The 52,780-nt window shown below is 41.0% G+C and overlaps 1 protein-coding gene across 2 annotated transcripts; it reads left to right on the top strand.

Annotated features, from left to right (window-relative positions):
• The first annotated feature begins 788 nt into the window (after nucleotides 1-788).
• On the top strand, nucleotides 789-45,198 carry LOC109917086 (beta-1,4-galactosyltransferase 1-like). 2 transcript variants are annotated; one of them, XR_007265967.1, is made up of 6 exons: nucleotides 789-1,208; nucleotides 10,984-11,219; nucleotides 25,295-25,482; nucleotides 28,090-28,212; nucleotides 28,826-28,953; nucleotides 35,723-35,829. XR_007265967.1 is itself a non-coding variant. In XM_020516863.2 (6 exons), the coding sequence occupies exons 1-6, from the start codon at nucleotides 920-922 to the stop codon at nucleotides 38,878-38,880; spliced, it is 1,089 nt and encodes a 362-aa protein (XP_020372452.2). In that variant the 5' UTR covers nucleotides 794-919; the 3' UTR covers nucleotides 38,881-45,198. The 2 variants fall into 2 exon arrangements, 1 of the variants encoding a protein (XP_020372452.2); XM_020516863.2 differs by lacking the exon at nucleotides 28,826-28,953 and adding an exon at nucleotides 38,733-45,198 and having other exon boundaries at nucleotides 794-1,208; nucleotides 35,723-35,827.
• The last annotated feature ends 7,582 nt before the right edge of the window (nucleotides 45,199-52,780 follow it).

The following is a 52,780-nucleotide window of genomic DNA, read 5'->3' as shown; positions in this document are numbered from 1 at the left end:
GAAGGGTCTAGACCCGAAACGTCAGCTTTCCTGCTCCTCTGATGCTGCTTGGCCTGCTGTGTTCATCCAGCTCTACGCCTCGTTGTCTGAGATTCTCTACTATCTCTAAAAATGATGTGTTCCTGGTCACAAGTGACAGCTCTTGAAGGCACGTGGATTGAAATCCTGCAACTCCCTCTGCAGTAGTCCTGTGGATCTATCAACACCCTAAGGACTACTTCAAAAATACAGACAATCACCATCTTCTCAAAGACAATGAGGGATGAGCAGTGAATGCTGGACTAGCCTGATGTTCGCACTACATGAAAGAATTTTTAAATGCCACTGCTATTCTGACTGGTTCCCCTTGTCCCTCAATGGGACTATAGTTGCATTTTCCTAGGGGTGACATTGGTTGGTTGGTCAGTTTTCCAGGCGTCTCGAATTTTGGATGTTTCATGATAGAACCATGCTCCATTAAAAAATGAAAGAACTGCAGATACTGTAAATCAGGAACGAGAAAAGAAGTTGTTAGAAAAGCTCAGTAGGTCTGGCATCATCTAATGAGAGAAATCAGAGTTAAAAGTTTCGGATCCAGTGAACCTTCCCACGAGCACGGCACCAATTACCCACTACCAGCGGACCCGGCTCTGATTGGCTAGTTTTCGAATATAACAGGTTCTGATTGGCTCTAGTCGGGGGGTCTACGACCTGATTGGCCCCGTATTCCGAAAAGGCCTAGCTCTGATTGGCAAGCCCTCCCAAACGTACGCGGTTCTGATAGGCTCCCCGAGCGGGCGCGGCTCTGATTGGTTTGTCTCGCGGGCCCAACCCTCCGGGCTAGCTCCGACCGCTTGTCTGGAGGCTTCCCCTACGGGGAGGGGAGCCGCTGGTCCGGGTCCGGGTCCGGGTCCGCGTTCGGTGGTAGTGTTTGGAAGGTATGGCGCTGAGTTCGGTGATGCCGGGCCGTGGGCTCCATGTGACGTGCCTAGCGGTGATGGTGCTGAGCGGGGTTCACCTCACTGTTACCCTGCTCTACTACCTGGACATGCACGTCTACAGCGGGCAGATGGTGCGGCGCTTCGGCAGCTTCCTGGTGGCGGATAGGATCGACACAGAGGCGGGCACGGTCCCGGTCCCCAACACCACAAACGCCAACGGCAGCGTCGAGTCCCCGTCTCCCTCTCGCCCGCCGTTACAGCCGTGTCCGGACACTTCACCGCATCTCGGTAAGCGGCCTCGAGGGGAGGGGGTGGACGGTTGTTATTTAACTTTCTATTTATTTTTGTGTGCTGCTTCTTCTTATTTGTCGACCCGCTCGAGGGGGGAAAAAAACCGAATAACGCAGTTGGATTTACAGACCTGGCGGCTAGACGGTTATTTCCTGCTGCTGCTGCTGGGTTTTTTTTTTAAATTACAGTTCTGTGTCTGTCCTGTTATTTTGTTAACTTTTGGGTTTCAGACATCCAGTCAGCTGAGTCTTAAAATGTACCTTCACTTCAACCATCCTCTTCTTAACAGCACCCTCCCCCTCCCCCTCCCCCTCCCCCTCCCCCCCACAACCAACATTCCCTTTAAAATCCAGTCGCTTCATCCTCCAACTCAAATCGATTTCTCTTTTATTCCACCGCCCCCCCCCCACCACCTTGCCCCATTCCACATTTTCCTCGATTCTAAATGTAACCCACTCCCTGAGCTGTTCACCGTCTCCTACCAGGCAGTGAAACTGAAATCACCTTTTAAAGGGAAACTTTGGAGAACCCCAACAGGTCTGGCAGGACCTGCAGACGGGATAATGGAGAGAAGTTAACGGGACTACGCTGTAGCTTCCCTATTTCCTTGCAAAATCCGCCTGAAATTTGTGCCGGGCTGTGAATGAACCTGAGACAGAGGAGCAGGACTAGACCATTTCGTTCTCTGTCATCTCCAACTGACCGAACTTTTCATTTCTGCCTGCCTACCCTCGTAACCTTTGAGTACTTTTCATCAAAATTCTGTCACTCAGCCTTCAATGTATTCAATGACCCAGTGGATTTCTGGCGGGATAAAATCCTGCAAACCTTTCAGAAAATATATTTTTCCTCACTTTTTTGATTTAATTGGGCAACTGCTTGTTTTGAAACTGCCTCCCTTAGGGTCCCTTCAAAAGGGAAGCAATGTCAATTTCTAGCCCCTCCCTCTCTTTGCTGCCCACGTCTGAACCTTTTAAGTCTCTGGAAGGTTGACTCATTCTTTTGGTGTTTTTATAATATCCTGTTCAGAGATATTATTACACACCTAGAGCATGTAGGACTTGAACCTGACTCGGAGATTTGGTCTCTGCCGCTGTACAAAAGCGCTTTTAGATCATAGAATCCCTACGGTGTGGAAACAGGCCCAACAAGTCCGCACCGACCCTCAGAAGATCCTACCCAGACCCATCCCCCTAATCTACACATCCCTGAACACAATGGGCAATTTAGCATGGCCAGTCCACCTAACCTGCACATCTTTGGACGGTGAGAGGAAACCAGAGCACTGGAGGAAACTCGCGCAAATACAGAGAGAATGTGTACAAACTCCACACAGTCACCTGAGGGTGGAATCAAACCCGGGCCCCTGGTGCTGAGGCAGCAGTGCTAACCACTGAGCCACTGTGTTAGACTCCAATGAATATGAGCCTAATCTGCTTGTTGTTTTGGGTCTGGTGATCAATTCTGAAAAAAGGGTCGAGCTGGATGAACACAGCAGGCCAAGCAGCATCAGAGGAGCAGGAAGGCTGACGTTTCGGGCCTAGACTCTTCTTCAGAAATGGGGGAGGGGGAGGGGAAGGGGGTTCTGAAATAAATAGGGAGAGAGGGGGAGGCGGATAGAAGATGGATAGAGGAGAAGATAGGTGGAGAGGAGACAGACAGGTCAAAGAGGCGGGGATGGAGCCAGTAAAGGTGAGTGTAGGTAGGGAGGATGGACAGGTCAAGGGGGCAGGATGAGGTTAGGTAGGAGATGGGGGTGGGGCTTGAGGTGGGAGGGAGGACAGGTTAGGGAGGCGGGGACGAGCTGGGCTGGTTTTGGGATGCGGTAGGGGGAGGGGAGATTTTGAAGCTTGTGAAGTCCACATTGATACCATTGGGCTGCAGGGTTCCCAAGCGGAATATGAGTTGCTGTTCCTGCAACCTTTTGGTAGCATCGTTGTGGCACTGCAGGAGGCCCAGGATGGACATGTCGTCTGAGGAATGGGAGGGGGAGTTGAAATGGTTCGCGACTGGGAGGTGCAGTTGTTTAGTGCGAACCGAGCGTAGGTGTTCTGCAAAGCGGTCCCCAAGCCTCCGCTTGGTTTCCCCGATGTAGAGGAGGCCACAATGGGTACAGCACATGCAGTATACCACATTAGCAGATGTGCAAGTGAACATCTGCTTGATGTGGAAAGTCTTCTTGGGGCCTGGGATGGGGGTGAGGGAGGAGGTGTAGCACTTCATGCGGTTGCAGGGAAAAGTGCTGGGTGTGGTGGGGCTGGAGGAGGGTGTGGAGCAGACAAGGGAGTCACGGAGAGAGTGGTCCCTCTGGAAAGCAGATAAGGGTGGGAAGGGAAAAATGTCTTTGGTGGTGGGGTCGGATTACAGATGGCGGAAGTGTCGGAGGATGATGCGTTGGATCTGGAGGTTGATGGGGTGGTACGTGAGAACGAGGGGGATTCTGTCTTGGTTGTTATTGCGGGGAGTGGGTGTGAGGGATGAGTTGCGGGAAATGCGGGAGACACGGTCGAGGACGTTCTGGACCACTGAGGGGGGCAAGTTGCCGTCCTTGAAAAACGAGGACATCTGAGATGTACGGGAGTGGAATGCCTCATCCTGGGAGCAGATGCGGCGGAGGCGAAGGAATTGGGAATAGGGGATGGCATTTTTGCAGGAAGGTGGGTGGGAGGAGGTATATTCTAGGTAGCTGTGGGAGTCGGTGGGCTTGAAATGGATATCAGTTTCTAGGTGGTTGCCAGAGATGGAGACAGAGAGGTCCAGGAAGGAGAGAGAGGTATTAGAGATGGTCCAGGTAAACTTAAGGTTGGAGTGGAAGGTGTTGGTAAAGTGGATGAACTGTTCGAGCTCCTCGTGGGAGCAAGAGGCGGCGCCGATACAGTCATCATTGTAACGGAGGAAGAGGTGGGGTTTAGGGCCAGTGTAGGTACGGAAGAGGGATTGTTCCACGTAACCTACAAAGAGGCAGGCATAGCTTGGGCCCATGCGGGTACCAATGGCCACCCCCTTTGTATGTAGGAAGTGGGAGGAATTGAAAGAGAAGTTGTTGAGGGTGAGGACGAGTTCGGCTAAGCGGATGAGGGTGTCGGTGGAGGGTTGCAGGAACAGCAACTCATATTCCGCTTGGGAACCCTGCAGCCCAATGGTATCAATGTGGACTTCACAAGCTTCAAAATTTCCCCTCCCCCTACCGCATCCCAAAACCAGCCCAGCTCGTCCCCGCCTCCCTACCTGTCCCTCCTCCCACCTCAAGCCCCACCCCCATCTCCTATCTACTAACCTCATCCCGCCCCCTTGACCTGTCTGTCCTCCCTGGACTGACCTATCTCCTCCCTACCTCCCCACCTACATTCTCCTTTACTGGCTCCATCCCCGCCTCTTTGACCTGTCTGTTTCTTCTCCATCTATCTTCTCCTCTATCCATCTTCTATCCGCCTCCCCCTCTCTCCCTATTTATTTCAGAACCCCCTTCCCCTCCCCCATTTCTGATGAAGGGTCTAGGCCCAAAATGTCAGCCTTCCTGCTCCTCTGATGCTGCTTGGCCTGCTGTGTTCATCCAGCTCTACACCTTGTTATCTCAGATTCTCCAGCATCTGCAGTTCCTACTATCTCTGAAAAAGGGTCACTGGACTCAACGCTAACACCGCTTTCTCTCTGATACTTCCAGACCCGCTGAGTTTCTCAGCAATTTCTGTTTGTTTCTGATTTCAGAATGTGCAGTTCTTTGTTTTTCTTTGCTGCCTCTTTCACCCTCCCCAGCTCATTGCTTGCCCCTAAGTGAAAGTTGAGTAGGAAATGGGAAGAACAGTGCAGGTTGGGGAGTAGAATTGGCAAAAAGGAGAGCCTGGGATATTTAAGTGGCAAACAGGAAGTGAGTTTTGGAGTTACTTTGCTTTAAGGCTGTCAGCAGGTTTATAATGTAAAAATTACCGGTTGGGAACATATCCTCCATATAGTTATGTTATTTGGAAGTGATTTCTGTTTAGCAAGCTTTCCTAGGGACAAGTTACATACACCCAGAATTCTGAAGGAGATAGCTGAAGAGATTGTAGATGCATTGGTAGTGATCTTTCAGGAATTGCTAGAGTCAGAGAAGGTCCCAGAGGACTGGAAAATGGCTAATGTTTAAGAAGGGAGGGAGGCAGAAGACTGGAAAATAGAGGCCGGTTAGCTTGACTGTAGTCGTCAGTAAGATTTTAGAGTCCATTATTAAGGATGAGATTATGGAGTATTTGGAAGTGCATGACAAAACAGGGCTGAATCAGCACAGCCTTGTCAAGGGGAGGTCATGCATGACAAGTCTGTGAGAATTCTTTTGAGGAGGTACCAAGCATGTTAGATAAAGGAGAGCCAGTGCATGTGATCTGTTTGGATTTCCAGAAGATCTTTAACAAGGTGACGCCGAAGGCTGCTAAATAAAATGAGACCCCACGATATTAGGGAAAACGTACTGATATAGATAAAGGATTGGCTGACTGACAGAGGGCAGGGATAAAGGGGTCTTTTCGCGATGGCAGCCAGTGACTAGTAGAGTTCTACAGAGGTCAGTGTTGTGACCATAACTGTTCATGTTATACATTAACAATCTGGACAAAAGAACTGTGGCTTTGTTGCTAAATTTGTAGATTATACAAACATAGGTGGAGGGGTAGGTCATGTTGAGGAAGTAGGGAGGCTGCAGAAGGACTTGGACAGGCTACGAGAGTGGGCAAAGAAGTGGCAGATGGAATACAGTGTGGGAAACTGTGAGGTTATGCACTTCAGGCAGAATAGAGGCTTAGATTATTTTCTAAAGTGGGAAGGGCTTTGAAAATCTGAAGCACAAAGGGACGCCTGAGTCCTAGTTCAAGATTCTCTTAAGGTTAACATGCAGGTTCAGTTGGCAGTTAAGAAGGCAAATGCAATGTTGGCATTCATTTCGAGAACGCTAGAATACAAGAACAGAAGTGTACTGCTGAGGCTGTAAAAGGCACTGATAGGACCGCATTTGGGAAATTGAGAGCAGTTTTGGGTCTGAGACCTAAGGATGGATGTGCTGGCATTGGAGGGTAGCCCAGAGGAGGTTTACAAGAATGAACCTGGGAATGGAGGGCTTGTCATAGGAGGAGTGGTTGAGTGCTCTGGGTCTACTCAATGGAGTTTAGAAGGAGCAGAGGGGATCTTGTTGAAACTTCGAAAATACTGAGAGGCCTGGATGGACGTGGAAAAGATATTTCCACAAGTAGGAGAGACTGGGGCCCGAGAGCACAGAATTAGTGAGTGGGTGACTCTTTAGAACAGAGCTAAGGAGGAATTTCTTCAGCCATTGGGTAGTGAATCGGTGGAGCTCATTGACTTTGCAACAGAATGCAGTTGAGGCCAAGTTCTTAAGTCAGAGTTAGGTTCTTGATTAGTAAGGTCATGGGGAGAAAGCAGGAGAATGGGGTTGAAAAACATATCAGCCACGATTGAATGGTAGAGCGCATTCTGCCTAATTCTGCTCCCGTGTCTTATGAACTTGTCATTCCAGTTTCTTCGTCTCTGTCACATCTGTTCTGATGATGCAGTTTTATATATGATTGCTCCTTGTAATGTCTTCTGTTTACTTCAACTGAGAATTACCACTTGCCATGGTGTAGAGGGTCCTCCAACTTACTTTATTCATTTTATGAACTTCTGTCACCCCTTCCTTCCCAGGACTTTGATAGGATTCTCCCTATCCTACCTTCTGTGTCCAGCAGCCTTTGTTTTCAACAGATCATACTACAGTGTTTTACCAGCTCCAGCATGGTCTCTCTGCCTGCTATCCCCTTTCAGTATTTTGAAGGGTCTGTTCCTTTTAATGGTTCATGCCTCAGTAAACGTTAACACACCCTCTCTTCCTGACAGCATTTTTCCATGCGAGTGTCAAGATCCTTCAGGAACTTGTATGCCTCAATGAAGTCACCTTTTATTCTTCCTAACCCCAGACCGTAGGGAGTCTTGCGGTATCACGTCAAATAGAACAAGGAAACTTGCTAACTCCTGTGACTGCCTTCTGTCAGCTGTTGAATCAGTACTCCTCCATTTTGAAAATCACTTGAATGGAGCATAAGGGTAATATGGGTACAGAATACTGTGGGTGGGGAATTTCAGTTCAACACATTTGTCACTAGCCACTGGTCAAGTTCATGACAGCTGTTAGACTGTGTTTGTGCCATTGTGGTACAATGGTACTCAGTTTATTTGTAGGAATGACCATCACAAGCATCTTTGTGGAAACAATATCACGTTAAATTTGCACTGCAGAGAGTTTCCACCATATGCGACATAATCATGATTAATTAGGATAAACTAGAAGCAGTTCTAACAGTTCAAAAGGGCATACTAATGGGCTGGAAGTTGTAAATGGCAGCCCTATTAAACAACATTTAGTTACTTATAACCTGCTAGCCAATGTACATTGTTGGGTCCTGCCATCTACAGCGTACAATTATGCAATTTGTCAACACTTTTCAATCCTTTGAACCTACCACTTTGAATGAAGAGGCTAACAACAGTAGGGATACCATTAAGCTCCCTCCTCACCAACTCCTCTCATTTAGACATGTCACCATTCCTTTCAAATCACTCTGCTTGTAAAAGCTTCGTGATGTCTCCACTGAAAGGATCTAATATTTCAGCTTGAATGGCATTCCTGACACTGCAGCACTTTCTTGGTGGCCCAAAGATTGTTCACTCAGGTTTTTGAATGACTAAACCTCAACACTAACTGTAATGAACCATTTAAATCAAGACTGATACTTAACAACAGCGCAAATGAGCTTCCCAATGGTATCAATGTGGATTTCACAAGTTTCAAAATCTCCCCTCCCCCCACCGCATCCCAAAACCAGTCCAACTCGTCCCTGTTCTTCCTCCCACCTATCCCCTCCTCCCACCCCAAGCCGCACCTCCATCTCCTACCGACCAACCTCATCCCACCCCCTTGACCTGTCCGTCCTCCCTGGACTGACCTATCCCCTTCCTAACTCCCTACCTACACTCACCTTTCCTGGCCCCATCCCCGCCTCTTCGACCTGTTTGTTTCCTCTCCACCTATCCTCTCCTCTATCCCTCTTCTATCTGCCTCCCACTCTCTCCCTATTTATTTCAAAACCCCCTTCCCCTCCCCCTTTTCTGATGAAGGGTCTAGGCCCGAAACGTCAGCCTCTCTGCTCCTATGATGCTGCTTGGCCTGCTGTGTTCATCCAGCCCTGCACCTTGTTGTCTCGGATTCTCCAGCATCTGCAGTTCCTACTATCTCTTCTCTGATGGTTTAATGGGTTTAATGCTGAGTTTGCAGGAAGTGACCAAGTTTAATACTGCAAATTGTAAACATCCATTGCAGGAGAAAATCGACTGGGCATTGCCGATTTCTTTGTTGGTCAGATCATCTATCAGCGCTCGTTGTTCAAATTCCTGTTTGAATAATTGCTGCTTTTGGTAAAGTGCTGGAAGATAACCAACAACTAAATAGCTAATCCAGACCAAATCATCACCACTTTTGGTTAAGGTGAAATTATGGAATATGGGAGCAGGAATGAACTGTTCATCCACTTGAGATTGCTGCACTGTTCTGTTAGAAAGTGGATGAATTCTACCTCCACTGTTTCACTTGATATCCTTTCCTCATAAAACACTCTCTCGTCCAGTTTGAAAGTATCAATTTAATGCTTTTATCCCAATAAGGGACATTTCCAAGGGATGGCAGGAGTTTCCATATTTTCTTGAGCCTTGAGCAAAGCTGTTTCCTGATTTAGCTCCTGAACGTCCATCCTGTAATTTTAAGATTGTGCATTCCTAACTAATCTATCTAATCCCTTAATCATTTTAAGTGGGACTTCTAAACTCAAAAGAAATGGATGCTAAATTTAAACAGTCCCATCTTCACCAGCCCTCCTATAACTTTGGTGAAACAGCTGTACCTCATCCAATGCCAGTATATATTCTTCCTGACACCCTGATTAATGAGTTGTCTGCTCCAGATGACACAGACCAGAGCATTGCTTACTCACTTTTCTACTCTAGTCCACTTGGTATAAAGACTGACTTACCATTGACCTTTTTGAATACATAAACGCTGAACCTTTTATGGCCCTTTGCAGTGCTTAATGTCTCCCTATTTAAAGCAGTATTCTGATTTGTCTTTTGATTTAAAAATATTGACAATTTCTGTGGATGGCCAAGTGCTTAAGGTGCCACACTCTATGCTATCCTTGCATTGCTGAAGCCTGGTGAATGTTTGTTCTTTGAGGGCTCTTGTGATGTAGTGGTCATGTCTCTACCTGTGAACTAGGAGGCCTGGGTTAAAGTCCCATTTTCTCCAGGACAAGTATAATGGTATCTCTGATTTGTCTTTCGCGGGTTCAAAGTGGTTGTAATTTTGCTTGGCCATGTTGTACTTACTGCCTTCTATCTGCCTCCTTGTTTTGTCCTTTTCCCATCATAGAAACCTAGAAGACAGGAGCAAGAGTAGGCTATTTGACCCCTTGAGGCTGCTTTGTCATTCACTGTGATCATGGCTGATCATCGAGCTTAAAACCTTAATCCTGTCTTCCGCAATCCCCTCCCACCTTGATCTCTTTAGCCACGAGGTTCCCACTACTTTCTTTGATGGTGAATTGCACAGACTCACTAAGTCTGGATGATGAAATTTCTCCCTTTAATCCAAAAGGTTTACCCCTTATCGGTAAACTGTGACCCCTGATTCTGGAGTCCTCTACCATCGGAAACAATTTTCCTGCTTCTAACCTATCGAGGCCTATTTAGAACCTTTCTGCTTCAACTCACGCAATTTATTTTGCCATGGTTTGCAGTGAGGAAAGATGGAAGAATGAAAAAACAAAATTTTTAAAAAACCTGTCTGTGAAGGCTAATACTTAAATTTGAGAAAACAGCAAGAAATAAATATTAACGTCAGACGATGATTAAAAGAGTGGATTACTGCTTTTTCCAATCACCAATTGACCACAACTATTTAATTGCTGATACAATCAAAAACGCACAAGTTTTACTGCAGATAACTTTGCCCCTTTTTTTTTTTGAAATAGTGGCATGGAATTTACTTCAATTTGTTGTGAAAATAGGAGGGATCTCATTTAATGGCTCATAGCTGAAGAACCTGATCTGAAAAGTTGACCATTTATTTGTTTGTGCAACAGTTTTCTGAACTGTAGTAAGTGTTGTCAGGGACAAAAACAGAAGTTGCTGGAAGCTCAACACGTGTGGCAGCATCTGTGAAGAAAAAAAATCAGAACTTTTCTGGTGTGGTGACTCTTCCTCCATTCTGAGGAAGGGCCACAGGACCCGAAACGTTAACTGTGATTTTTTTTTTCTTAATAGATGCTGCCAGATGTGCCGAGCTTCCAGCAACTTCTGTTTTTGTCCCTGATTTACAGCATCTGCAGTCCTTTTGGTTTTTTAAGTGTTGTTAGGGACTCATCACTTTCTGGTGTTGGCACGTGTGATACCAACTGGATCTTGGAATAGGTTATGCTCTTTCAGGCTGGAAGTGATGAAGGAGCTATGTGCTTGAAGGATGTGACTTCCTAATTTGATTCTTTGATTTGTGCTGTCTTTAGCTAATCTTCACCTGAGTGACACGTAGAGGTTCCCTAGCTGCAAGGAAAATCTCCCTCAAGTCCTAGCTACTGATCATTGAAAGTACCAGTATGCCAGTCATTTTATCACTGGCTCAGCTTCAAAGCTGTCCAAAGCCCCTCTGAGCAGTGTGTATTCTTTTTGAACTGATTCTGGAATTTTGTTTTCTCTGCAGTGGGACCACTTGCAATAGAATTTTCTCAGACTGTTGATCTAGAAGATGTGAAAAATACTAATCCATTGTTAAGGGAAGGAGGCAGATTTGCTCCAGTAGACTGTACAGCTCTTCAGAAAGTTGCCATCATCATTCCTTTTCGCAATCGATTTGAGCATTTGAAGTATTGGTTGTTTTACTTGCATCCAATTCTTCAGCGCCAGCAACTGGATTATGGGGTGTATATCATTAACCAGGTAAGAAATTAGTCTTCTAATGCAACTAGAATCATGAAATAAATGCCCATTAGAAGCCATTTGATCTATTTTATTTGTGTTGACTCTGAGAGTAACTAACCTGATCCCACTACCTGCGATTTCCTGTTGTCCAGTTCACTTACAAAGGCTTTGTTTGAACACTCCTCCACTGCATGCTCAGGTCGTGAATTCCAGATCCTAAATGCTTATCTTCAAAAGGATTTTCTCCAGTTGCCATTGGTTCCTTTTGCTATTCACATTACGCTGGTGTCATCTGGTTCTTGTTTCGTCTGCCAACCGGAAAGAATTATCCCAGTTTCCATCCCAGAGGGCTGTGGAAACTCAGTCTTTGAGTATATTTGAAGTATCACTTGGTATATTTCTGATTATTGGTGTGAAGAGTTATGGGGATAGTGTGAGTAAAAGGCATTGAAGTGTTTGATCAGCCATGATCATGTGAAATGGCAGAGCAGGTTTTACTGGTCTCCTCCTTTCTCTATCATTTACTCTGTCCAGATCACTCCAAACTTTATGTTCAGAGATAACAAGGTGTAGAGCTGGATGAACACAGCAGACCGAGCAGGAAAGCTGACGTTTTGGGTCTAGACCCTGCTTCAGAAACTTTATGTTCAGCCTGGTTGACTCTTGTGTTATTTATCCGTTTCATCTTGCTGCCTAACTCTTTGAGCAGGGAGATCTGGATTTGTCAACACCACCTTTCTCTCTTGTCAAGCATGGACTTCACCTGAACTGTCTTCTCTTCCAGAATGACCACTTGTTGAGTTAGCTTTGCCAAACTTTGATTCCAACCTAACCTTAAACGTTGTTCCCTTTTTTATTTTGACCTCCCTGTACACCTTTAATCACCAAATGAATCTTGACACCCTGTTGAAATTGACCTTCCCTGATATAATTATTTTTATGCTGGATTGCTGCTTGCCATTTTCCATAGCTTATGTTGCTATAGTCACTGTCTCATGAATGTTTCCCTGTTTACACTTCACTTTATTTCCTGGAACCAGAAATACCAGCTTTATTGCACTGGAAACACGCCTATGGAAAATAGTCCTGTACGTGCAAAAAAATTCTTGCCTCTCTCACTCTGACTTTACACTTCACTACTATTTCCTCTGTATATTAGGCTATTTAAATGCCCTGATTATAGTGTCTCCAAGTCTTCTTAAATCTGTATCTTTTCTCACTAGTTGGTGTCCTATAGTATACACCCAACACTGTTAAGGTATTCAATATTGTTTGGCTCTGACCAAATTGATTGCCTTTGACAGCATCTCTCTTATCGCTGTAATGTTGTCCTTAATCAATATTATTATCCTGCCTTCTCTTTTCCTTCTCTATCTTTCCTGAATACCCTGTATCCAGAATATTTCATTCTGTCCATTTGCTTTTTAAGCCAGACTTCTGTTATTATAGGCTTCCATTTCTATGTGGCAATTTGCACCTGCAGTTCACCCTTATTTACTACCCTCAATACATTCACATACGTGCATAGTAAATCTAATTTAAGCTGTATATTCCTTCTTATTTTGACCTCACCTAATAATTTAGTATCAATCTAAGCCTTGGTCATTATCCACTAATTCTGTTTTTCCTGTCAAATGAGTTCAAACCCTCCCTAGCAAATCACTTTGCATGGAAATTATATCCAGCTCAGTTAAGGTGCAATCTGTCTGACTTACATGAATTTCAATGCCCTTAGAAATCTACAGCCTTCCCCCTGTGATGTCTCTTGCCACACATTTGTCTGCTCCTGTCTCTTTTCTGTATTCACTTGTGTGATACTGGTAATGCTGAGATGACTACCTTTTTTCAGATACAGTTTGCTAGTTTCCCTCCCAGCTCCTAAGTTCTGCCTGCAGAACCTCTTCCTTGTTTCTAAGTGTCATTAGTTTCCATCTGAGCTGTGACTGTTGGCTTCTTTACTCTTGCCCTTGAAGTAATGTGCTGCTGCCTAGTGACTTCCTTTACTTTATCACCAGGGTCATGTCCTAAATTTAAGGATGATGCAGCAAAAACACCTGTCTGTCATGCTAACTGTTGAATTCCCCAATCACTACTTCAATTCTCTGTCTGATGGAAGGTTTGATTCACAGCACTGCAGCTTCCACAACTATTGAGTCAAGGAGGCAGATCCCAAATCCACCCTGGCTGGAATAGGCATCAACCTCCATGCTTCTACTAGTAATCTGGTCCAAAGCTTTTTAGCTCAGACTAGGATGCTATGTACTGTGCTGCTTGACTTTCTCTCCCTGTTCTATTGATTTCAGATCTTCTCCTTGTTCCCCATTGTAGTTCAGCAAGCCATGGTGCTGTAGACTAGACTCACTGCACATCCGAGAGGAACTATTTATTCTTGTCAATAACAAAATGGAATGTGAGTTGGAAGAGGGAGATACATTGAGTGCTGCACTACTCACCTGGTTCTCCTTGACTGCTGTGTCTCCATGACTTTAAGCTGTGGAATGACCATATCTGTAGTCTGGTATGATTTGTATAGTTACCTGCAATGTTTTAAGAGATGTGAATTTCCGAGTGACCAACTTGGAGGATTGCTCAACAAGACTTTGTTTTAAGACTTTTATTGTAAGATACTAAAATTCAGTTTACTATGAAATAATGATTAAGCTAATATACTAAACTACGGAAAAGGTATTTCCTATTAATCTCTTACACGACTGAAAACCCAAATCATGTTATTTACGTTACACTGCTTACTCAGAAGAAGACTAACCTTACTTTATTTTAATTTTTTTTTACAAAAGGTAATTTTACCATTTCATAATAAAGTAGATCTCCAGTAGCAAGACACACTGGTGATACCATAGTCTTTAACTTTTCATGAGTCTTATCCTGGAACCAGGTATCTATCCTCACCAACGCTCTGTTCAGCGGTTAACCTGAAAACGTCCTTGCTGTGTGTCGGACCTCAGCACGCTGTTCCTTTTCAGATTCCGTATGAGATTTCCACCCTTCCAAGAAGCAACTCCTTTGTCTGTCAGTTACTGTGTCAAAATGTTAAAACTTGCACCTTACCGTCATAAGCTTTTGACCTGGGCTCCTGTCCCATTGGCATCCTGGTTATATTTACCTGTCTGAACTGCTTTAGGATAAGGTAAAATTGTCTTGTCTTGGCAGATTTTGTGTGGGATCCCATCCCCTTCTGCAAATTACTTCTGATCTTAAAGGGGACTGTTTCAAGTTTTTAAGTCCAGCGTCATAATAAGACACGCAAACCTTGAAACTGCAAAATTTTTGGGGGTGTTGCAGTGATGTTGGTTGCTGCTAAAACTTTCAAATCTGCAGCTGACTACAGCACCTGAACATGTGGCCATCCTGGACACAGGAAGCATTCTGAAGTTCCTACATAGAACGGGATGCATACTTCAAGCTTTTGAAGTTGCCTTACAATACCTTTACTTAAGTAGTAAGCTTAAAAATGTAATAAAGACTCACCAACTGTTCAACAGTCAGCTGCTTATCTTCAGGTGACTTCACTTTGTGATGTAGGGAGTTCAATGAAAATGTTTTTGCTTCATTCTTAGAGTCTAACGGATCTTAAATAATTTTAAGGAAAAAGATTAGACAGCCTTTGTGTTGCCATTCAATATTATAGACTCGTAGAGTCCTACAGCACAGAGACAGGTCCTTCAGCCCAAACCAGTCCATGCTGACCGAAATGTCCGTCCATGCTAACCCTATTTCCCTGCACTTGGCCCATATCCTTCTAAACCTTTCCTATCCATGTCATTTGGATGAATACTAAATAGTCTAGATGTAATTGTTTAAACAAGCACTCTTTTCACTTCATATATATAGCTAGCTTTAACTTTTAGTTACCATGTTAATTTATTGATAAGGTATTACATTATAGTTAGATTAAATTTAAAGTTTCCCAGCATACTTGCACCACATAACTACTTTCCTGTGCGTGTCTTCATGATTTTGTTTTTAATTTTCCACCCTCCCATCTGGTTAAGTCTTGCAGCTTACAGCCAGAGCCCCTCCTGGCTTCCTTTTATTTCTCAGCTTCACTCCCTGTTTTTGTTTCTGATGCTCTTTTCCTGGGCTAAAGAATTAGGAATTGCCTCCAATTGGAACTGCTTGATGGTGAAACCGATGTGGATTTCTTTCAAACGGCTAGAATAGTTAATGCAGTGCCCAGTGAATTTTCTGGGGCCACTCAATATATTTTCAGATGTGTTGCTACCCGCACTTTGAAACGTGTTGGTTTTGAGGTGACAGCATGAGAATTGCAGCTGGTGTATTAGTATAAGCTGTGCTTAACAGGCATGGGTAACTATGGTTGTCGTTATTACTCTGCTAGAGTTGACCATAAATTAATAATTGGCATGCTGTAGATGGTATCTTGAATAAAATTCAATTTTTTAGTGAAAAATCGTTAAAGTCAAAATGCTGGCTGTATGTTATTTCAGGTTTTTAGTAACCAAAACAAATCAATGGGGGAACTGCAAGTCTGGCAGCATCTGTGGAGAGAAAAGAGTTAACAAAGGCTGTTCTGAAGGAGGATTGCTGGACTCAAAACATGAACTCTGCTATACTGCCATAGATGCTGCCAGAACTGCTGAATGTTGCCAGCAATTTCTGTTTTTATTTCATATTTTCAGCATCCGTAGTTCAGTGGTTGTGTAGTAATATACCAAAGGTTTGAACTAAACAAGAAAATGTTAATTCAAATCATGCTAGTTTGTGAATTTGCATTAAATTATTTTAAAATCTCTAGAACAAAACTAGAATCTGGTGGTTTTAAATCCCCAACCGGTTCGCGAATGTCCTTCTTTAAAGAAGTTATTTCTAGTGTCACTCCAGCATTGTTGGCTATCTGCTGAAATAATATAACAATCCAGTGAATTGTATTATATTTCTGTCCTTTGTAGAAGTTTATCAGACCGTTTGACAGCAGTTTTCCACTGGATATTTTCTCGGGGTTAATTATAGTTGCAGCATCATTGGATGAGTGGAACAAGTGTGGTTGGTAGTGTATTTTTTGGCAACATGGACTCAATTGGCCAAAGGACCTCTTCTGTGCTGTCTAATCCTATGATTAGCTGTGTCATTTCTAGCATGACATTACTCATGTTTCTGCCATGGGAGTTCATATAACTAGCCAGGCTAATTCTTGACCTGCAGATGTTTTGGCACAAGGACACAACATCTCATGAGATGGTGAAATCCAGAGTGCAGGATTTTCGTCCGTTCCCTTCTTTGCCACTGCTCAAAGCAAATGCAGCTTGTTGGATGAGTTGTTGCCATTTGAATGACTGGTAGCAAGCTCCTCCCAGCCACTTATGTCAATGCTGCTGTGGTTCAAGGAGAGTTTTAGGTATCTTTGCATCTTCTTTGCCTTTACCCTTGCTCTAGAAAATTGACCATTCAAAGTTTTTAAAAAAAATGAACCTGGCAGGGCAGATGCTTTTCAGCCATCCAAGTATGTGCTTGATTGTATTTGGTGTTTTTGGAATTTTGCCTGTATGCCTGAAGAGCTGTCTTCAAGGTGAGCACTAGGATTGGACAGTGTGGTGGAGGCATGGCTGCTGTAATTTTCCTCATGCTTTTGGGATGCTATAGTTTTTAGAAGCCTGGGCTGGCTTGGATCTCTTAGTGTTTTTTTGACAGAGATGACTGTCAAGTTGTATAAAGTGCTCGGTGTATCCTAGAGGGTTTCATAATATATAGTATAGGAGAAATGTTTGACGAGGTTTGTTTCGGTGGCATTCCAGGATAGGCAGAATGTCTTGTAAGTAGAGTCACAGATTGAAGATGGCTCACAAATCTGACCAATGACACTGTAGTCATTCACATGCCACAGGTCACGTACACTTAGTTTGTTTTAGTGCAGAGGTGACTGGTTTGTTTTTCATTTAGGCATTATTTAATATTCACATCAGACATGAATGTCCATCGTTGTTCCAGTGGAGTATGAAGTATCTGCAAAGGGTCACAGGATGGGTGAGTGGGCAAAATGTTGGAGTATAATGTCAGTACAAATGAATTCATCCAATTTGGCAAGAAGACAGGAAACATAGTATTTAAGTGAAGAAAGATTGCAGGACTCCACAGCACAGAGGGATCTAGATATCCTGGTACGTGAATCCTGAAAGGTTAAATATGCAGTTCATCAAGTCATTTGTGTGTTTTATTGCAAGGAGAGTGGAGTATAAGAATTTTGCTACAATTGTACAGGGCTTTGCTGAGATCACATGGGGCATACTGTGTACAGTTTTGATCTATTTGTATAAGAAAGGACAATTTTATTCAAAGCAATTCATTGACTCCTGGAATCCAGTGACAGAAGGAGAAGTCCTATAGGAGTCTTAAATTGTAAATTTATTGCTGCTGCTAAGAGTTTAAAATATTTCTATTGTTAGGGGTGAATGTTTGTATGTTGTATGAAAACTTGTGGACAAAAACTTGAGTTTTGGATGTGAATATCTTCTAGCAGTGACAGTAAATAGTTTTATTTAAATGGAATGTTAATACTGCTACAACAATGGAGAAGGGAATACCTTACAAGCACACTAATGATATTTGCAGATGAATATTTAAGTGGCCCCTTAGGGATGCAAGGGAGTCATGGATGTGGTGAAGGAACATTAGTAAGATATCAGAAAGAATGACTTGGAGAATTTTTCTTAAATTGATATCTTTTTCTGAAGATTGCATTCAGTTTTAAAATGGACTTATAAGCAGTCTATAATAAAAGTACAGATCTTGAAAATTATTGTTTGTTCTATTAGACTAGATTTTTTTAAAAAACACTGAATCCTCTATCAATCACTTGTTTCCTCTTACGTCTCCTGGTTTTCCCCTATGGCTATTTCGTGGTGGTGTCCTCTTGCCTCCATGTGTTTCATGATGTTGCATACATTGTCTTCATGAGCCTCTCCCACAGCTTTGTGAATTTCTACATATACTCACTAAACATGAACTGTCTGTTTTCAACTTCCTTTTATAGTTTGTGCCCATATCCCCTGGTTTCAGACTTCATTGGAACCACAAACTTCATTCAATTCAGTTTATTTTTTCCTTTAAGGATCTTTTAAGCACTTGAATGTTTTGCTCCTTGAACCTAGCTTGTTAACTTATCCTTTCCAGGTTTGAATTTGGTCACTAGTGGGAAGTGTATTTTTGTCCTCATCTTTGCATTTCTTGAACCATGTGTGTCTCTTGTTCAAAACAGTTCACTTAGAATTGTGGTGACTTGGTAATGATGTCAGAGTTTCTGTATCTAAAGAATGAACTGAATGTTGTAGGACATGTCACTTAATTCAGAATTGTTCATGGACAGCACTGTCAGTCAATTTTCCCTAACAGAAGTTCCTATTTGTGTGTGAAAATTGAAATTTATTCAAAGTGAGGAAGACTACAGTGGCAGGTAACACAATAATATTTGTCTCCATTGGATTCTCTGATTTTTTTTTTTCTAGCTCTTGTCTTTTTAAAAATTTTGTAGATCTATTGTGTTCTTAGAAATGTTTCCTACTTTATTAAAGTTTAAATGACCTATTGTAAAAACATGAATTTTTAACAATCCTACTCAGTATTCACAGTGCTGTTGTTGGGAGGAGGGTGTGGGGAGAACCAAACTCTGAATGTCTTTTGCTTATTTCAATGTTCACGGCTCTTATCCTTCTCTTCTTTTCTTTCCCTCCCCCACCTGCATCCCACTTGCTTTTTTTCTAGATCTGTGCTTGTTTCTTCTATCTTCTGCAGAACATTGAGATTGTGAAGGTTGCAGTGGAATCTGATTGCATCTCTCCCTCCCTGCACTAGCTAGCTCAGATGGAGAAGGAAGAAATAGTCCTCTGCTCAGCTGGGCCGGTAAAGTGATATGTGCTTCGTGCCCGATAAGGAATTGGTAATTGTGGACACTGTATGCTTACCTATAATTAGAAGGAAAATGGCCACTTCATCAGTGGCTCATGATGAATCTTTAGTTGGTGTTGCACCAAAGGATCAAATGCTGCACAGTAATTTTATCAAGATTCATCGTTTTCCTTGTCTAATTTTTAGTGTATATCAGTGAGTTAAAATATCGCATGGTGCTTTTACAATTTTGTCAAGTCTTTACATAGTTAATGCAGCAACTATAATTGATATGACTTGTATTTGCTGCTGTTGCAATAATTAATGTCAAGGTTTTGTTTTAAAATATATATGTAAAGGGAGCATAAACATTTATAGTAAGAATAGAAGACGATCTATAGGGCACTTTTGCTTTTGGTTATCTTTCCTTTATAACAACTTTTCTGAAACAGATTTATGATAAAGCTTCTCTAGGAAGTGACATCAACTGGAGATCTGAACGTACTGTCTGGAAGTAGTGAATTTCAGACGAGAAATCCGTATCAGTGTTTGGATATTGGTACAGAAGGAGAGATGTGAATGGGTTATCTTAAACTCAGCTGACAACTGTTAAACTAGGTTTCTTATTTTTTAAAAAAAAGTGATACGTACATAATACATAATATCTCTCTTGGCCTGTATATTTTTTAAAACTCTCTGGACAATACTAAATGAATTCAAAATTGAAACAGGCATGTTAACCAAGAAAATAATTATAAGATTGAAATTTCTCATGACTAAGGGAAGTGGGTTGTTTTCAGCAGTAGATAAAAATGTGATTTTTTTTTTTGTGCTTGTTACCATTTGGATTGGAATCATTGACCCAAAAAAGCAAGCATTGTTACACGCTATGCACTCTGTTTTGCTTCCCCAAGAATTCTCTTACACTTGATATCACTTCAGAGTTATTTACTACTTTTGGGTGCACTCCAAGGTATGCCACAGTCCTCTAGGAATATTATCCCTCGGAGGTAAGATTTTATTTCGCTAGCTGTTGTCTCTGCCTCCATCCTTTTGTTCTGGCTGTCTTCTCAACTAATCTGCTGATTTGTTGTCTTTACACACCAGACTGTGAGGACCACAATGGATTTGTTGTCCAATCTGAAAGTAGCAAAGACTTTCAGTTTCTTAATATCCAAATCAAGACTAAACCATAGCTTCAGTTCTCAGCAAATGAAGTTAGTTTTTTCTCTACTGAGAGTTCAGGCATACTAGCTGTTATTTATTTCGACAGTCTTTTTTGTGAGCTGCAACAAACTCTCTCAGTTAAGGCCCAGATAAATTGAAACCTGAGCAATTCCCTGTGATCTATTCATCTCTATGATGGTATTGCAAGCTCTGGAATGTCCTGAAGTAGACCTTTTGGTTAAGGATCACTCACTCAAATTTCTCATTGGAACTGATTGTGAACTCTATTTTCTTTCAATCCTTCAGGGTCCAAATGTTTTTAAGCTAACTTGACTATAACTCCCAAAATCAAAAATATCTATAAACTGTAGTTAGGAGAGGCGATGGCCTAGTGGTACTATCACTGGACTGTTAATCCAGAGACCCAGGTAATGTTCTAGGAATCTGGGTTTGAATTCCCCCATGGCAGATGGTAGAATTTGAAATCAAAGGTCTGGAATTAAGAGTTAAACGATGACCATGAATCCATTGTTGATTGTTGGAAAATCCTCCTGCTTCACTAATGTTCTTCAGAGATGGAAATTGCCATTCTTATTTGGTCTGGCCTACCTGTGACTCCAGATCCACAGCAACATAGTTACCTCTTAACTGCTATCTGGGCAATAAATGTCAGCCTAGCCAGCATTGCCCTCGCCCCATGTATAAATTTTTTAAAAACTGTTGTTACTTCAAGGACTACGGATATCATGGCTAATTCTTTTTGTATGTGAGGTCACCTGTAGTTTTAAGGTCTTGCCTTTCTACTATTAACTCTTTAGTTCTACATGGCCACACCCTTTCAATGAATAAAATTCAAGCTTGTACTAATTGCAATTACTCAGGGCTGTTTGTACCACTTTCTCAATTATTTTGGAAACTAATCAGCTGAGTTTAGAGACCTAGAGGTGCAGGTACGTCACCTGGAACATAGGCTGGTGACTTTTTATTAAGAGGTATAAAATTTGTGCGGTCTAGTTCAGTTTAGAAAACCTGGTTGGCATGGACTGATTGGGCCAAAGGATCTGTTTCACTTCTCTATGATGCTATAACTAAAAGTGAGATTTTAAAACACATGGACCATGAACTAGATATTTGCAACAAGTCATCTTCTGAACATTGTGTATTTTAAATAAACTAAATTTAACACCACCTACACTCACTTTGATCAGTGGCACCTGATGACTTTTATAACTGAACGTAACCCAGCCATTGTGGTGCCTGGCAATGGCTCCTTACTGCCAAATCGTCTACCAAGTGTATCTTTTGCTTCAAGTGTATTAATCCATAATGGAAAAAATATTGTTCCATGTTTTGCTACATTCTCCTTTGATTCTCTTTAACATCTAATTAAAAACCATGTCATGTACAAAGTTTCAAGATGTTAGGAATCAAACATCAGTGTTAGATTTCAATGTAAAAATCCCACATTGCATTATCCAGTACTGTGGTTTAGGTGTTGAGTATAAACGCCTGCAGTGTGAATAGCACTTCTGTGTATCTGTGTGCTAATGTGCCGTCAACTTCCCTCTGCATAATGTTTGTGATGAAGCAGCTTACCTAATTCTATGTAAGAAGACACAGGATTTATCTTCCTGATTAAGATCAACTAAATTAATCTTAATCTAGAAATTTCAACTTCTGTCAAGCCACCTGATGTTCCCAGTTGAGCGAAGTGGTACCAGCGTGCAACACAAGATTGCTCGTTTGCTGGTTTTAATTTGACGTATGTAGTTACATACACTACCTGTAAATAAGGATTTGGTAGGGCAAAGGAGTCATGGAACATGCTGGACATTCAAGTTGAAATAAGCATTTGAATGATTCAGTAGTGGGAACAAAAGGAATGGTTAGGATAGTACCAGATTGATTAAACCAAAGTAGGGGCACAGAGAACGGAGATGAAATAGTAGACTTTAATGCATATTGTGGAGAATGCAGAAGAAATGCAACATTGTTGCATTGTCATTAATGTATAGAGTTTAGTAAATTATTAAAAATAGAAAATTGTGATGTATAACTGAAACCTGGGAGTACCAACTATGAATATTTAATTGTACTAATTTGACATAAGGTTTCAACTCGGTGTAAGCAGATTTACAAAAGTAGAAATGACAACAGAACTAGATTTTCAGATCTAAATAAATTTGCTTTAAACAGCCTCCATTTTGAATTGGGCTGAATAGTTGCTCATAAATGCATCAGTGGCTAGATAATCCAGTGATCTCTTGGAAAATCAAGATCTAGAAGATGGAGTAGAACTTTTAAGCACTAAGAGAAAAGAAAGTGTTGCAATTGCATAATGTGTTTTAGGCCATCCCAATGTGACTTTTGAAACATGCTCGAGGTTGTTATGTAGGAAACAGAATAATTACTTTGCATACAAGCAATATCACAACACAGCGAGGTCCTGATGCATGAAGCTAATGTCATCTACATTTGCCTAATTCTGAAGTTTTTGATTTCAATATCGCCTCTTTAAATCACTTTTATCCTGTTTGTCCAAGTGTTCCTTTTGGTTTATTGTGGTCTTTGATGTTTTGAATTAGATCTTTGTATTATCCGCAGTATTTGATAAATCTGAATGCTAGAAAGTTCACCGTCCACGACTTGATCCTTGGGTACTGTGATGTGATCTTGGTTTGTCAACTTACTGTGTATCATTATTGCACATCCTTTTCATAGACCACTGTTCTCCCTTTATAGTTTGATCAGTGATTGTGTTGTGTGGCTGAGGTACCAGAATTGAGAAATTCGCTGGTCAAATTCCTCACCTCTGAATCACAAGTGGTTCCTGATTTACAAACATCTGACTTATGCTTGTCCTTCTGAACACAATCCCATGCATGGTTACAATTTTAAAGACTGATATAGGAATGTTTCCTGTACTTTTCGGTTGTTTTCCATTCTCCTGCTTTGCATATAATTTGATTGCAAAATGATTCCAGAATGGAATGCATTTGCAATCCGGACTTGCCTGTACCTGATCGGAACTGTGGACACATGTAAGTTATGAGAGAATCACTAACCAAGAATTAAGGGATATGGGAAGAGATGGTGAAAAAAGATTTGAGCTAAGAGATCAGCAATGATCTGTTGAATGGTTGAGCAGGCTTGAGAGGCCATAGGGCTTACTACTATTTCATACAATTTAGTTGCCCTGAATAGTTTACCAATCACACATGCATCTGTTCATGGCAGTATTAGTAGGGGTGGCAATCGTTCAGTCCGTGTGGAGACCAAGTCCTATCTTATCACTGCAGAATCTGACTACTGCATTACATAGAACTACTACGATGGGACAGATGTGAAACAAATAAACTCAAAGTTGCTATTCATTGAGGTGCTTTAGACCATTGTCAGCAAGATCGTATATAGCCACAAGCTGTAATTTTGTTAACTGGTATTTACAGAAAGTTATAGTTTGGTTTTAACTAAATTATGTATTAACCTTCTTCTTGAATGCTAGTAACCCAAGGCATTTCTTCTAGTCTCTGTTCTTTCACCCTTCCTCTCTCTACAGTCTACCCATTACTGCCTTACTAGAGATTTGCTCCTCCCCCTCCTGCTTGGCATTTACCTGCCTTATTAATTACTAGGGTATGTGCATCTCTGGCAAGGGTGCTATTAATTTCCCTGGAATAAGTATTAAGCTGCTTTCTTGAACTCCTGCAGTCCACTCTTTGCAGATTCTTAGTGCTGTTTAGTAAGCACATTGAGATTTTCATCCAGTGACATTTGAAGAAACACGGCTATGCATTCGGTCAAGATGGTGTGTGTAGAGAAACATGCAGATATTCATGTTTTGTGTGCTTCATGGTGAACACCATTTGGAAGAACCATCGAGTAAAAACAGCACAATGTACTCTGGGTGGGGGACTTGCATGCTGATCACCAAAACTGGCACAGTAGCACCTCTTGACTGAGTTGATTAAATACAAAGCATGTGTACAGCATGGTGGGACAGTGTCTAGTACTGCTGCCTCTCCGTGCCAGGGACCTTGGCTCAATTCCAGTCTTGAGCGACTGTCTGTGTGGAGTTTGCACATTTGTCTCGTGTCTGTGAGAGTTTCTACTGGGAGCTCCAAATTTTCCCACAGTCCAAAGATGTGCAGGTTGGGTGGATTCGTCATGCTAAATTACCCTGTAGTGTCCAGGGATGTGCAGGCTTGGATGTGCATCAACCATGATAAATGACCACTGCATTGTGTAGAACTGCTACCACAGTAACTGGGACAGATGTGAAACAAATCCTGCAGCTCAAAGCTGGTCACAAGGCACTTTGGACCATTATCAGTAGGATTGTATATAGCTACAGTCTGTAATCTCATGACCTGACAAATTCTTCTATATAACGTTGTATCAAAGGACCAATCCTTGATTGAGTGTAGCCATGATGTAGAGGTACTGGGGTGGACTTCTGAGTTTGTAGGAGAGCATCATCAGGCATACGATAAAATATGGTGCTAGCCTGTTTATCCTACAACACAAGGTTGGATGCATGCTAAATAGTGGGAGCTGCATATTATAAATGGTTGAGTAATCCAAACAACCAACAGATCGGCTCAGAGCTCTGCAAGTCCTAGCACATCAGGCATGAGTAGTAGTGAACATTTTTGATCTTTCAACAGGTGTAAATGTCACCGATAGTTGCTCTTAAGGTGGTAATGATCCTCCAAACCAATCAGTGGAGGAGGCTGCGAAGATACTGTGACTGCATAGTCCTTTAAGTCCACTGTGCATTGATCTAGAAATGGCAGTTGAGTACCACCACCATGTGGGTCAATGTAAATGAAGGTGCTGTACCCGTACCACTTTTCAAAATTGTGTGAAAAGTCACCATTGCAGTATTCAGAATCTGAACTTTGGATATTTTGTATAGTTTAAGAATCTGCATTGATTTAATTGTGCCTTAATTTCTAATGCTTCAAAATAGGAAAGGAGCTTTACATGTAAAAATGTTGATTTAATAGCTCCCTAGTTTGTGTTTGGTGTTTGGTGTTCCATTTCTCCAATTTAATTTTTTTCAGCATGGAGAAGATACTTTTAATCGTGCCAAACTTCTCAACGTAGGTTTTATGGAAGCTTTGAAAGAATACGACTACAACTGCTTTGTATTCAGTGATGTTGATTTGATTCCCATGGATGATCGAAATATATACAGGTGTTACAGCCAACCAAGGCACCTGGCTGTATCAATGGATAAATTTGGTTTCAGGTAAGACCAAGTGTGCAAATTTATTTTGTAATGGATAGATTGCCAACAAAATTCCATTCTTGTAATCCAAAGGACATTCATTCCTTTCTTTTCAAATTTGACGGTAATTGGCTGTCATCATTAATTGAATGGTATTTTAATTACAGAATCCACTTTAAACTTGATGTGCAGGTTCAATCTAATCAGTATATCTCAATTTAATATGGATGTACTCATATTGCAAATAATATGTGGATGTAAAGCAAAGAATTAGGTATGGTATCTTTAGTACTGGTCAGCATTTTATCCTTCTGGTTCACTCTTTCCTAATCAAGAGCATCTGATACACCATTACTGAAACTCCTTACATCATGCAAAATGGGTGACTTGCCTTAACAAAAGGCATTGCCGAGCTTAGGCTTCCATGCTAAGAAAAGCTTGCTGAAGCCCATCATTCTAATGGGTCAGTGGTAAATGGTGTGAGGAATTCCTTGATGGACTTGCCTACCGTGCTATCCTCAGCCATATGAAGCAAAGTTACCAACTGTGTCAGTATACTTGTTGCCTAAAGTTCATGTTGATTACATCTTCTGCATTTCTTCTTCTATCTATTAAGAATAAAGGAGTCATTGATTTTCTGTGAAGTTGTCCACTTCAATATGAGAAATGCAAGAGAAGAGTATTACTTAAATGGTGACAGACTGGAAAATGGATGCCCAGATCCATTTGTACATGTTGGCCTCATTGCAAGAGTGTTTGAGTACAGGAGCAAGGAAGTGTTACTCAGCTGCCCAGTTCTGGGTAAGACCACGCCTAGACTACCATGTGGAGTTTTGGTCTCCCTACCCAAGCGAAGATATACTTCCCATAGAGGGAATGCAGCAAATGCTCATCGGACTGATTCCTGGGATGACAGATTTGAGTTCTCATTGAGAAGTATGAAATTCTTAAACAGCTTGACAGACTTATCGTAGGGATGTTATTTCTCTGACCAGAGATGAGAACAAGAGATCACAGTCTTGAGATACGTGAAAGGCCTTTTCAGACTCGGATGGGAAATTTTTACACTCTGGTGAACCTGTGGAATTCTCTATCACAGAAGATTGTGGAGGCCAAGTCCCTGAATACATTGAAGAAGGGAATGGATTTCTAAATATTAAAGTTGTCAAGTATTGTTAGAATGCTGTTTTATTGTACTGAGTTTAAACGTAATCATGAATGTCAGAGCAGGATTGACAGGTTGAATGGGCTACTCTATTTTCTATGTTTCTATTTACTGAACATAGTACCGTTCAAAATTTGTGCTGGCTTTTGCTCAGATATAATTGTGTACTAAATTAAAAGTCCTAAATTTTCTTGCTATGCATGTTGTTAACTAATCTGTAATTACCCAAATTAAATGTTAGGCCACCTATGATTCTTGGTCTTTAGTGATACATCTGTTCCTTGAGGCTCTTCCAGCATTTAGTCAGATCCTGGTGTCAACATGAGCAATCTGCATAAATTATTTCTTTCTTGGGTTTCTTCTGTCTGTGAAACCCAGTGAAATTTTCTGCCAGTTGCCCCTTGACTGGTTGGTTATCAACTGTTTGTTCCTGGACCAGTCGTTCTCTTGGAGCTATTTGAGCACCTTCAGCTCCCACAAGGCTGTTGAGGTAAACACACGCTCTCAGACGCACAAACGAGAAGTATTGATCGTAAATTATATATGCTTTCTCATCTCTGATCTGTTTGTTGTACTTTATTGTGACATACCTTTTGATCTTAAGTGTTTCACTTCAACCATGTAGTTTCATCTTTGTGATCTATAACTTCTGTTTTATCAGACAAGGTATCTGATGTGATACAATATTAACACTTCTTTCCTATGTCCGGGTTCAAATTAATGAACTCCCTATTAACATAAATAGGGAGTTCGGTTCAGATCGAACACCAGTATCCCAAAGGACATCTTTGGTATCTCTTTATTGTTGTTACGTTAAGCACAACCTTGTTGTATAGTACAGTATCAACCATTTGTGGTTGGGGTAAATTGCTGCCACCGATCCTTATTAGCAACGGTAGATGATTAACCACCATTGAGCCTTAACGGGAAGAGCCCCTTGTCTTGGTTAACATGGAGTTTTTTTATGTGATGGTTATAGGTACAATTACATTGACTGGTTAGCCCCTATAATTACAGGTGACACATTTATCTCTGTTGGGACTTCATGCCGTACTGACTCGTCTCTACTCAAAGACTGAGTAATATCAGATTACGTGGAGTTTATTGCAGCTTCACTTTCAAAGCCTTTCCTTTATAACACACAGGATTCTTGCATCCTATTTCTACCTGTTTAAGCTGAATCACATTTCATCGTGATGATTCCGTTCAATACTTGGAAGTCGTTTGTGGTGAGCATTGAGTTTGGAGGTTTTTTGTGACAGTGAAAATGTGTAGAATGGGTAGTAAGTTGAAAAGCACAATAAAATGTAACACCTCAGTTTCTATAGTATAACACTTGGTTTTGGATAAGAATACTCTTAGAGTGTGTTCTGATCTGCCTTTTAAAAGCTCAAGCTGATTTAGAGATTTTACCACCTTTTTACGTAAAATGCTGAAAATAAATTTTAAACTGTTTGTTTCAGATTACCGTATAACCAGTACTTTGGAGGAATATCAGCTTTAAGTAGAGAACAGCATGAAAAAATTAATGGATTCCCTAATGATTACTGGGGCTGGGGAGGAGAAGACGATGACATCTACAACAGGTGTGTTTCTGATTTAATTATTTGTTCCAAAACCTTGCATTTAACTCCACTCTTCCCTGAATTATCTAGATGTTTTGACTGCCTTTCTGTGTCTTCTGACTTGGAGCAATGTGAGTGTGTTTGTTTGTTTGTTTGTTTGTTTGAAGTTTGCTTCCAACAGGCATCCCTGTTGGAATTGCTCACGAACTAAACACAGTTGGATATTTATTACATTTTCTTTATTAATCCATTTACAGGATATGGGCTTTGCTGGAAAGGCTACTGCTTATTGTGTATCCCTAACTTAAGCTATTGGTGGGTCACTGTGGTGAAGATACCCCATAGCCCTAGTGTCTTTATTTCTTTAATGCAACTTAGAAGCTTGTTTTGGCCATTTCATAAGAAGATTAACCTAATTGTGGGTCAATTTCCCTAACTAATAAGGGATTGGTTTTACAATAATTCAGTAGTTTCATCGTCACTGTTACTGGATAGCATCTTAAATTCAATCAACTATATAAGTTTGGAGTGATGAGTTTCCAAACTTACTGTAGTGGGATTGGAACTAGTCTCTCCAAACTATTTGCCCAGGCCTCTGGATTACTTCCACCATGTTCTGATACTGTGTCTACAGGAAATACTGCACTTTTGGAGAGGTACTGAATTGCTTTGTCATCTGCCTGTCCCTGGAACTACTTTGAAGAAGAGCCAGTGAGTTCTCCTGGTATCTTGGTCAACATCCATCCATAAAATCACATTAAGGTAGTTTACCTGGTCATTGATCCCCTTTGTGTGCAAAAAGGCAGTTAGGTTTACCCAATTACCAGCAGACACTGCATTTCAAAACAGCTCTCTGAAATGTTTTTAACATGCTTCCGGAAAAGAAAACAAGATCCTATGTTAATATAAATCTCACCCTTTTTAATGTTCAAGCTTGCGCAAAGTTGTATCAATAAAGAAGTGTTAACTGATTTATGGGGTACACTTAGTGGCTTGAATTGAGGGTAGGATTCATATAAGGAGTTAACTGTAATGCTGCCCTGTCGTGACATTACATAGAGCATCTATGTACAGATATTAACATGTGAATTCCAATTGAATCTTGATGGTATGGTAAGGTATTCAGTTACCAGTAAATGTTAGATTTATCTGGAATAGTGTTTATGCAACCCTTAAATAAAAATTCAACTAGTTCTGCAGTCTCGTGATAATTAGGCCATAGCTGCAAAGGTGTGCATCGTTGGAGGAAAGAAAGACTGGCATCTTGCCAATGAGTGTGCGCCAAGACAATAAATACAAGAAGCCAGCAACTAATTGAACATGAAGTCAAATGCTTTGTGTTTTTGACCCAGATTTTACAATATATATAGCGATATTTTTTCAAAACATTAAAGATTTTACATTCCACAGTAGTTAATATAAAGGCATCAATTCTTGTCAATGGCTTTGAGATTGGGAAGTCGCAGAGGAACAGATACATAAGCTTGGCAGATGAAGTTCAATATGGTGAAAGTGAAAGTACTTCAAAGGAAGATCCAATATTTTATCGTGAAGAATATCTAGGAAGTGTGGAGGAGCAGAGGGGTTTAATTGTCACATTGTTCTAGTGCTACCACAATGGTGCTGAGTTGGAGATTTCATATCTCTTGACTTCTCAAATGGTTTTGAATGATATGATTAAAGGATTGTAGGTCCTGACCACTGCAGCTGTTTTTAATAAGCTTCTGGTGAGCATTTACAAACACATGGAACCTTTTAAGGCAAGTATTTTTGATGTCCACCCACAATATTGATTTCCATCCAATGCCTAGATTCTCCTTTCTCCAAGGACAAGTCCTTTTTAGATCTGACATTACTGTTTGCATCGGTGATTTTCCTGGATTTATGTTCGATGTTGCCGAATAATTTACTCTGAATTCTTAATGATAAACATTGTCTCCTAGTTTTTGATTCATTTTTTTAATTGATTCTGAATTTAAGCACAATTCTTAGCCAGGAACATGCAATCGGTAAACCAATTATTGTAGTTACTGACACTGAGCCAAAGCAGAAATTGATATAAATAGAGTACAGAAGGCAAGGGAAGGTAGAAAATTGCAGATGCACAACAGATTGTAGATTGTTCTAAGGGTAGGTTTGGTTATATAAGTAGGGACAATTTTGTTACATGGGAGTTGTACATGAAAATGAGAATTTTAAATTGCTGTGTACATACCTGGTTGTCTTAAATTGTAAAATTTCATTAGAACGAGTTCAGAGTAAGTTCATTGACTTACATTGGAGCACTTCCCTGATATCAATGTTAGTGTTTGACTTCAGAATTTTATTAAATTGTTAGAAATGTCTTTCTTTTTTTTTTCCTGAGGATTTTAAAATAATTCCTAGATACTGCAGGGCTCCTGTGGGCTGTGCATTGTAATACAAGGTTGTGGAGGACATGGAAGATGAATAAGTGAGCTGAGGGGGCATGTGGTGGGTATGGTTAAGGAGTGATATTTGGAGGCAGTGGCGTTCCGGTGTGAGTCTGTAAACCGTACTGGTTCAGAACTGGACCATTGTCGGAGATTCAGTAGGCCTTTTAACTGCCTTTGTGCCCACCTGCCTTTCTTACTGTGTCATGTCTCTCAAAATGCACTGCAAACGTGAATCTGGTACAAAAGGGCAAAGTTACATATGTACGTGTTGTCTCAGAAGGCACAAAAATGCACATCTCGGATTTTCCCAAGGCAACATGATGATGTACGTGTGTCTCTAGCTTTGCAGTTTTGACAGTGAAATTCAACAAGTGATAGAAGTCTGAAGTCAAAGAATATCCTGTAACATTTGAAGTTTTTGAGACAGAATTAACTTAAAAATGGGAATCTGTTACTGATTGAGGCTGATTTTGGCCTTTGGAAAGTAGAAACAGGAAGTCCCAAAAATTTAATGTGTACAGAATATCGCAAATTGAGATCAAAATTATAGGTAATGGTAAATGTTTTAAAGTGGAGCAGTTGTCTGAAGAACCAGTCACCGAATACGGGAAATGTGGAAGTGAAGAAAGTAAAGATATGAAGTTGAATGGGTAGGTGAAATGCTACCCAATTCAAATGAGGTTGTAAGCATAATGTGTTGAAGCACCTAGAGCAGAGACACCTTAGTTTTGACAGCAATGATAGGCAGTACAGTGATTGGCAACTACTTCAGAAAAACAAAATAGCAAAGCAGTAGAATGCTAAATTGAACTTTCAAACTAGCAATGCCGTAGATCTGAGTCTGTTGTGTAGCACCCGTGTAGTTCCTTGTTCAAACAAAATCAACAGTTCTCAATCTGGTATTTGTGGTCTCATGGAGGTCTGCAAAGCCTTTCTAGGAGTCTGCAAAATAGTACAAATGGTGTTTCATTCACGACTGTTAAGTTAGCTCAACTTCCGGGACCAGAACTGAAGTTGCAGTCCCAATAATCAAGTAATGACAGTTGAAATGATTCAGTCATAGTTGGTTTAAAAAGTGCTTGTACAGTGAGTAGGTGGATATTGAGCATTCCAATTGAAGGGCGTAGTGTGATCTCAATAGCAACTTTCAACCTAACCCAGCTGGAGAGAGAGCAGCGCAATGGTAATACATGCAGCATGCATGTTGTTCAACTTGTTGGGTTACTGTTCAGTTAAAAATAGGATTTGATTTTCATCACAATCGTATTGATGTTTTTTGATTTTAAGGTTGTTCCATACAATACTTGTTTTGCAAATTCTGTTAATGCAATTCTGATGCAATTACACTCTTTGGAATTTTGTGGCCCACTCCCAGTGGAAGGTAGTGCTTGTAAATTTTTAAGTACCTCATCCCATGGCAGAAAGGGGTGCATACAAAGTGGGTAGCCTGGTAGCTGCCTGAGCTGCTGTGGAAAAGGTGGATATCTCCTTTTGGTGGTCCTCTGTTCACCTGAGAGAGCTCATCCCCCTATCATGTCTTTAAAATCTGCTCCCATCCTTGTATACCCAACCCGCCTTGCCGCCACCGCCCGCCCCGAAAAAAAAACAACAATCATCCCCTCGTGGCATCTGCATCAGCCAGGCACTGCTGACTGGACTTATCTGGCCTGCATTTGTTGCTCCTGTTTGATTGTTGACTATAGTCCCAAGCATGGCTACCACGAACCTGGTGCTGCTGAGAACACAGTTGATTTGGCAGCCATCCTGTAAAAGATGACTTCCTTCCCAGATGGGGTGGTGGTTCTGCTCTTAGCCGGTTAGCATCTGGTCCAGTGTTAAATGGCTCTGTAGCGTGTGATATTGATTTTGATCTGAATCAACTTGATTCAGAGAGTACAAAAGATTTATGATGAGAGGCTGAGTATAAATTAGATGGACTGTCTTGTAAGTTGCCAAATAAATTAAAAATGATCAAACTACAGAACCTTTTCAATTGAACATAAAGGTAAAGGAAAAATGAGTTCAGGAGTTAGTTAGAAAGTAGTTCACCTATTTAATACTGTTATGATCCCACTTGATTTTGTTACTGGGCAAGTTAGATTCCAGACTGAAATTGGGCATAATAGATCATTTGTTTTCATTTTAATGAGGTGATCTTTCAGTGAAACAGATACATACAATACTGCAGATTTGGTTTGAACAATACAAAGTTTATTACCAAAAGGAAATTGATCAACAATATAAACCAAGCTAGTTACATAAAACACATTTAAAGATTTCAAAACACAAATATAAATGTAATTAATGTCATTATTCTAACAGAGAATGCCCTTCTTTATTCCACATGAGGTTTGACTTAGCTGTGGCTTCAAATTCCTGTTATGAGAATCTGGTGGCCACTTTCTTGATTCTTCATATAATTGAAAGTAGACTTTCTCAGCTTTGCATGACCTCTTCGTGGTTTTAACAGAATATTTCTGGTCTGAAACTTTAAAACTAAGCTCTTTACACTGAGTAACCTTCTTTCTTAAAACTCCTAAACTGCCTAACTTTTTCAGAAGCAACTGTTTCTCACATCCAGCTTCAGCCAAGACTTCTGCGCAGGTACACACTTGCAAATTAATCGGTAAACCCCTTCAGGCACATGCGCATCCTATCTGCCGCTAGTTCTCAATTTAGCTTTGTGCTGAAAGATAGGACTGAATGACTTCCACCATCTCAAACTCAGATCTGAGTTGTGAACAATTTTATCAAGATTGAATACATCAAAAATAGTTGATAGGTTTATAGAGACACAGATGGTAGTAAGTTGATACATCTCTTTTACAGCTGTTATATGAGCATTGCACCCAAGAATATGTAGAATCCCTACAGTGTGGAAGCAGGCCATTTCGGCCCATCGATTCCACATAGAACCTCCTGGACCCCACCCAGACCCCCTGCCTTTTAACCCTGCTACCCTGTATTTCCCACAGCTGATCCACCAAGCCTTCACATCCATGGACACTGGGGCAATTTAGCATGGCCAATCCACCTAACCTGTACAGCTTTAGACTGGGAGGAAGCTGGAGCACCTGGAAGAAACCCACGCGGACACAGGGAGAATGTGTGGCGTTTGCACAGTTATCGGAGGCTAGAAGCACTGGGGACCCAGGTTTAATGTGAGGCAGCAGTGCTAACCACTGGGCCATCCAGGTGTATCTGAATACAGAATTCATCGGTTCCAATTAATCTGCAACCACTACAATTACTGCTTGTTCAAACAGCTATACAAACCAAACTGTGGCTGTCAGGTCACTTGCTTTGAAAGCATGCAGTAATCTTTTGAAACACTGCTTTTAAAACAATTATTCCCTCATTTCCATCCACAGTTTTAGAAAGCACAAAAATAAAAAGGCACATCTTTACAATTTATCCCAACTATTTTCCAATATGACTCCATTTTTACACTTGGGAAAACTAACATGATGCTAGATGCCAGTGAAACAAAGGAGCAATAAGAAGACAGTGACACTCTCTCTCGGTATGTAATGATTTACATATCATGGATCAACTTTGTAACAGTGTTATTAAATGTACTCACTCTTCAGCCAATCTTTTCAACAATACCTGGTAGTGGAAGACTTGGCAAATGCTTTCCCTGCTACCTTCCCTAAAGTCCCCACCCCTGTCTGCCCTCTTCAGTCCTGTTCCTCCCCTTCCTGCTCCAACAGTGATTAATCTCTGTTCTACTACCACTGATTGCACTCCCAATATATATATTAATGGGTCAGTCTTTGGCCACTCCCTTCCTCACATGCAGGAATTAGCTCATTCAACACCCCCTCCCCCAAAATTTACTAAACGTGCACTAATCAATCCATTTTCGAGCATCGTCTACACACAGGATGCAGCCCTGCTCCCCATCTGACATGGTATCCATTTTCATCTCATTAGCGAATGTGAAGCAAAGAAGCCAACTTATGATAAACAAGGGACCGAAGCTGTAACTCACTTGCCTACCTCTGTCTGGAGTTTGCTACTAGTTACTCAAAATGGAGAAACCTTTGCCAACATGCTCTGAATTACTACAGTTTTAATGATTAAAAGATAGCAACAGGCATATGGAGAAAGACATTTTGAAACCAGCTTGATTTCTTTTTGAAAGAGCTGGTGCTGACTCATTAGGTCCAGTGTCTGCTCTCTGGGTTGTGCCAGATAATTTTATGAAACTAATTTTAAGTTGAAATGTGCAGGGTCCATTGGGTGTGTTGCTAGTTCAAATTCTGCATTGCTTATTACATATAAACCTCCGATAGTTACTGGTACGGGGGTATAACAACAAATAACTGTCTTTATACAGTACCTCTGGTGTAATGTTACCAAAAATGCTTCACGGGTATGTTGTAAAACAAAATCAGCTCAATGAAAGAAGAATAGAAATGAAATTCCAATCCTTTTAATTTTTAGTAGCTGAAGTGGGATTCTTTAAAATGAGAAATGACCAAGAGGACAGAATTAGCAGGCAGAACATAAGTATTCAGAAGGCTGTAGGGTTGAAGGAGATTAAAGCGATGCAGAAGACCATGGAAAAATTGAGGATGAGTGAAAATTTTAAAGTCCGGCTGTCCTTTAACTAGGAGCTAATGTAGACCAGATGTAGCATTGGTAAGTGAATGAACTTGAAGTGCGCAAGAGTATATGTGGCATATTTATGGAGGGTGGAAAGTGGTAGCTGGCCAGGTGTGCATATGAATACTCAATTCTGGGGATATAGTTGAAAGGAATTTCTCCTTGTCTGACTGCTAGACAAGCGATCTATCTGTCTGGATAGTGATACAGCTGTGAAAGGTGATGCAATAGAGTTGGGTGTCATCAATGTATTTGTGGAAACTAACACTTTCCAGATTATATTGCTATAGCAAAACATGTAACTGAGAAAAAGGTGGAAGCTTAAGGCTAGCTTCTTGGGGGACATGAGAGGAGGTACAGCAGGGCTGGGAAGCAAATCCATCGGAGGTAATTCTGTGGCTACAATTTGATAATAGAATCACATGAGTACAGTCCCACTCAGCTAGACAATGGTAAAGAGACATTGGAGGACTTTTTTCAAGACCTATCTTTTTCTTTCCTAATAGGATAATTTTCAAAGGCATGAAGATTTCTCGTCCAAGTGGTGGCATTGGGAAATGCCGTATGATAAGACATAACAGAGATAAAAATAATGCACCTAACCCTCAGAGGTAAGTTGTCACCTTCTGAAACAGCATAGCATAATATAAATTCTGATCATATTGGAAGCACTCGACTGATTGGGAGAGAGACAAATGGAATTAATTTTTCAATTCAGTTCATGCCACTCTTTCTGTCTCCATTGTTATCTCACCTACTGAGCTTATCCAACATCTGTTTTACTTCAGTTTTTCAGCATCCAGTGTTTGTGTTGCGCCACAAATATTGAGAATCAGGACAAAAATTGAATACCTCTTGGGCAAGACTTTTCCCTAGCCATCTTAAATCGGTGACCTGTGGTTTTACTTTGTGGCTGTTGGAAGCTGGCTCCCTTACTGTACTGAAGTCCTCATGACATCAAACATCTTTGCTAAATCGATTAGCTTTCCTTGCTTCTTAAAAACCCAGCTTCACCAGTCTATCCACATAAATGCAGTCCCTTTATTGGTGGAACCATTCCAGTAGATTTTGCTGCACCTCTTGTTAGATGTCCACTGCCATTCGTGACCAGATGATGCAAATCTGCAGGGCTTACATCTTATCCATTGAATGTGAGATTGCTTAGCGCTGTCTGTTGCATGTAGCTGCCACAGTTTTGGCGTCTGGCTGGTTCTGTGTTGCAATTTCACCAGATTGACACCTGACATTTTAGTATGCTTAGTTCATGTTCTGGCATGACACTTGCACTTTCTTTGAACCAGGATAAATCTCCCCTCTTGGTGGCAATGGTAGGGTGGGGCTTATGCTGGGCCATGAGGTTACAGATTGAGGTTAAAGGTAATTCTGCTACTGGTGGCTCATGGTGCATCATGGATACTGAGTTTTTATTTGCTAAATCTATTTGAAATCTATCTATTTAACACTGAGTGCCTCACATCAAGATGGGAGGGTATCCTTAGTATGAAGATGGGACATTGCCTGTCTGTACATTGACTGTGTAGTGGTCACTCCAGGGATACTGTCATGGACAGATGTATCTGCAAGCAGTCAATTGGTGAAGTTGAGGGTAAGTTCTGCCAGGGCTACTCACTCGTGACCTCATTACAGCCTCTGTTCAAACATGGACAAAAGAGCTGAATTCCAGAGGTGCAGTGAGAGTGACAATCCTTGACATCAAGGTGACATTTGATTGAGTATGACATCAAGTAGCCCTAGGAAAATTAGAATCCATGGGAATCAAGAAGAAAACTCTGCTGATTGGAGTCATACCTTGCATACAGGAAAATGGTTCTGTTTGTTGGAGGCCATTCATCTCAGCTCCAGAACCCCTCAGCAGAAGTTCTTTAGGGTAGCGTCCTAGGTGCAACAGTCTTCAGCTGCTTCAGCAATGACTTTTCCTCCATAAATCAGAAGTGGGGATGTTGTGCAATCATTGGCAAATGTTCAGCATCATTCGTGACTCTTCATGTTCTGAAACAGTCCATGACACAATGCAACAAGATCTGGACAATATCCAAGCTTGGGCTGACGAGTGGCAAGTAACACTTTTTTGCCACACAAGTGCCAGGCAATGATCATCTCCAAGAAGAGACACTGTAACCGCCCCTTGACGTTCAATGGGTGTTGTCATCACTAAATCCCTCTACCCTTGACCTGAAACTCAACTCAACTGGACTTGCCACATAGTGCCTTCCAGAGCAAGTCAGAGGCTAGGAATACTGCAACAAGTAAGGAAAGGAGAACGTAGACTCCAGAATCTGTTGTGTTTTTTTTTTTTTTTTTTTTGAAAAATTGAATTCAAGCATTAAAAGTCTAATGATGACCATGAAACCATTGGTGCTTTTCAGGAAAAAAAACCCATCTGGTCCACTGTCCTTTTAGGGAAGGAAACTCAACTGTACCTGGTCTGGCCTACATGTGACTCCATACCCAAAGCAATGTTGTTGACTCTCAACTGGCCTCTGGGCAGTTCAGGATGGGCAGTGATTGCTGGCCTAGCCTGTGACACCCACGTAATGTCAATGAATTTTTTTTAAAAATTCAAAGATCCTTAGCACCTTCCAAGCCCACAAGTGCTTCTATCTGCTGCCTTTATCCTTCTAGATATATGGATATTCCACCACCTACAAGTTCTCCTCCAAGTCACTTTCCGGCCTGACTTGGAACTACATCACTTTTTCAGTGTAACTAGCTCAATACCTTGGAATTGTCTTAATCTACTTACAGCACATGGACTGCAGCAGTTTAAGAAGGCGGCTCACCACCCCTTTCTCAAGGGCATCTAGGGATGGGCAATAAATGCTGGCCAGCCAGCAACGCCCATGTCCCACAAGTGAATCTAAAACAAAAAGCTTATTTTCCTGCAGTTTGTTCCCTCACCAGCTGTCTCAGATCCAGTCTTGAAACAATGCCTTCCGGACCCAGCCACTTCAGATGCTACTGACCCGGCCTTAGTGCTGCACATTGACCCAGAGTACACTTTGTGCCGTTGACAGCCTCCATGCTTCCTTCAAATGGTGTTCAAACAGGTGGAGTAGTGATTCATTAGCGGAGGGAGAAGGCAGTGGGCAAGGACAGGTCTGACTGAACAGCATTCTCCATACATACAGCTACCACAGCAGATTGTGATACAGATCACTCCCTGTGTGTTTCTGTGCTGTATAATTCTATGATTCAGACCTTCTGAAAACTCATGCATGATAAATCTACTGCATTCCCCATGCCTGTCCAATGAGACATCTTTCAAAACAGTTAATTTTTTCAATTTACACTTGCATTTTAATAATTTCTGGCAGTTCTTAATTAACCCACAAATGTCTAAATACCCAGTAAGATGAATCTTGTGGTGCAAATGAAATAGACCAAATATAAATTCACAGTTTCCATATGTGTGAATTCTAGGATAAGTAAATTTTGGTCGATAGAAATGTAATCTTATTAATATGCTATTGGTTATTCTGAAATATTTGCTTACAGGTTTAACAGAATTTCTAAAACAAGACAGACAATGGAACATGATGGTTTAAATTCACTCAAGTACACGGTGTTAGAGGTCAAGAAATATCCCTTATACACCTTTATTGATGTGGATATCGGTGGGCCTGGAAGACCACCTTCAAGATAAGAAAAAGTGGTGAAGAACTCGGTTCTTAAATTCAAGAGCCTTTCTGTTCATCCTGTCTACCATGTGTGCCTTATTAATTTAACTTCATGTGCTGTGTTTTCTCCTGGTTTTATCAAGAGTTGTTGATGTTGAACTCAAATTGCCACTGGGAATTCGTCATGTCAGCTCCAGAAACTTGAACATCACATTTGGTGGACGGTTTCAGAATTACGCCCTTATTTCAAAACAAACTTTTAAAGTCTGAATGCTAAAGTAATTTTCCATTTGTTTTCTAAACTAGGTGTGACTTTCAGGCTGTCAGGAACCCCCATCACTATGTTCTAAATATGTTGCTTTGTTTGTCAGTCAGCCATCAGCTGAAGCGTGTGCTGTTATTTCACTTCAGATCGCAGTTGAAACATTTGTAATTTATTTGTGTGCGCTCACACAGATGTCTGAGAATATGATACCTGAAATGTGATACAGACCCAGCAAAGGCAAGCTGCCTATTTGCCAATGAATTGCATTTCACTGTTATAAGACTTTGGCTAAGATGATTGAATTTTCTCCTAGAGTAAAAATGTGTTCAACATTGAATTTGAAGAGTGATGTCCCATCAGAATTCAGCTATCCATTGTGAATTCAAGTGTTGTGAAAAGGCCTTCGGGTCACTAGGGATACTGGCTAGGACAGTAACAACTGATATATTGCCACTTTGGCGCTTTTGCGTTTTTTTCTCAATGTGAGTGATCTTGATAAGACCATAAGATATAGGAGCAGAATTAGAGCATTTGGCTCATTGAGTCTGCTCTGTCATTTGATGGTCCCATTTATTGCCCACCCCTCATTCTTGTACTTGCTATTGGTTAGGATATTCAGGATGCGAACCTATTGATGAAATTATGGTAATATATATTTGTATATGGAATATGAGTTGAAAGATGTGGTTGTTTCAATGACCTCACCTAAAATTGTTTTACATCAATGTGAAAATATTTCCTTGTCTTAATGTTTGGTAATCAAATGGAAGGGTAGTTTCCCCTCTGAAGGTGGTGGAGATAATGCTTTTGTCTATAAACAATACATCTCAAAAACTAACAGAATTTCATCAAAACTTGGTATGCAAATAGGGCATCTCCCAAGGAAGAAATGGTTAATTTTTAGCAAACATACAGGCTTGGAATCTTGGATTTTATTAAAAGCATTTGTTAATATTGAAGTATATTCTGATATAGAATATTGTTTCTTGTATTTGCAATTTGTTGGTTATCACAGCAGTCAAAATATGAGCACGTGAAACCAGTTCATTAAAATGAAAGGTTTTGTCTTTTTATAATGATCTAACTACATAATTAATCAGTCAGGAAAAACCTTGGAGATGCCTAACATAATAAGGTTGTTAATATAGCATAATTGAGCTGTGCATGCTTTTTAGTTCCCTCTTCAGTTGTTATATCTGATTCCATCTGTCTCCCCCTCCCCCTCTCTCTCTCAGGAAAATACCATCGCAAATGCATGTCTGACTCTTCATACTTGTACAAATACATGCATGTGATACACATTCTTCAGTCTCTTTCAGACCTCTGTGCAATGTGCACATGCTTCATGCATCATACCACATACAGGCATTAACAGTGCCATTTGCTGTGAATGCACACATCTTCCTTGTGTAGACTCTTAAAGCGTGCACAAAACTGGGTGTGAACACACTTTCACACACGATATGTTGCTTTTAGACTGAGAATTTCAGCTGAAGAATATGATTCAGATGTCATATCTATAGGCTGCATCAAAAATATCCCTTGCTGCTGCTTTGATTCTTATCCAAAGTGTAAAGAAGAGATGTGAATAGAGTGGTCATTGTCCTATCAGGGTCCATTCTATTCAACGGCAAAGTGCCCAAAGTGGCATTGTCAGACCAACACCAGATTTTAGCCAAAGTTGCATCAATGGAATTGCCAGCATTTATGAGAGCAGCAAGATTTTCTGCTGACAGGATGTATTTCATGGCCATTGCTGTTACTTCTAGAACTTTCAAAGTGCTATTGCCACAGATTTCATTCTTGTGTACAAGTTTCAATACAATCAACTTTCTGCTACAGGACCATAGTTGCTGGACTATACATTGGCTATTTCTTGCCCACCTTCTAATGTCTCAAGTTTTTTAACTATCATTCTCTTGCTTTTAGTTGAACCCAGAAGAAAGACAAACTTAGCAATTGAGGCAGTTTGCACTGTTAGCCTGAACTTTCTTATTTCTCATTTTGGGAGATGGCTGATCTCTCTTTGGGGCTGGCTCATACTTGAATTATTCTGAGTTGCAGAGTCTGGCTGCACTTTGTGTGGTTGTCAGTCTGCACACTGCTGTTCAGGATTCCTTATTCTGTTTTTGAAACAGCCATTTCTTCATATACAGAAACAATGTATCCTAAAAATGGCCTAGTTTCTTTACAATGCTTTGCATCTTGGGTTGTTCAGTTACTGAAACCCAATGCTGCGAACTGTATGTTATTTTAAACCAGTTCTACAAAAGACAAGGCCATGAAGTTGAGTGAAAGTAATGCATGCAGGATATGGTTAATATTAAAACTGTGTTTTCAAGAGTTCAAACAATTTGGAACTTTTACCATTTGTAAATTTTCCGTCTTCAGCTTATACTCCAAGTTCTTGACTATGCTTCAGTTACAGTTAATTGATGCAATTGCTGCAGGCATAAAACAGATTGCATTTTATAAGTAAGCAACACACCCTTTGAATCCTCAGAAAAAGTTTTGTAACATGCATCCACGGTCTTTGGAGCTTTTATTTCTTTTGTCTCACTGAATCATAGAAGGGAGCTATTTGACGCACCTTGCTCAATTATAGCTCTCAATGAGGTTGAGGTGGGGCGATGGTGGTTCAGTTAAAAGGTTAACTTGAATGGTGGTATATTCTGCGGCAAACTTGCTCCACCACATTTTAGTAGGCTGAATCTTTGTTTAAATACTTGTGACATTCTGTTGCTGCTTCTGATTTATTCTCTTTTGTGCTTTGAGTGGCTGGGCAGCACTTGTCTTTGTATTTCACTGAAAACCTTGATGTAGAATGCAGTCTGTTTTAATCATGTTGATTTTGCAAAGTTAATTTTTGAACACCATTTTTTTCTATTAGCAAATATGCTTATTTTTCACTGCTGTATAAAGTCTTTCTTGCCCCTGTCATTCATATTTTGCATTTTTGTTTTGAATGGTCAGCTAAATAGCTGATGCAGATTTTTTTTATCATGTTCACTTTGCAGGAAAAACAGACAACGCTTATGAGCATGCATACCACTTATGGTGGTACTACCTGCTTACGTATATATCATGTCATTATGCTGCCTAGGGAAAGAGGAAAAAAAAACATCTGAAACTTATGTTTTAAGAATGAATGAACCCTTGTTTGAATTATCTACTTTCTTTATATTTTTTAAATATTCTATTAAAATTCTCCCAATTCACTTCCAGAAATCACAGGGATAGCTGTCAATTCTGGTAAATTCTCAGCCAGATTGAGAAGATTGGCCAACCAGTAGTTGGAAATGCCAAGCCAGTAATGGAATGTTGGGATATTTAACAAACCTTTCACCTTGCCTTCAATTAACCTCTCGTTCTGATGACAATTCACTGTTCAATCTGCGTGAATGTTGGTGGTGCCTTTGATTTGAGCTCGAGCTTTAGTTTGGCCTTTTAACCAAAATATTTAAATACATTGTACTACTAAAAACTGACCACTTTTGAATATATTGAACAAATGAAAAAAATTGCACTCTTGGAGCTGTTACAGACAGCAAGTTTATTATTCAGCTGTCTTTTTAATAAAAAAACTATCCAAACTGCACGGTATACTGGCCTGTTGCTAATCTGGAGAGTGTTTGCATGTGTTGATAATTTAATTGCTACCTACCATTGTTTCTTTATCTGGCAGTTTTGAAAATACTTTATTAAACCAAAGTCATTTGCCATTTTATAATGTGCATCATATTATATTGCTAAAATTAGCAATAATCACTTAAAAGGAGTGTTCTGAAGAAACCGAAATGCTAACTCTGATTTCTCTCCAGATGCTGCCAGACCTCCTGAGATTTTGCAGCAATTTGTTTTTGTTTCTGATTTCCAGCCCCCACAGTTCTTTTGGTCTTTTACATTGGATTTTTCAGTTTGATTCACCTTGAGAAATATTTCCACTCAGACCTTACCACTTTCAGACAAAGGTATAATCCAGTTTCTGAAGAGCCATAAAATTAACTTTGACCCTCAGTTGTACTTTGAATGAATAATAACTGGGACCAAAAATTCTTCTCACCTTGACACCAAATTGACTGACTTGTCAGGTGTAAGTAGAACTGTCGGTTACCCTGCTTGAGAAGTATTTGTTCAGTCTTGTTGTTTTACGAAAACATTCAGTGCAATAGTTATTTATTGTGTGGTCATTTTGTACTTTCCATTGAATCATAATGAAGTGCGATTTGTTTGCAAGACAGTATGTGCATTATTCGACTTTTGAGCCCAGTGCTACCAAAGCAAAACAAAATTCCACATGGTACTTGTTCAAAGCCATTTCAACACTTTTAGATCTTTATTTGTCATGAACAAATTTGTTTCTTTTTGGATTCCTATGATGAGTAGAATTTTGTAAGGTAGAATTGACTCCATTTATAGAAAATTAAATGAACTGAAAAGTTCAAATTTTGGCCGCATGAAGCATCTAGTGGTACTTTACAATGGAAGGCATTTTACTTGTATCTTTTCTATGGTCTTCCTCCTAATAAATCGCTGCTGTAATATTAATGCAAATTATTGTGCTGCAGTTGCAGCTGCACGTAGTGTCCAGGCTGTCTGTAAGACCACAAGGTCTAATTGAGGCCATTCCGATACAAATTGCTGTTTAAATATATATCAAGGTCATTCAGAGGCTGAGGTGGGTGGGGGGGGGAAGAGAAAAAGGCTTTGTGACTTCTAAAACAAATGGTTCATTTGGCCTTTATCAAAGGCTGTATAGTCCAATCCAGCACCACCTCTCTAGTCACCTCTTCTCTCTCGCTCCTTGACGTGTGTGCATCACAGTCCCAGTTTCAAACATTCGGTAAACTGAATGAACGTCCAACACTAGCAACATATAAATTGCTTGGAATTTTACGTATAATATGAAATTATATACTTCATTACAGATGCATCTGTATTTGGAGGGGCGAACAACTTGTTAAACAGGGTGATTCTCATGTTTTCGCTCTGCTTCCCAATCCCATTAAGCTCCTTCCCCGGTAGCAAAGGATATATTTGTGTTCATGTGTAGTTTTATTCTTAACCAAAACAGTGCCTTGTTTTTCAGGAAAGCTCATCTAAACTGAAAGGATAGAGAGATTCTGGTCTTGAATTGTGCCAGCCAAAATTTGTATCTAATTCACTCAGTTACCTTTTTAACGATGCAACAATGCACACTGCTTTTATTGTACAGTTTACACAAGTATCAAATGAAGCATAGTGTTTAAATCAAATAATTAATATCAAGGCAATAGACTTATCAGCTCTGCATTCGGACTTGGTTCTTCTGGTGGGCTGTTTTCCTCTAGTCAGAGCTTTGATAGGCTATCTTCAACTACAGTGTCAGATCTCCCATGACATCCAATGTTACCTGTCTTGCTATTTGGGGTATGAGTGACATTTAATAGAGATCTAGTTTTGTCCAGTCACCGCCATTGAAGTGCATTAATGATTTAGCTGTTTGTCACATGTCACTTAATTTCACTACATGTTAAACCACTTGACACAATCTTTCATGCTTTGATACGTGATTGAAATCCATTGTCACTCCCTCCTCAGTTTAATCGGTGTGCAGACCATCAGGGCTTTGTCTATCTTTTTTTTTCTTTAACTGCCTCAGCAGTCTTTGATCACTTTAGATTCTCAGTCCTGTGGAATTTTGGCTTTTATCTGTTGTATGTTGTTTTAAGAGGCTTTCAAGAAGGTTTTAGAAGCTCAGAAGTTTCAATGTTATGAGGATTTCTTTCTTTCCAGTTTTTACACTCATTGTCTAAAATGATCAACCCAGAACCTAATTTAGCTCTGTTACCTATATACTGTATTGTTTTTTTTTCAGTCTAGAGCTGTGAATACTATCAAAATATAAAACTGAAGTCAAGTGGTGTTTACAATCAGTTTTGCAAACCTTTGCACTTGGAATTAATTATGCAGAATGTTTGCATTGAATAATGCATGAGTTTCAATTTTACAGAAGGACCAAAGTAAACAACTAGCATAGCTTTTATATAAAAAAAAATCAACTGGTGTTTGTAAAGATATGTCCAATTGTAAATAAAGCCTTTTTTAAAAAAAACTGGATCAAGTTAGTCTGTTTTTATCTTGCCACATTATTATCATAAACTGTTCATCCATATATGAAGCAGTTAAAGTGTGGGTTGTTGGATGTATCTCAGGAGTAAGCCATTTAGCTCCTACAGTTTTTACTTCCATCCATTGAGATAATAGCTAATCTGCAACTCAAATCATTTGGTCAGTAAAAATCCATTGATCTCAGTTTTATAAACTGCTGAATGCAGAAGCAAGTCACAAACAGCTAGCATACCTCTATTTTGTAGAGGTATTTGCTAATTTCATTCCTGAAGAATTTTTATTTTTTTTTAATATTCACAATGCCTGGATTTCCCAACCAGCAAAGATTTTTATTTTACAAGACTGAGAACAGGGAATGAACTGATTTCAGAACACAGCAGGTTGTAATATTGTGCAGGGAAAACATAAACAATTATCTATAGGCCCAGGGGCTATCCTATTAACATCCATAATACATCCTACATTTGGAATGCCTTAATGAATTAGAGAAATAATCGTGAACTGCAACTTGCAATGAGTTTGCAGAGATAACACTTGGTGATGCAGGCAGACTTTTTTGAAGTGTTGCTTGGGAATCTTCTTATTTAAGCATGTTGCTACGTTTTTTGGCATTTTTAAAACTTCTTTCAAATGTCAAAGTTCATCTTTCAACATGTTGCAGCACCATCTATGATAAGTCCTGGAGTTGCATAGGCAAAAATAAAATCTATTACTGGTGTTTCCAAATTTTGGAGTTTGATTTGAGTTACAGCATATAATTCATACTACCTTTTTCTATCTAAGCCCTCCCCTCAATTTGCTATTTTTAAAGTCTTTGAGGCCATCCTATAGGCCACCCATCCTGGGTTCAGGTGGAGCCCAATACTTAGGCTCATGTTCCATGAAATAAAACTCCTCATTCCCACACCACTTATTCAGCACTGTGTTCACTCCTGACCTTGCAAAATAGCATTGGGATAAATAGCTGGCTGAGATAATAATCCAGAGCTCTAACTTCATGGTAGTCTACAATCAGGTTTTGTTCTATACAGTTATTAGTTCCTATCTACCACAGAAGATGGTAGATAGTAGGGGCGGCACGGTGGCTCAGTGATTAGCACTGCTGCCTCACAGCGCCAGGAACCCTGGTTCAATTCCACCCTCGGGTGTCTGTCTGTGTGGAGTTTCCACATTCTCCCCGTGTCTGCGTGGGTTTCCTCCTGCAGTCCAAAAATATGCAGCCTAGGTGGATTGGCCATGCTAAATTGTCCATAGTGTTCGGGGATATGTAGCTTAGGTGGGTTATATGGGGATGGGTCTGGGTGGGATGCTCTGTGGGTCGGTGTTGACTTGTTGGGCCGAAGGGCCTGTTTCCACACTGTAGGGATTCTATTCTATGGTAGAATTTTTGGATTCAATAAAAATCTGGAATTAGGAGTCTGACGATGACCGTAAGTCCATTGTTGACTGTTGCAAAATCTATCTGGTTCACTACTGTCCTTTTAGGGAAGGAAACTGCCATCCTTACTTGGTCTGGCCTACATGTGACTTCAGACCCACAGCAATGTGGTTAACTCTTAATTGCTGTCAGGGCAATTAGGGGTGTGCCTGGCCAGTAATGCCTTCGGCCTGTGAATAAGTTTAAAACAAACTTGTTACTGCAAGGACTGCAGATATCATGTCTCCAGTTCCTTTGCAACATGAGGTCCCCTGTAGTTTTATGATTTTTATCTTTCTAGATATTAATGTCTTAATTCTATGTGGTTGCACCCTTTCAATGAATAAAGTCCAAGCTTGTACTAATTACAGTTACTCAGGACTGTTTTTACCACTTTCTCGGAGCAGCACGGTGGCTCAGTGGTTAGCACTGCTGCCTCACAGCGCCAGGGAAACGGGTTCAATTCCACCCTCGGGTGACAGTCTGTGCAGAGTTTGCACGTTCTCCTTGTGTCTGCCTGGGTTTCCTCCCACAGTCCAAAGATATGGAGGCTAGGTGAATGGCCATGCTAAATTGCCCATAGTGTTCAGGGATGTGTAGATTAAGTGAGTTTATAGGGGGATGGGTCCGGGTGGAATGCTCTGTGGGTTGGTGTGGACTTGTTGGGCCGAAGAGCCTGTTTCCGTGCTGTAGGAATTCTATGATCTAGTGGAAACTAATCAAGGGAACTACAGACCTGGGGGTGCAGGTACATAGAATAATGTAGCAGGCTCATGGGTGACTTTATAGCGGTTTATAAAATTTTGGTGACTAGTTCAATTTAGGAAACTTGGCTGTCGTGGACAGATTGGGAGAAAGGGTATCTGTGTTCTATGCTTCAAAACATGACTAGATTGTTCCTTTATTCTCTAAGCTGGCTTCAGATGTCCTTCACCTTGGCACCAGGTGGACAACTTATGATGTAGAACTCTTGATCCCCCAATAAGTTCCACATTTTAGGAACACCAATGTGAATACTGACCAGTGAGGGTGGGTTTGTCATAGATTGTGGTAGAAAAGCCTCTGACCAAATCTTGATTAGGATATTGCCAAAAAGAAGTTTATTTGACTTCCATTTCAAGTGTGAATTTGAGCATTGGATGGGGCCCATTGAGACGTCTAAAGGATTGCAACGCGGACTTAAAGTGTCGTCTACAAATTGGAAGTACGCAAGTAGAAGGAAGTCGGGCATCGTTTTGTCAAAGACAGAATTCCTACAGATCTGTCTGCTATAAGATTGGCTTAATTGATGAATCATAAATAGGCATTTGTTCACCATATGAATTTGTTGCAATAGAACACATCCTGCAGGATAATAGCTACCCTAATCAGATCTCTTTTTTTTGTCTCTATTCATTTGTGGGATGTGGGCATCGCTGGCTGGCCAGTATTTCTTGCCCATCCCTAGTTGCCCTTGAGAAGATGGTTATGAGTTGCCTTTTTGAACCGCTGCTGTTCTCCTGGTATGGGTTGACCCACAATGTTATTAGGGAGGGAATTCCAGGATTTTGATCCAGCGACAGTGAAGGAACTGCGATTACGTTTCCAAGTCAGGATGGTGAGTGAGTTGGAGGGGAACTTGGAGGTGGTGGTGTTCCCATATGTCTGATGCCCTTGTCCTTCTAGATGGAAGTGGTGATGGGTTTGGAAGCTGCTGTCTGAGGATCATTGGTGAATTTCTGCAGTGCATTTTGTAGATAATACACACTGGTACTACTGAGCGTCGGTGGTGAATGCTTGTGGATGTAGTGCCAATCAAGTGGGCTGCTTTGTCCTGGATGGTGTCAAGCGTCTTGAGTGTTGTTGGGGCTGCAGTCATCCAGGCAAGTGGGGAGTATTCCATCACACTGCTGACTTGTGCCTTGTAAATGGCAGACAGGCTTTGAGGAGTCGGGAGGTGAGTTACTTGTCACAGTATTCCTAGCTTCTGGTTTGCTCTTGTAGCCCCTGTGTTAATGTGGTGAATCCAGTTGAGTTTCTGGTCAATGGTAACCCCCAGGATGTTGTCAATAGGGGATTCAGTGATAGTGATGCCATTGAATGTCAAACCCATAAAAGCTTAGATTACCCTGGAAAGGTAAGGCATTTCAGTTTGAGCAACAGGGAAAGTTAGCTCTTTCAGGCTACCACTGTACGGTAGCAATACAAATGGTTTTCTCCAGTAAAAGATGTTGCTGTCAACCCAGATTTTGCCTATCTCTCAAATGAGTAATGTGGTTTATGAATTTCAGTCTAGTGTGCTGTAGGGTGTATGTTCAGACTGGAAAATTGTGTCAAACAGTATGTCTCTTTGGCTATTACAAAACTCAAAAGTCTTAACATTAGATCTGATTCTGCATTTGGATCATATTTACTGGATAATCCCAAGTGTATGAAAAACTAGACTGATCGATTTAGGATTATTAGTCAGGCTCACTGTGTGGTATCATTGCATGTACTGAAAGCTACACATTTATATTGGCTTCTTGAGCCTGCCTCAACATTTGATGAGCTATGATCTGATTGTACCCTCAACTCAACTTTGCAACCTATCCTCCACACTCTCTGAATTCCTCATTGGTCAAAAGTATATCTACCTCTGCTTCAGAAATATTCAATACCCAGCCTCCGTTGCTCCCTGCAAATGAGAATACCACACTCTAACGACCTCAGAGAAAAAAGATCTCCTAATCTCAGTCACTAGCTGGCTAGGCCAAAATTTGTTGCCCATCCCTAGTTGCCCTGATTGAGAAGGTGGTGGTGAGTTGTCTCCTATAGTCCTTGAGTTGTGGAGGTATACCCACAGTACTGTTGGGCAGGGAGTACCAGGATTTTGACTCGGTGAAGGTATAGTGATATATTTCTATATCAGGATGTTGTGTGGCTTGGAGCGGAACTTGAAGTTAGTGGTGTTTACATGTGTCTGTTGCTCTTCCAAGGTTGTGGAGATCACAGATTTGGAAGATGCTGTCAATTATTGTTGGCGAGTTAATGTAGTGCATCTTGTAGATGGTGGTGAAGGGTGTGATCTTTGAAGGTGGTAGACATCATACCAATCAAGTATGCTGCTTTGCCCTGGTAGGGATCAAGTGTTTTAAGCGTTGCTGGAGCTGTATTCATCCAGGCAAATGGAGAGTATTACAACACGTTCTAATCTTGTACTATGTAGATGGTGAACAGGCTTTGGGGAATTTAGGAGGTGAGTTACCACAGAATTCATAGCCTCTGACCTGTACTCAGTAACGCTATTTATGTGGCTAGTCCAGATCAGTTTTTGGTCAATGGGAAGACCCCAGAATGTTGATAATGGGAGATGTGGTGATGGTGATGCCATTGAACATCAAGGAGTAATGGTTACATTTTCTGTTGTTAGAGGTCATTGCCTGGTGCTTGTGTGGTACAAATGTTATTTGTCACTTGCCAGCCAAGCCTGGATACTTTCCAGGTCTTGCTGCATATGGACACAAACTGCTTCAGTAGCTGAGGAGTTGTGAATGTGCAATACTCAGAATCAGTCATTACCAAATATGATGGAGGCAAAGCCATCAATGAAGCAATTGAAAATAGTTGGGTTGAGGGCACTAGCCTGAAGAACTCCTGTGGTAATGTGCTGGGGCTAGAAGTGTGATTAGTTTTGGAGCATAAGTCATCAGCATTGTTGCCGAAATGTTGTCGGATCCTATAGCCTTTGAATGATGCAGTGCCTTCAGGTGTTTCCTGATATAGAATCCCTACAGTGCAGGAAGAGTTACGTCAGCTAACTGAGTCTGCATTGACCCTCCAAACAGCATCCCTTTCAAACTTAGCTCCTGACCCTATTCCTGTAACTGCACATTTCCCATGGCTAATCCACCTTGCCTGGACATCCCTGGACACTATCAAGCAATTTACCATGGCCAATCCACCTAACCAACACATTCTTGCTCATGTAAACTCCACACAGGCAGTCACCCAAAGCTGGAATCCAACACTGGTCCTGGCCCTGTGAGATATCATGTGGAGAGAATGAAATTCATTAAAGACTAGTATCTATAATGCAGGAGGATTCAGGAGGAGGCCAAGATGGATTATCCACTTGGATTCATCATCAGTCAGGAGTGCCCAAGCATTTCAGCCTCATTTTTTGTACTGATGTGCCAGGTTCTCCCATTGTTGAGGATGCAGTTGTTTGTGGAGCTTCCTCCTCCTATAAGTTGTTCATTATCCACCATCATTCATGACTGACTGTGGCAGGACTGCAGAGCTTGGATCTGATTAACTGTTTGTGGAATTGCTTAGCCCTGTTTATTGCATGCTGTTTCCACTGCTTGGCATGCAAGTAGTCCTGTGTTGTACCTTCACCAGGTTATCATCTCATTTTTAGGTATGCCTGATACTGCTCCTAGCATACCCTTTACTTTCCCAGAGTTAATTCCCTGGCTTGAATGATTAGAGTGAGAGATGTATAGGTCATGAGGTTACAGACGGGGTTGGTGGTCCACTGTGCCTAAGGGACACCCAATTTGGAGTTGCTAGTTCTGTTCAAAGTCTGTCCCCTTTAGCGTGGTGATGTGTGACATAGCACAATGGAGGGTACAGCAAACTTTTTATCAAATAGCATCAATGGAATCAGGACTTTGCCAGTTGATCAAGAAGTCCACAAAATTAATGTAAAAACACACACTAACATATTACAAAGGATATACATATAGCTGTTATAGTTTATTTACAGCATAAATCAATTATAAAACAATATAACTTTGCCTTAGATAAAACTTACCAGCACCCTCACTTGCACTTGCATCCTCCATTTCCAAGATTGTGATTATACTTCAGGTATTTGAGGTATATAATTTTTGTCTGTTTATTGAGAACGCCAGTTCATAAGGTGTCATTAAAACAAAGTTTATCATCCTCAATGTGAAAATGGGACATTATCTCCAAAAGAACTGTGAAGTGGTCTCTCCTACAAATGTGTCATGGTAAGACCTATCTACGACAGGCATGCTGGTGGGGACAAGGTCATTGTCAAGTTTCTTGAGTGTTGTTGGAGCTATTCCTAGCCTCTGACCTGCTTGGGTAGATGCTGTATTTATATGGCTCATCCAGACCAGTTTCTGTAAATTTCAGTTTACCTGAATACAGACTATCTGATCTTCAGATACAGACTATTGCAATGCTATTGGGTGGAATGTGCCATACACAGACAAATTGCACATTTTTGCAAATTCTGTAATATTTTGTAATTTTGTTTTGTTTTACAATTTTTACAAATCATGTATATTTCTTAGATAAAGGCCAGCAACCTCCCAGCAAAGAGGGGGACAGAAAAAATAAAAAGCAAAGGTCTTTTTCTTGGGGGGGGGGGGGTTCAAAACTAGGGGACATACGTTTGAGGTGAGAGGAGAAAGATTTAAAAGTGACATGAGGGGCAACATTTTCACAGAGAATGGTTTGTATGTGGATAAATGTGGAGCTGAAAAAGCACGGCAGGTCAGACAGCATCTGAGGAGCAGGGAAATCAATGTTTCGGGTTGAAGCTCTTCATCACCCTGTCTCGGATGCTGCCTGACCTGCTGTGCTTTTCCAGCTCCACATTTACTGACTGTAGCTTCCACCATCTGCGGTCCTTGCTGTCTCCATGGTTTATATGTGGAATGGACTCTGAGAGGAAATAGTAGGTGCAGATACGCTTACAATATTTAAAAGACGTTGGGACAGGTACATGAATAGGAATGGTTTAGAAGGATATGGGCTAAACACAGGCAAGTGGGACTAGTTTAGTTTGGGAAGATGGTTGGCATAGACGAGCAGGATTAAGGGATCTGTTTCCACGCTGTACTACTCTATGGTTGCAAGAGCCTGTGATTACGACGACCGGACAACAGAGGGAGTACTGAGAGCACCAGTGGCGCAATGACGGTGATGTCTTTGACCAAGAGAGGGCGCTGAGCCTCGGAGGTTGAGAGCTCTGGCTGTCGCCGGTAACCGCCCTGTTGCTTCTCCCTAGTGCAGTGTCCGTTAGGAAGATGTACACCATCCTGAGGTTGGCTCAGGCCGCTCGATGGCTGTTCGGTTTCGGTTCGCAAAGGCTCTTGCAACCATAGAGTAGTACAGCGTGGAAACAGATCCCTTA

This window comes from Rhincodon typus, chromosome 3 (assembly GCF_021869965.1).
Source record: "Rhincodon typus isolate 14 chromosome 3, sRhiTyp1.1, whole genome shotgun sequence".
Taxonomy (NCBI): Eukaryota; Metazoa; Chordata; class Chondrichthyes; order Orectolobiformes; family Rhincodontidae; genus Rhincodon; species Rhincodon typus.
This window is presented reverse-complemented; position numbering and strand designations above follow the sequence as displayed.

What these genes read in the sequence shown, in the direction of transcription:
- LOC109917086 (XM_020516863.2), top strand. Translation starts at nt 920, where the DNA reads ATGGCGCTGAGTTCGGTGATGCCGGGCCGTGGGCTCCATGTGACGTGC. An exon ending in GGACACTTCACCGCATCTCG is followed by an intron (nt 1,209 to 10,983) that starts GTAAGCGGCCTC and finishes TTTTCTCTGCAG; the next exon opens with TGGGACCACTTGCAATAGAA. An exon ending in GACGATGACATCTACAACAG is followed by an intron (nt 28,213 to 35,722) that starts GTGTGTTTCTGA and finishes CTTTCCTAATAG; the next exon opens with GATAATTTTCAAAGGCATGA.